General features: G+C 37.5%; 4 protein-coding genes across 4 annotated transcripts; 3 read left to right on the top strand and 1 right to left on the bottom strand.

The window, feature by feature from the left end:
- Nucleotides 1-12,120: 12,120 nt before the first annotated feature.
- Nucleotides 12,121-12,855, bottom strand: LOC139119580 (uncharacterized protein KIAA1958-like). The gene has a single exon (XM_070683424.1). It carries the CDS (start codon nucleotides 12,853-12,855, stop codon nucleotides 12,121-12,123), a length of 735 nt encoding a protein of 244 aa, XP_070539525.1.
- A 6,201-nt stretch (nucleotides 12,856-19,056) lies between these two features.
- LOC139119579 (calcium-activated chloride channel regulator 4-like) lies at nucleotides 19,057-22,798 on the top strand. The gene is made up of 4 exons (XM_070683423.1): nucleotides 19,057-19,298; nucleotides 20,507-20,747; nucleotides 21,109-21,241; nucleotides 22,613-22,798. Exons 1-4 carry the CDS (start codon nucleotides 19,057-19,059, stop codon nucleotides 22,756-22,758), a joined length of 762 nt encoding a protein of 253 aa, XP_070539524.1. The 3' UTR covers nucleotides 22,759-22,798.
- A 267-nt stretch (nucleotides 22,799-23,065) lies between these two features.
- On the top strand, nucleotides 23,066-32,522 carry LOC139119578 (calcium-activated chloride channel regulator 1-like). Its single transcript, XM_070683422.1, has 6 exons — nucleotides 23,066-23,227; nucleotides 23,502-23,669; nucleotides 28,460-28,640; nucleotides 30,446-30,567; nucleotides 31,682-31,844; nucleotides 32,242-32,522. Exons 1-6 carry the CDS (start codon nucleotides 23,117-23,119, stop codon nucleotides 32,520-32,522), a joined length of 1,026 nt encoding a protein of 341 aa, XP_070539523.1. The 5' UTR covers nucleotides 23,066-23,116.
- Nucleotides 32,523-33,180: 658 nt separating this feature from the next.
- LOC139119656 (calcium-activated chloride channel regulator 2-like) lies at nucleotides 33,181-37,924 on the top strand. Its single transcript, XM_070683484.1, has 6 exons — nucleotides 33,181-33,261; nucleotides 34,665-34,837; nucleotides 35,290-35,479; nucleotides 35,880-36,008; nucleotides 36,382-36,546; nucleotides 37,595-37,924. Exons 1-6 carry the CDS (start codon nucleotides 33,186-33,188, stop codon nucleotides 37,825-37,827), a joined length of 966 nt encoding a protein of 321 aa, XP_070539585.1. The 5' UTR covers nucleotides 33,181-33,185; the 3' UTR covers nucleotides 37,828-37,924.
- Nucleotides 37,925-67,131: the final 29,207 nt, after the last annotated feature.

Raw genomic sequence — 67,131 nt, 5'->3', positions numbered from 1 at the left:
TGGTTGACTATTTTATTACATTTGTGGTTGATTTTATTACAATTGTGGTTGATATTACATTTGTGGAGGTTACAGCACTGACACTCAGATTACAGCTGTGTCTAGCCATGGCCAGTCAGTTCTGTACACAAAACAGGGAAACGTAAAATACACTTTCAAATATGCAAAACACATTAAACGCAAACAATTAAGAAATGAATAATGTGTGGAGTTGCTTTCCTTATTACATAGATCAATATTTAAGGGCTAATTCCTCAATTGCAACGACAAAATAGATTTATTACATTTATGGTTGATAAGTATTACATTTATGGGTGTTTTTTATTACATTTATGGTTACCATTTATTACATTTGTGGTTGGTGTTTTTATTACATTTATGGTTGATTTTTGTTACATTTATGGGCGATATTACATTTATGGGTGCATTTTATTACAATTGTGGTTGATATTACATTTGTGGAGATTATTACATTTGTGGAGGTTACACATCATGGCATTTCGACGTGACACGAACATCAAAGACCGGCTGGTGCGTTCCAGTAAGTTACCTAATCGCGATTTCGCTGCTGGAACATCATCGTGTGGCCGTCGAGTGTTTAACACCTGCCCGCATACTTTTACAACCAATTTCATTCAGGGCCCGCGTGGTAGAATCAATGTTTCCGGCGTGTTCACATGCACGTCGGCTAATATCATCTATTGCATCAAATGCAGACGCTGCAGCATGCTATATATTGGTGAAACAAAGCGTTGCCTAGGCGATCGCTATGCTGAACATCTTCAGCCGGATCTTCGCACTGTGACCGACAACAAGCTCGCATACCAGGTGGCCAAGCATTTTTGTACACCACCCCACCGCGGTCGGTCTGACATGGCAGTGTCTTCTATAATTTCCACCACCGACTCTACCCGCCATAAACTCGAACAGGCCACTATTTTTAAACTTGGTACTCTGGCACCAGCCGGTATGAATGCATATTTTAACGCGTTTGATCGTTCCCTTGTTTGATTGGCTGTTTTTCTTTCTTGTGTTTTCACGTTTCTCTAGCGAGTTTTAGTACTGACGAAGGGTTGTACCCGAAACGTCTGCGCATTTTAGTCTCTGCTTTGCAAGTGTTTTATTTCCCGCTGGTCGGTTAGTATTTTACTGTATTTGTTTTAACTTTGATCTTTATTTTAACGAGTACTGTATTTCCCGCTAGTCGGCCAATTATTTACTGTATTCCTTCACACTTGCTGCAGTTTTATCCCTCTTTTGAGGTCATTGTAATATTTATGTAATTGAGATCTTGTTGTTTTAAAGCCCCAATAGCTGCGAATTTTATGCATTATTTTCATTATTTTTTTTTTCAAAGCAAAGTTGGCTCGTGTAGATGTGCTAACTGAAGGATGTGTATAAAAGTATCACTACTTGCTGACTTGGACCATGCCTACACGTTTTAAGAGGGTGAATAATAAATGGGTGCTGCACCCATAAAATGGCCCCCGCAGAAAAGTACAAAAAAAACAGTATTTCCCGTACATTGACATCGTGATCATACCAGAAACAAGCATGATGCCTTTTACTTGAATGTACAACACACGATGGCCTACATTTTGTTGTTGTCATCTTTATACTGTTGTCATCTTTCTCTCTCATATTATTATTTTTGAGAATGGCGAGAAATCTAAAATGATGTTAAAAAGTTTGAATTTACATGCCACTTTCGACATTTATGACAGTGTTATACACTTTTTAGTCATTAATGGGTCTTATTCAAAGAAAACTCTTAGAAGTGAGGATATTTTGAGATCAGTTAATTACACATTAGCAGCTATATTGGGGCTTTAATTGATAATTTTGCTGGTGCCTATGACCATGGTGCATAATCCGAGATAAACTATTTCTGCAACAACAACCGGTCAACCAAGATCATTGTTGATTACATTGATTACATTGGTTACGACGACACAGCCATAGAACTTACATTAGATTGCCAGATGGGAGCTTGATAACGGAAAATAGTACAGCGTATACATTAGACAATGTGTTTAAGATAGTGACGATCCAAATACACGGCCTGGCAGAGGTAAATGCAAAAAATTACTTTGTTTTCGTAAATGGTAGACTACAAAACCTGCGCATCGTACCTTTATGAGCACCGTATTTGTTAATGCTAGTGTTCATGATGAGAAATAACGAGAACAAGTATCAGTGCATCAGATAAGTGTCGCTTGAACAGTCACAAGTGAACGAATTAGCGAAACCGTTAGAACAGAGTCTGCAAAGAGGATGAAGTAGCCTTTCTCGGTCTGATGGCCAACATGGATCTATAATTATGCATGTTTCTTCGTTAATAGTAAAGTTACCTATCCGCTGTTTTGTCTTTATTTTTACCGTCTTCGAGGTCGGTAAATACAAATTGGTCATACACACTCCTAGCTGGTACTCACGCTATGTTACACTTACCTTCCAATCAAGAAATAGTGCGGCGAATGAATATCAAATCATGGCGGTATCAGAATGGAGCGTGCAGAGTACTTCTCCGCCATAGGCCGCTATCCTCAATGTCGCTGTCACTCGAGGTAAACATAGCATAAAAAACAAATGAAATTCATCCAATATTATAGACTTGAATATAAGATAGTATGCGAAAAGGTTTCGTACAAATGTCTACTTTTGGCTGCGTAAGTAGACCGTCAGTCATACTTAGCCCATCAGAATATTTTGTCAAGCAATACCATGTCTGAATGCCTTCGAGTATAGATGCGTGCGACGGACACCAAAAGTCAGAAAATGAGGAAAATCAGATACATATGAGGACCATTTAACGACAAAACGATGCAGTCACTCCGACACAAATTTGATCACAAAGAGAGTGATGACGTACTACAAGTTCTGAAATGTGTGTCATATTTACCATCATGTAGGTTTTACTCCTGTTATCGGCGCTGTGGTTGAAGCAACAATAGAAAGGCCAAATGATGATTATTTGACGTACAAACTTGGCGATAACGGAGCAGGCGCAGATGTAACCAAGGAAGACGGGATTTATTCTATGTACTTCAAGTGGCAGATACAGCGCCAAGGTGGGACATACAGACGAGTCTCTTTAATTGAGGCATTCAACAATACCCGGTTCTTGCACTATTGTTTATTGACAATTATACTTTATTTGATGTTAGCCCTCTTTATCCTTAATAAGCTATGACCAGTTCATCAATTTGTTCAGAGGCAAAGCTGTTAAAATATCCGCTAAATTAAAGTATCAGCAGAAAATGCATGAACTAAAATACACATCGGTAAAGGAAATTGTCTCAAATTAATTTGTCTCAAATTTATTGTCACACTGGCTTCTCATTGGTCAACTGGACCAACTGGACCAACTGCAACCCGAAAACTTTATCAAAATACTTTGGTTGTCTATGCTATTTCAGTGTATCTGTTTGAATTCGTGTACGTGCGTGTGTCTACTCATTCTTTTAACAAAGTGAATGCTTATTTCGTGCACAATGAAGGTCAAAGTAGAAAACGACGGGGAATCGACCGTTGTGAGTCCAAGAAAGATAACTGGGTTCGGACCAGCGATTGACCCAAACGTTGCGGTGACGAAGACCGGTCACCGAAAGATGTCTCAACAGGGTCTTTTCATAGAATACCGACTGGAGGAAGCCTTACTTGTGAAGGACCTGCTTGTACATGTAAAGTTCTCTCTGAAACGTCATTTTTAGCGAGTTGATATTAATGAAAATTATACGTAGAAAGTTAAATGCAAATAAATATTCAAAAGCTTATAGTGCTGGTAATTGTAGCCTACCATGAGACAGGGGATGCGGCCATGCATCAGAATTAAATGTTTGTCAGTGAAAATATGCAATCACAGCATGTACATTGCACGATAGATGATAGTGTCATTAAATCATCAAAAACATCAAAGCGACAGGAAAAGGCATAATTTCCGTGAATTTCTCTTCCAAAAGTGATTGTTATCCCATGAATGGGATAAGTTCATGCACGTTCCGATGATGCTGAAGTTGGGATCGATTTACAAAAATGACTATTTTATGGTATGCAGATTCCGCGTATAGAGACTTCTATTCGCCAGCAAGAATTGGCGATTTGAGTGTTCTCAGGAAGGATTCCGACAAAGGTCAGGTGACGTTTCAGTTCACAGCACCGGGTGATGATCTAGATCAAGGAAATGGTAAGTTAGGCAATCAGGGACGACAATTTGAAAGCACTTGAGTAGATGAACGAATCCCATTTCTGTTCATGTGTCGATCCAAGGGACTATTTTCAACAACATTATTAATATTTTGTTCTATGTATCGAAGAGTTTCTTTAGTACTCCTACAGTATGTGAAAATACGCAGCATTATGTGCAGTTGCTTTCCCATTATTACAAAGCATGTTATCATATCAGATAAGGATGAACCATCACATCTTGGGACAATCTCTCGGAGTTTTGCATATGTCTCCCTCTAAGTTTCCACTTTGCCTTCGGTCGACTTAAATGTCATTTTTTCCAAAAAAAACCCGGGCATGGTTGTAAAGGTTTATCCAGGTTGCTTTTCTCTATTTTTGACCAACCTGTCCGAGGTATAATGGTCGAATACTTCGGTGTGTTATTTTTTGTCGACAATGATTAAGAAGTTCTGTGGGTAGAAATACAAAATACAACTCAGCAAACAACAAAACCGATATACTTAGCATATGCTGTCAGGAGCAAATCGAGAATATTTGGTCGACATTTGGCAAGAGGTAAAATGGAAGAGGTGTATAAAATGCTATTCGACCAAGAGTTATCATTTACCGTTCGATACTATTCTTCTTACTAAGTGAACAGGATCTTTCGGACGAATGTCAATATGAAAACCTTGTCTACTAACCAAACTTAACAAACTCCGAAGTCGTTTAATTGATGAAAAGAATATTATTTTCATTTTTCTTGATCATGGAAGCTACCAGCTACGAATTCAAGGTACATCAGAACTTTACAAAGATTTCGCGCGAGCTTAATAAGACTGACCTAGTGGATCGCGAGATGGTCATCGAAGGTGATCTTTTGGCGCCCAACCGGCCGGTCAGATCGAACAATTTACCATCGTCGAAAGGACCAAAGCAGGTAAGAAGTGCTTTGTTGTGCGATAACGAAGTGAAAATATAATTATAATACTGGAATTGGCTTGCATTATAATTTTTATAGCAACATGACGACCATATGTTGCTTCAATCTCCAAATATGAATATTTTGATGACAGCCTCTCTGGCTACTGAACGACTTTTATCTCGAGGAATTTGTTGAGAACATTTCAAATCATAAGTCTGCCAATCTTTTCGTCGGGTGCGATTGTTCCCCACACTACAGCCTCTGTCCTCACATTTGTTTTATATGAATTGTCTTCTCAGTATCACAGTCTCCATCGATCTGTCTGCCAATTTGTGTGTGTGCGTCTACTGTCTGCGGTCTATCAAACCACAAGTTTCTTCTTGGTTTTAAATAGCACTTTCATATGTTTTAGAGAACCCTACTGGTCTTCTTTCTCCGCAGATTCGTGTGTTTTCTTTGTTTGCCACCGATGACTACGGTAACACTTCACCGCAATCGAACATCGTGACGGTGTCTCTCGATCGTAAAGCTGGTGTACCTGTCGTCACAATCGTAATCATTGTCCTTGTGGTATTTGCCATTATGACAGTGCCTTGTGATAACGTTTACCTGAAATGCAGAAATATCCCAAAAGTAGCAGCCGGAACTGTCGTAGCTTGATGGACTAGTCCACTTTGATATGGGCAATGTGTTTACAATGCTTTTCCATCACTATTAGAAACATCATAATTTCATAATTTACTAAGCTTGAGATGCACTCAGACAACGTTTAAGATGGATGTCCATCCTGTAGACCATGAAATTTTGCTCGACAGTCAATTATAAGACTAAAAATGACGGTCGTTAATTTTATATTATTGTAATTGTAAGGAGAATGACGGTTTGAAGTTCTTTAACATTCTATGAAATACATGCAATTGATGGTTAGTTTGATAATACTGTAACTTTATTTTCCTAGCCATTGTAGATCGAGTTATTTGGCTTCGATATATATATATATATATATATATATATATATATATATATATATATATATATATATATATATATTATATACACTTTTTGGTATACTTATTGTATTACTTGATTGCAAGGTCAGTCTGCAGACCGAATTAGCTCCCCAAGAGTTATCCACCCTATTCAGGAGGTTTCGTAAATCTTGCCAGCCTAATGCCGAGGTTGTGAGAACTCAGCAGTGGGACCTTCTATTGTCTCTGTAGCTAATTTGAATTACATGACTGACGATTAAACAATCTTACGTTGTAAAAATCGCAGTATAGAGTATAATTCCAATATAACAAATGAGTTCTAGAAAAGACTGTTGTGAAAATTTGAAGTGTCATTCCCAAATCCTACATCTACTTACTAGTGATGGATGCAGGATGCAATATGTAAGGTTAACTCCTACTTGGTAACATTTTTCAACACATTTTTAATGCCAACGGTCGATATTTGACGTGGCGACTGCGCGTGAATCGCGAGATATCGATGAAAACATGTCCTCTAAAAAGTAAAAGTTTGAATTCCGGTGGCCCACCTAAATTCAGCTTCCGAACATCGAACGTTCGGCACTGGGGCTATTGTCAACAAAGCTAGGGCGTACGAGTCTATGCTGACGCTGGTGTACGCCATAGTACCACTTGCGTCGGTGATCGGTCATGCCCCGTGGGAGAAAGCCGAGTCTTAGTCACTCGGGAAAAAAAAACGAAAAAGAAAGTTTGCTGATTCCACCACAATTCGCATAGGTGACTAGTATAGCCCCTGGGAACTATTTGGAGCGCCTCGGCATTCAAACCATTTGACAATCGATGCATCGATGGTCTGTGATTCAATTCTGGTCGCACACGGATTACCTTTCTACAGGAAAATTGTCTAAATATTTATAATACATTTAATTTTCAAAAACCAAGATTTCCTCACGGAAACACCCTGGATAATCGCGATCGGCACACCTAAGTATAATACATCTTTGCCTTTCTAAGAGCGCACTGCACGGATAGCCGAATCGAATCGACAATGCAATACAATACAATACAATACAATACAATACAGTGGCAATGGACATTCACAGGATTTCAACATTTTGAAACTATGGCAAAAAATACCTTGACGCGGTGGGAGATGATATCAGCGATATAACTCTTAACTGTACATTTTCTTGCATGTTCAAATTGGATTTTTTTTTTTACGAAACGGAACTTAGTTTCGGCACTGGCAGACGCGACAAAATGTAGTCATCCGAGGCGGCTAATATTTCACACTTAAAAAACTGATATCTATGTGGTATTGGTTAAAAATATAATACAACTGATTGAGAATAATGAAAACGACAAAAACTAAGAAGAAGTTTAAAATAAAAGCTTACCTGAGGTAAAGGCATAATGCTGTATATACAGTCTTCGCAGTGGGAGGTAAATTAATTGCTCGTTCGAACTTATTATGGACTCCCTAGAATATCGTCAATCAGCACTGTGTTAATTTTATCATCCAGCCATATGCTTCAGAGCACAGTTAGAATGGAATACCTTTGAAGCCTATACGCAGCCAGCACAGTTCCTTTCACTGATAAGATTTGTAGTCTTCCTTATTGATGAGGCTTCTGACCAAAATGGGTGTCAGCTGGCATCTGAAGACAGTTACAGAGTTCTCCACGGTTGGGTAAAGCTGTCATTGACAGCAATAATAACTACATATAAATAGAGGTTACAGTTGACGGAGGCCTGAATGTGTTCACTGCGAGAGGACAAGAGAACTGAGCTGCCAATGCGCCGAGTTTGCAAGTAGTACCGTATTGCTGGCATCGGCATTCTAGTAACTTTACACACTTTGGGCAGGTAGGTTACTTTGTTCAAATCGTTAAAAACTGTTAACCTCACCCTATTATTACACGGAGAACTCTTACAGGTCCCCTTGTACGGTACAACGTGCGTGCAACTCCTTCGGAAAAGCCCAGTGTTTAGATGATATAGTGACTTTGTGCTAGAAAATAGAGAAAGAGATTTTTAAGGCAATTCTCCAACATCTCTGGCAGCAGTAATGAGAACAACACACCATGTAGATAAAAAGCCGAATTAGCTGGCACAACAAATTGCTTTGTTCATATATGCTTCTTGTTAAATGAGGTCATGATGAAAGAGACTATTTTTTACTGTACACGTCTTTCGCCAAATTTGTCACTGGAACCCGTACTCGGAATTAACGACTGGCGGTCACAATTTATATATTACTTGAAAAAAGTAGTAATTATCCTTGTTTTCATGGAATCAAAAGTTATCCATCGCAACTAAATATACTCAATCAATCAAGCAGACGACATTTAGGCAAAAATAGACAGGTGAAGAGTGACGCCGTTGTAATCAATAATGTCCAGCTCAACACTTTATCGGATCATTCTTGTGCTAGACGAAACTCACATGACTTGATACTATACTTTCATAAGGTATGGAATGCTACTCACAGTATAGACGATTGTATGACATTTGGGGTAATATAAGGTTAGAACTTGTCGCCATACTAGGTACAAAAGAGAGAACAAGCTTTTGTAGAAAACAAAAACATATGGGGATGATTCCTTCAGAGTGGTATATAGAGGCGACAGAAACAGAAATGGACAGAGTGAGAGATTCAAAGTGAGAGGGGCAGCTTGGAAAGAGACACGGACAGAGGACTGAGACAGGGTGAAGTACGCAGACGTGAGATACAAAGAAAGCGATGTAGGAAGTATCAATTGTTTTACATAGCTAATGGTGGATTTACTTGTCTGTCAAACAAACCAAAACAAAAACAAAAACAAAAAACGAAAAAACAAAACAAAACCAAACGAAACAAAACCCAACACAAACAGATGGCAGTAGTTTGTATTTGATGAACGTTGACCGATACAATCAAATCGAATAGGATTCTGGGTATCGAAGGTACGTCATAGCCACAGCTCATACCACGCCATCTGCATGCAACGTAATGTCCGTACGCCATAAACGGAAGAACAACCATCATGTTAATAAATGAGGTTTTGAAGACTTTTTGCAGAAGGTTTGTGTCAAGCAGTTGCTGCCAAAATTGGTTGAAAACAACGATGGGAATGAACATAAGCTCCTGAGAGTTAAGTCAATCTTAGGATACAGAGGTGTCCGTTTGGAACCTTTAGAGAGCTTTTTACAGTAAAATTTGGCAGGCATCATTATTATAGCTTTTTTATAAGTTTAGGCTTTTCACTCAGAAGATGTATTTTCATCTGTTACGTCGATTAGACATCGTATTTTGTTTACTTTGCGGCAATTTAATGATGTTTAAATACATGAATGAAATTTGTTCACAATATACTAATCCCGCCTGTTTACTCTCAAGAGTAATGTTCATTATCGTTACACACGATTTACATATCGCCAGGACTCTTTTGTACAAGATGTCTTTCTAACGCTGATCAATGTAGGTTTCATTTCGGAGGGTCTAAAATGTGGAATGCCCTACCTACAGATATCATACAAAACACTAGTTTATACACCATCAATGTAACTTGAAAGACTAAATCTGAAGGAATATCCCCTGTACACACACACACACACACACACACACACACAAACACAAACACACACACTCTCTCTCTCTCTCTCTCTCTCTCTCTCTCTTCTTTAACATATTTTGTGATCTTTTAGTTATTCTGATTTTTTTCCTGAAGGAGTCCCGGTGAAAATTACTTTACAGTAACTCGGCCACTCAGAAAATGTGGCTAAATAAGTTGGCGTCAAACGAATATCAACGGCTTTGTTTAAATTTACTAAAAGTAGTTGCTTTTTCGAAAAAGTGTATGGAGTAACACTTTAATGAAAATTGATGTATCATTTTAACATTTAAGACAGCACACAAAAGAAATGGATAAATTTGTAAATTTGTGCGCCACGGAATTAGAATGCACCGTGGCAAGCAATCAATCTACATACGAAGAAACCTGTGTCGGAGTGGCAAAAGTGCCCTTCGTGAAGGGTCGTCTGTTAAGATATCAAAGGTTGACAGTCATCCTTAAGAAACGTATATTCTGTTTAATATATAATATTAATAATAATTTATAGTTGTTCTAAAATATGTTCAGAAAGCTTCATTAGCTGACTGATATTTTGTATTTTTTGTAAACACACCCTATTATCCTGTTTGTTTATGTAGTGTCCGATGTTATTGCCTGAAACGGAAAACTACCCAAAACTAGAAGTTTTAAATTTAGTTTAGTTAAGTAAGTAGTAGTTTGAAGCTAATAAGTATTAAGTAAAAGTCGTAAATGGCAGTCAGAGAAAATGTTGATTAATATGGAATCTTCGCCATCATTAAAGAAAGTGCATAAGAAAGAGCGATCTTTAGGCGCCGCTTTTTTGTAATAAAAGACATCAATTCGGAATCCTTTTGGCATACAATTGTTGATAACACCCGCAATTGATTGCCCGCCAATTATTGGCATCATGTTGGGAGAAAATAGTTCTGCCTTGCTGCTTTTTGTGTATTTTCTTGTAAAGATTCGGACAGCAAATAACCAATTACCCCAAAATTGTCAGCCTTAAATAATCACATAATTATTTTTACTCAGAAAAGTAATACAGGGTATAAGTGAAAATAGGGCGGAAATTAAATCACACGTGAGGCGAATTCATTGCCCCAAATAAGATTTTACTATGATTAACTAGCTGAGAATAATAAGACGGTTTATTTGAAAAGGTGCTGATCTTTGGTATTCGATTTGGCTAGCTCTAACATGTACTGATTGATTTCACAAGTTAGATATATAAATGTTTATGGATATGTCATCAGGATGAATTTATTCATCGATCGGAAATTCAGTCTAACCTTGTCTGATGTTTGGTCGTGTTAATATCTAATATTACTGAACAGTGTGTGAAATTAACAACACTGATAGAGTTTAACTTTTCAAACAAGTTCAAACTTTTTTGACAATGTAAATCAGTGCCATTTTGTGTTTATTATGTCATCCACCCACACATGTTTCATAGTATTGTTCGCATGGAATACCTTCGGTGCCTATCTACGGACCAACAAAAGTTCCTTTTACTGAAAAGATTTGTTGGGATAAAATAAGGTTAGAGCCCGTCACCATGGTTGACACAAAAAGACCAAGCTTTAGTAGAAACCAGAGATAAATTCATTGGTCTGATCTACGGACCTACAATAATTCCTTTCACTGAAAAGATTTCCTAATTGATGAGACTTCTAAACCTAAAGGGGTGTCAGACTGGCTTCTGAAGATAGTTGCAGAGTTTCTCAGTTCTCCATGGTAGGGTGAAGTTGCCATTGGTAACAAGAATGACTAAATATAAATAGAAGTTACAGTTGACTAAGGCCTGACTGTGTTCAGTGCGAGAGGACAAGAGAACTGAGCTGCCAGTGCGCCTAGTTTGCAAGTAGTACCGTATTGCTGGCATCGGCATTCTAGTAACTTTACACACTTTGGGCAGGTAGGTTACTTTGTTCAAATCGTTAAAAACTGTTAACCTCACCCTATTATTACACGGAGAACTCTTGCGTGTCCACTGGTATGGTACAACATGCGTGCAACTCGTTCGGAAAAACACACTGTTAAGATCATTTAGTAACATTGTGCTAGAAAGTAGAGAAAGAGATTTTGTAAGGGAATTCTTCACCATTTCTGTCAGCAGAAATGTAAACAACACACTATGTAAGTAAAAAGCTGAATAACCAGGCACATCAAATTCCTTGGTTTACATATGCTTTTTGAAAAAAAAGACGTCACGATGAAAGAGGCTTTTTTTACCGTTCTCGTCTTTCTCTAAAGTTCTTACTGGAACCCTTAGTCGGAATTAACGACAGACGGTCACAATTTATATACTACTTGAAGAAATGTGTAAGTTATCCTTGCTTTCATTGAATCAAAAGTTATCCATCAATCTAGCAGACGATATTAATGCAAAAATAGACTGACACCGTTGTAATCAATAATTTCCTCCTCAACACTTTATGGGATCATTCTGTGCGAGACGGTACAGCGGCGAAGAGAAAACTGACACTTAGAGGTTATCGCTCAATATCAATTGTGAGTAGAGATGCGTTACTACGAGTGACGTCATGGGCAGCATCACACACGAGCCGTAGGCGAGTGTGTGATGCGGCCCATGACGGCACGATCCTGACGGCACGATCTTGGGGCTGAATTGCCGGATCGCCCCAATCTTTCCGTGCCGTGTTTTAGTTTCGCGTTCGTTAAATTCGAGGTATTCAGATCCATTCGGCGTTGCTTTGAGCGTGATGTCACCCCATACTAGTTGACGATTTTCCTGTCCACCCCGAAAGCCAAGTATTTTTGTGTTGTTTAACCACACCGCGTAAAACAGGGACTCAGGATTGTTTCGTCCAACGATGCCTTTCTCCACAAAGATCGCTTCCTCCTCGCTGGTCAGGGCATCTGCTGCATTAGGTTTGTTTCCCATGCCTAGTTTCTTCAGTTGAGAACGTTTTGCGGCCAGACATTTGCGCGATCTTTTAAACTCGTCATCTCTGATTATAGAGTGTCCGTAATTAACCTCCTGGAGAAACCGGTCTATCCCACGTTGGTAGCCAGTCAGTGTGTCCGGACCATCACTCTGTCTCGTACCCAGGAAATAGCCTGCTAAATACGAATCGAGATCGGTTGGTTGAATTTCAAGGAGTGGTCGATGCTCGTTCGGTTTCATTGCCTTCAGCCACAGTGAGAACTGTTTGACGGCAGTGTTGGTACTTCTGATGGTATTTTTCTTTCTCTGCATGGTGACAAATTCTTCCTCCTCATCAAGTGAGAATTTGGCATAGCGTGGATGTTGTTGTTTTTGTTAAGTTGTTGATGGCATGTCCAGGGTGGTAACTGCTGGAAAATTTCGTCTTCAGATAGAGAATCGGCAAGAGCTACAAATTCGCTGAGGTCACAGTCGAACGACATCTTGGCAAATGACAACAGATCAGGTTGTTTCCCGCACAAAATGACACCAGATCTAGAAGAGGCACATTTCATTTGATCGTGATTATTTTATTTGGGGGATTGGAAAAATAAATGGCAACGACAAAACACTTGTTTATTTTTGAGCTTAACCGTTCGAAAATTACCCACAAAACGTACCGCGCGTTCATTTTGCAAACGGAAATAAGTTGTTTACGATCGAACGGTCACTCAACACCACACTACACTCTACAGTACGCGTTCTTCACCGTTGAGCGGCAAAGCGAGCCGGCTGGCGGGCGGGGGCGGCCGGGAGATCTCGTGATTCCCGTTCTTTGTTTCGAGAAATATATTTTTATTCAGTTTAATATGATAACCTCTAAACAGCCTTTTTCAAAAAATGTTTCCAACGAGGTACATCAAAATTAAGGGGTTTTTTATCGTATCCTACAATTAAAAAAAAATGAATGGATAGAAAATGCGAGTTTGTTTTGATTGAAAGTCGCCATCTTTGAAATAGTTCCGGCGCGCTCAAACTGATGACGTTTACCTTCCCATGTCAGGCCTGACATTTTACGGTAAACATCACAAGTGTAAAAGATATTTTCCATGTCATATGATAAGACTTGATACTGTACTTTCATAGGTACAGAATGCCACGCACGGTCTAGAAGACTTTGTGACGTTTGGTATAATATAAGTTTAGAGCTTATTTCCGTGCAAGGTACAAAAGAGAGACCAAGCTTTTGTAGAAAAGAAAAACAAATTATGGGGATGATTGCTTCAGAGTGGTATATAGAGGCGACAGAAACAGAAATGGACAGAGTGAGTGATTCAAAATGAGAGGGGCAGCTTGGAAAGAGACACGGACAGAAGACTGAGACAATGTGAAGTACGCAGACGTGATCAGACAAAGAAAGAGATGTAGAAAGTATCAGTTTTTTACTTAGCTAATGGCAGATTACTTGTCTGTCTTTATGGTTTACATTGTAAAGCGGAACCAATGAAAAGTGTTTTCACAAGAGATACATCACGGAACCGTGAGTTCCACGTCGACGGTATTACTATATATTTAAAAATAACGTACGACCTGGCAGAGATAGGCATACAGTCGATTGAATCAACATTGTTCAATGCATACCTAAACTTAGCAAACACCGTTTTATAGTTGCATTGCACGTCGTAGAGATAGGGTGCTGAGAAGGTTTGCTTACAATGTGATGGATTTCTATAAGGACCACGTAGCAAACGTATTTCAGGAGTTCGGAGGGTGGAAATCGCACTATATATTTTCTTCCATTTCGTACTCGGCTTTTGTCCACTTTTACGATCATGACAAGCCCCCACCGTGAACATTCCCTTTTTCTGTTAATACCTTATTTAATTCGCCTTCAAAGTGATTGATGATCGTTGCTACTTGGTGTTGTATTGTTTGAAGTTATTGTCGGTTACTGCTACCATGGTAATAGTATAACAAGTCGAGACAAAAAATATCGCTGTTTAGTTTGTCATTATTTCATACTGCTAGAAAGCTAACTTTACCAGTTAATTTACAAGCCCTTGTAAAGGTACTTCATCACACCAATTTTAACACACCTTCATGGGAGCTCCTCTTAATTAAAGTATCGATACGCTTTCACACCAATCAATGATGCATTTATTAAGCCTTTCTATCACTCTGACACAATCTAGTCATTGTGCCTCAAGAACGAAAACACAGCGCACTGAACTTTGGCATCGGCCTACAAATGTTTAACCTGTATCAATGCAAGCTGACGATGTACGCACACTGCACAGATGTTTTATTTGGTGACATTACATGTTCTACCAGATGCACTTGCGTGTGTTGAAAATGTACAGAAAGCATAGAATGTTCATCTTCCACAGAATGTGCACATTTTACCATCATGATGATTTTTTAGTCTTAAACAGTTTCCTGATCCACTCATGTCATATGATGAGCTTTCCCCTTCCGTGCAGCTTTTATCACTTATCTACACAGTTGTCATCCTAAAATTAACGATGCAACTCAGGTTCAAAGGTGAATTTTAGCAATTTTTTTTAATTTCAAATTTCGAACCCCTGGTCTTTCTTTTGGCGAAAAATATTGGGTCACATCGTACCGGGTTATTCCTGAAATATTACTAAAATGGCAAATTGTCAGCTACACCGCGTGCCATTATTTCCCTTTTGTCTTAACGGTCGCGGATTACCGACCACGATATCTTTGATAAACACGCAGAGATTATGTACAGTCTTCGCGGTATAGTGCGCATGCGCTATCTTCAACGCGATGCTTAGCGTTCTCAACTCTGCCGGTATCGCTACGGCGAACACGTCCAATAGACCAAAGCTGGCGCTTTCGGCTTTTGTCCACTTTTACGATCATGACAAGCCCCCACCGTGAACATTCCCTTTTTCTGTTAATACCTTATTTAAGTGATTGATTAAGCCTTTCTATCACACAATCTAGTCATTGTGCCTCAAGAACAAAAACACAGCGCACTGAACTTTGGCATCGGCCTACAAATGTTTAACCTGTATCAATGCAAGCTGACGATGTACGCACACTGCACAGATGTTTTATTTGGTGACATTACATGTTCTACCAGATGCACTTGCGTGTGTTGAAAATGTACAGAAAGCATAGAATGTTCTATCTTCCACAGAATGTGCTCATTTTACCATCATGATGATTTTTTAGTCTTAAACAGTTTCCTTACCCAGTCATGTCATATGATGAGATTTCTCCTTCCGTGCAGCTTTTATCACTTATCTACACAGTTGTCATCCTAAAATTAACGATGCAACTCAGGTTCAAAGATGAATTTTAGCAATTTTTTTTTTAATTTCAAATTTCGAACCCCTGGTCTTACTTTTGGCGGAAAATATTGGGTCATATCGTACCGGGTAATTCCTGACATATTTCTACAGTGGCAACTTCCCTTTGTCTTCACGGTCGCGGATTACCGACCACGATATCTTTGATAAACACGCAGAGATTATGTATAGTTTTCGCGGGATAGTGCGCATGCGCTATCTTCAACGCAATGCTGGCGTTCTCAACTCTGCCGGTATCGCTACGGCAAACACGTCCAATAGACCAAAGCTGGCGCTCGCGCTCAGAACTGTCGAAAAAAGCAAGTGAGGGGCACAAAGCGAACCTGATGACAGTATACACATATTGACTGGCCATGAGGGCAACAGCATACGTCTGTACCCCGAGGGACTGTGAGTCACCCCCAAAAACAGACTGTTTCCCGAGGCCGTAGGCCGAGGGAAACAGTCTGTTTTTGGGGTGACTCACAGGCCCGAGGGGTTAAAGACGTACGCTGTTGCCCTCATGGCCAGTCAATATGTGTTTTGTAACACACCTCATCCGTAGTCATACATAAGAACGTACCATACACAAAAGTTGTCGCATGTAAGCTATATGATGTAATATGTTGGAGTGGTTCAGCAAGAAAAAGTTTTTGCCGACAGGGTCGCAATACTTCTGCAAAACGTTCAATGCACCTTTGATTATCGTCTTCGTTCGTTTCGAGTCCTTGTTTGAAACCAGAGCATTCAGTTCTTCTTCAGAAAGTAGGATAAACCGAGAAATTTCTCGACTATCGTTTTGCTCGTCCGCAGACGGCATCTTTATTTACATTCCAGTTCGCGCATGCGCCAATGTTTTTTGACGTCAGCGGGCATCATTTTTCGGAACTGATGCCTGGCAGGCAACAGTTCCGACAAATGATGCCTGATGACGTCGTTTACGTGGATCAGCACAAAAAGAACGCATCCCACGTGACTGTCAATTGGCGAATTAGAACACAGACTGCGGATGAGGTGTGTTACAATCTGCACTGTTCTACGCTACGGCGTTAGTATTAGTTGGATAAAATCGGTACTCTATATAAGACACACAAGAAGAAGAACACATATAAATGAAGTTAAAAAACAACAACACGAGTCCATCTCTCCCGTCATAACGAAGGTCGACAAGTCTGCGGCGCAGTGCAAAAGCTAAGAAAATAAAATTTTACGCCTGACATTTTTATGTTGTCGAGAGTTACATGTATTCGTCTCATCTTGAGGTAGGAAAACTAGCAACTGACGTCCCGTTCGCACAGATGTCAACGCTAACATGAACTTGACAATCACTTCCCACAAAGAACATGCATAAATTGCCGATCGCTAGACAGGAAGTAGACCACTTGAATCAAGAACAAGTGAAGACCCAACGCAACGAGTGCATTGGTCTCGATCGGGTGGACTATTTTACACAAGTTTCGACATCTTCGTCTTGACCGTGTACTCTGGTAACCAGATTGTAACCGTTGAGACAACAGTATACAGTTAATATGAACACAACTGGAACTAATTTCGGACAATTGGATGGTGAAGCAGTGTTGATTACATTTGCAAATGTAACCTCATCTGCATTTTTTTGTAAGTTAACACTTGTTTTCATGAGAAATTTGTAAAATCGCAACATTTAGCTGTAGGGCACCTAACACTTTTGAGAAATTTGAAAAATATACAGATCCAATTATCCCAAATTAGTTCCAATCGTGTTTATGCTAGTTAAACGTTCAACAAATGGATTAAATCGCGAATTACCCGTTTGTGTTTGTTGTGTAAATACCATCCACTGCTGGCACCGAGCATTTGCAAGTTCGGTGCATGATTTCTTTCTATTTTCACACGATCTGCAATCCCAAACACGTTCTAAATTCACAAAAGTGACGCGAAATATTAAGTACTGGTGTAATACAATTCACAGAAAATGGTGCGCGAAGTCGCACGTCTTGGCTACAATGTGTGACGCATAGGTCGTTTACACAAATCGTCGATTTTCTGAGTTCGGTTTTTGGCAGTGCGTACGTTATTCAAATAAGTATAAGTCGGCAGGGCCTGTAGAGATTAGCCTGATTTATCACATATTTACAGTGAATGAATATATCCGAAAGACCGTGTCTAAGATTTCCGATAAAAGGCCTGGAAGTGAGGATATCCTGACAAACATTAACAAAGGCCGATAATTTATGCAAAAATCATCAAGTTGACACTTTGAAGGCTCATTGTGCGAAAGCAAAAGCGAATTTCAAAATTCCGGGACACTGTTTTTTGCCTAGTATACCTAGCCGTTCATTGCCGTAAACAGATCACCAAGGCCGATTGGAGATTTGTACTTACACTTTGTTGAGTAAAAAACGCAAAAACACTCGTTTTTGAGTAAAACAACCGTATGCGAACTGTTTTTGAAAAACTAACAAATTTTCTGAACTCTTCCGTGACCGAGCTAATAAAAAAGTACCTCATGTCGGGTGTGTGACCACTTCTTCTATGTGAAAATGCGGATCGAAAATGCGTGTCAATGAACCTGAGTCGTATCCTTAAAACAACTCACAAAAATATCAGCGGACAACTTAACCAAAACATTTTGGCGAATTATTTCGATCCAAACGTTCATGGGGTATTGTAAATGTCAGCTTGCTAAAAAAGTCACTTCGCAAAAGTATTTTTCACTGTGAGATAGGGAAAATAAAACCCGAAAATGTCACAAGGACATACGTATCGTCAACATTTGATATGCAAAAAGGCCATGAAGTGTTTGAACAAATAACGATGCGTTTACAAAGACCAACTTTCTTCAAATTTGAAATTAATTTCATGCACGAAATACAAAACGCTGTGTGTAACGCTCAAATCTCAATTTGTATACAAACACAGATAAGATTTGAAGAAATGTGAATTTTTTATAAAAAATCTGGTATGAGCTATTGACACGATTGGAACTAGTTTGGGATGATTGGATTTTCATATTTTTCAAATTTCCCAAAAGTGGTAGGTGCCCTATAGCTGAATGTTGCAATATAACAAATTACTCATCAGTGTGTAATGTAAAAAGAAAACCAGATGAGATTACATTTGTAGATTAAATCGGCATTCTTCGCCATCAAATTATCCCAAATTAGTTCCGATCGTGTTTATTTCTCTTTATATTTTTTCGTCATTTGATGACGCATTGGAAGGATAAAGAGAGATGTGCTCCAAGGTCGACATAGTGTGGTTGATACCTGCGCTAGTTTCTCTGTCATGGATCAACAATGAAGTTGACTGTTGTATGCATTCCAGTGGAATACAACAGCAAATATCCCTCAACAATAACGGGTATACAGGCATTCTCATCGGCATAGACGAAGGTGTGGCTGAAAATCAAGAGCTGGTTGAAAAAATCAAAGAGGTGTTCACGGCTGGGTCGGCCGATCTCTACACGGCAACGAGGTAAAATATTCCTTTTTTAGAATCGTCACCCGCTCCCTCGACTAGTTGAATCAACGATAATTATGATTTAAATTATCCTGACACAAAGCGTAAATAGATGAAACAGTTGCAGATTAAATCGTGTTAATGGTGTCACTTTTTGTGTATTTTCTGTTTGTAAAATATCATTCATTTTTTTACTCTCAAAATCGTATCACAACAAAGTGCCTGGTGTTTAACTTGTGAACGCAGTCTGTATGTGTAGGTAATGACTGATGTTATCGTCGACAGCCGAATTTTTGTCTGGAATTGAAATCGTTTGTGCACAAGAACATTACATAACACACTGATGCATTGTGCTGGCAAGGCTAATTTTTTATTTTTCAATATACTGTAATGAAACGAATAAGCTTAAGGTAATGTAAACAAAAGAATGAAAATAGTTAAATTACACTCTTTATGGTAAGTTTAAAATACAGTACCAATTCTACTTTATTTAGAAATGGAATAGATTGTTGATAGTTATTCACAAATTGTCGTATCACTCAATAACATCAATGCAGGGAAGACAAATGGCATAAATCGCATAATTTAGTCTCTTCTGGTTAAAAAGTTCTGAATCAGATATACACTGTATATTGCGTGTCGTTGCGTGCTTCCCTGCGCGTCTGGGGCCACTGTAAATTAATTATGAGCATGCTGCGAAAAAGTGGAAGGGCATTGTCCTGTGATCTATATTAAGATGTGTGTGTGTGTGTGTGTGTGTGTGTGTGTGTGTGTGTGTGTGTGTGTGTCTGTCTGTCTGTCATGGTTTAAACGACTGCCTTTTTGTTTTATTTTAAGCATCGTTTTAGATCCCTAACTGATCGCCCGTCATCGGTGTCGTTCAATTTAGTGTCGACAACTGCCATATATGTATGCCATCCAAATCACATAATGAAACACTTGAGCATTTTCAGTTCATGTCTGCTTATTGTTTGATACTGCCCTGATTTTACAAATTGTATTTGTAAAAATTCGGCAAAGAGAAAATGTTGGTTGTTCTACTTTAACCATTGTTCCACAACACGACCCGATGTTGCCAACACATATCAGTTTTCATGTAATGATACAGTCAAGAAGTAGCACAACATCTGTTTCTATGTTGAAAAACACAAACCTAATCTTCATAATACAGGAAAATATGATCCGTCAATAAATGACGTACAATTTCACTTTTGCTTTTTTAGAAACCGTTCGTACTTTAAAGAAATCACAATCTCAGTTCCGAAAAATTGGTCTGACTCTCTAACCTACGACCCATTGACCTATGAAAGATACGACAAGAGTAATATCATCATTGCAGAAGGTCAAAGTGGACCCTATGTAGCTGGTGTACCAGAATGTGGGGTCAGTGGTAGATACATGCATCTCACGCCACAGTACATACTGGATCCATTAGAGCAAAGGCGATACGGAACCGCCGGAAAGGTAGGCACATCTTACGGTGTAGAAATGACAATGTAATATGACCTTATCCGGGCAGCCCAAATCTGTTAGAGACAAGCAGCGGAAGAAGAAAACCAAGGCGAATTAATAAGTTTAAAAGAGAAGAGAATTTTTGTATATTTTTCACACGTATTAATATATATATATATATATATATATATATATATATATATATATATATATATATATATATATTTTTTTTTTTTTTTTTTTTTTTTTTTTTTTTTTTTTCACTCACTGCCCGTTTGAAACGTTATTATAGACTGATGATTTTATTATTAAATCGTACTTTGGAAACAATATTAAAATCTACCTAGTCAGTTTTTTTCGCTTTCCGTTTTAGTTGGTCGTTCACGAGTGGGGTCACCTTCGTTACGGTGTTTACGACGAGTATCCAAGAAGATCAAGGGACCCAATATATTATACATCAAGTAGTGGAACCGTCGAGGCAACTCGTTGTTCACTGGGTATCCAAGGTAAGTGGCAATGTTCGATGGAACATGAATCACTTAGCATTTGTCATGAATACATGAATAAAGAACACTTTGCAAATAGACGTGCTTTATTTCCCCTGGTGCAAACTGGAAGTGTTATATACTGAGTAAATTGTCCGAGTAAATGCTGGTCTTTTTAAAGTTAAGAAAGGGACAAATAAACAAATGAAACACAAACAAGCAAACAAAAAGAAATATATAAAAGATCGTGCGCACTTGCTGAACCCAACATTATCCAACAAAACACTCTCTATTGAAACTTAACTAGCCCTTTGCAACAGGACTTCTTTGTAAAAGACTTCTTCTTGAGCAGAACCGGAGTAGCTTTGTTGTTTGACAAGATTTTGAATTTACAATAGACATCAAATTAGGTCCAATAATCGTTATCATTCAAGGTAACTATGAAATTTACCAGGTCCAAGGAACATATTGAAAATGACAAAGGCAATGGGGTCATCTTGAACCACAAAATAGTGGTGGTACCAGGTGTCCGGAATGGGTAAGCGTACCCTGCCAGCTAGCCGCACCCGTCAAGATTGACCCAAAGCGACAAATTCATTGTTATTTGGTGAATTCACCAAATTACTTTTGTGAGTCAAAATTTGGTATGCTGTCACTCATCATTTGAGTAACAGACAGGTCATATTTTGATACAACATCTCCGTATGTACCGTAGAACTTCTTAAATTATTTCACTAATCTACTTTCTGAGAATCCTTGCCTCACTAACTTTTGAGCTTATAGGCTGTGTATAACTCGAAAGTCTTCATATGAATTGCATGCTCTACTGTATCTAAGGAGTTGTGAAATATACACACCATAAGCTGGAGATGATGGTATATTGCTCGACAAAAAGGGAAAGTTTATGATTTCAAAATTGAAATTGTCTCTTTTGTCATACAGCTTAGTATAGAGTGTATTTTGTCTAATTTCAAATAATACGTCTAGGTATGAAGCCGAGTCCACACTTTCAGTTGTTTCCTTTATTTCTAAATCATCTGGGTAGATGTGGTGTAGATAATTGGATATACCAGGATTGTTTAAGCTGATGAGATCATCGATATATCTGTGGGTGTTGTTAAATCGCTTGGCAATCCTTTTACACGCAAATTTCTGAAGTGATTGTATGAACTCTGCTTCATACGAATACAAAAATAAGTCTGCAAGAAGTGGGGCGCAGTTTGTGCCCATGGGAATGCCTTTGGTTTGCCTGAATGTCACTAGATCTCAGTCGCCATTAACAGTGGAACAGCGATATGCATGAGTGGGGTATTTCTTATACTCGCGCGTCTTTCAACACCTAAATTCATTCTCTTCTCTCACATATTTTTATCTTCTTCTTGTGTAACTCAGGAGAATGGTCCCCAGAGTGTCAGGTGCAGAATGGTGAACCGACAACGGGAGAAGATGATGGTTGTCGCTTTCTTGATTCTAGACAAACTGGGGGATACAGCGCTTCCATCATGTACAAACAGTTTCTACCCTACGTGAGTTTCTAAACTTGCAGAAATAACATTTCAGTTTCCCCATCTCCGATAGTCGCTGTACAGTAGCTCAAATATGGACATTAAAATGTAGATAAATCTAAGACTTACATGCTATATCTTGGTCGCAATTACATACTTTCATTTAAAAATATAGAGTGTTATTTGATAGTAGTCTGGTGTTCAGGTCTAAAATGATATCATACGTCAGTCAGGACTCTTTGTAAAGATACTAAGTTGAACTTTGAAAATATTCTTACTAAAAAGAAGAGAGAGAGAGAGAGAGAGAGAGAGAGAGAGAGAGAGAGAGAGAGAGAGAGAGAGAGAGAGAGAGGCGAACGGGGAAGGATGTCTTACAGAGTTTATTCAACAGATGATGGACTTTTGTGACACCGAGGATAATGCTGACTCGTCTGGCATGGTTCACAACTACGAAGCGCCTACCAAACAAAACGTCGGATGTAACTATAAGAGTGTTTGGGAGGTAAGTCTTACATGCATGCTTGCGTTCCAACGTTTTATCAGAAATCACCTGGGAAGAGAGTAATCTATAATATAAAATCTCGTTATCGTTTCGGCGAAGAATCCCTTTAGGCAATTCAATATTAGCTGCATGATATGAATGACCAGACATGTGGAAGTAACACTCTTTTCTGTACGACTTCTTAATGTCATTCATGACACAATGAATTCGTAGTTACTGCAGGTAACTCTACTAATCAAGGATTCATGCTTCATTGAATCGTGCATTACGGCAGGTTCTGAACGACCATGTAGATTTCAGAGATGATACCAATCCACCACGATCAGTAGCATCAACTGTGCCGACTTTCAAGGTTGTCAAACGTCAATGCAAGAGAACTGTTCTTGTCCTTGATATTTCGGGCAGCATGGCAAGTTATGGACGTATCTATAGACTCGAACAGGTGTTATTATTATTATTATTATTATTATTATTATTATTGTACTTGGGCCTCAGCCCAAGTACATTTGTTTTCATTCCGTGGGAAAAAACTCTGTAAGGTATAACCATTTCTGGCTGAGACCAGGGAGGGCAAAATGTCTTGGCTTCATCTTTCTTGGCATAATAAATGGCGTAATGATGCTAACTTAAAAAAGTGCTGCTCTCAGCCAGTCATGAATAAGTGAGATGTGAATATAAATGCTTCTCTATCTGAGTTTTTGCCACAAAATCTTCTGAATATAATCAAAATGTGCATCGAAATGCAACAATTAATGCACCCTCCGTTTCCTAAGCGATGGCACGACCCTTGCTACACCCACTGGACGAGCCAAAGTGGGAGGGGTAATTTCAGTTTGGTCGAACAGGAGGGCTCGAGACCAGAATTTAACATTTAAACTTGAAACATGTTTAATCACTGACAAGATGTGGACTAGTGTTAATCACAGTGAAAGTTTGAAAAGGAAAGGTTTTATATCCCGGACACAATGAAAAACATTACGACTGGAAACTGTACCCCCAGTTGAGAATAGTAATGCCCACAGCGATGGAGAACACTTATCCTTGAGCTGAGAAAACCAGACCATCATTTCAAATAGAGCTGCAGATTCGAGAAGCTCGTTCAAATAGCTAGGTACACCCCATAAAGGGGTGGTTTCGAGTTTTGAGGGCAAATTTCGCCTCCTTCATATAGAAATCGTACGTTTGTTTTTCCAGGAGAACACACCATTTGACACAAAATTTGCATGTAAAGGGGTCGCCAGTAAGTACGTGGTCAAATCTGGCATAAGAAACAATATGAAATGTTGGGTTAAAGCCAGTCCAAAATAAACTGATTTGAACTTTTGTGTTTTGTAATTTATACCACTGCAGTAACATTACCTTTTTTGACAACACCACACAATGTAATACGTTTTGAAACTGAATACTCGACGTATTCTGTGTCTCCTTTGCTAAAATATACGGTATGCCGATTACCATGTAAGGAGATGATGACGTCAAGACAGATTTGTAGTGCGTTTGGTCCTGGATGGTGCACGAAGTTTTGTCGAGGTAGCTTGCGTATTTATTTCCTAAATGGGAGAGATTAGGGTCGATCTAAACGAAGGCCGAAGAATGTTATGATACTCTAAGCGAGCTGAACTCTAACGCGAATGGTTGGATAATTTGGAGGATGTCTAGAACCGGGGTCTAGAATGATCTAGTCTCATTAAGATTATTTGGCGGTCAGTATTGAATTTCAACTGCGTCACAAGTTTGCAAAATGAGTATTCCGTCGAACGGTCAACGAACGATGTTTTAGAAATCTGGAGACATGGCACATCGCATTTTTATTTTAGTATTTTATATTTTACAAAAGATTTAAGAAGCAATGATTTTGTCGAAAATTCTGAAAAAAATATAGGAAGATTTGATCGCGAACACATTTTCACTTGGGGGTCAACTAGCCCTGCGTACGATGCTGTGTGTTCCGCTACAGCTAATCGCCCCGCTCACCACAGCCCTGCAAAGACCCGTACGTAGGGTCGGTGACTTCAAATCCATTTTGGGACTTCACGTAAAAAGCCAAATTACTGCCGAAATTCAGCGTTCTTGGGCCCAAGTCGTATCCCAGCCTACCTCAGCTACTCGATCACTTCCAAAAATGGCAGTCTTTTATTCACTTCTCGTAAATAACCGTCGATGTCGGCAACTCTCTCGCTAGCCCTGCGTACGATGCTGTGTGTTAGCTGTAGCACATAGCATCGTACGCAGGGCTAGGGTCAACCGGATGCGCTATTTTGCGGGTTGCGGGCATGAAAAAATGTGTGTTTTTTGATATCATTTTCGCCCTTCTCACACTTCAGATTAGTTCAACCGCCGATAAAAGCACAATTTTCAAAATCGTTTTCAACGCCGTTTCAAATAATTTATTGTGGTGAACACGATTATAGTCCTAGGAAACTTTTCAAAGTCACGCTGGATCAAATGCTTGAAGGGGGCATACCGGCATGGAGCGACTATCATACTGCAGGTGCAAGTCATACGTTCATGATATTAGGAGATAAATTATTGAGAGCTGCAGAACACAAACTCATCCAAAAATATTCCTATTAGATCGATTCCTGAAAATAAGGCAACGCACCGGCGTGTTTTTCCCACTGAAATTCTCGCGTAAAATGTTAGCAGAATGTCGTTCTCTGAGGTCGCGACCTCGCTTGAACCGAAACGGCAAAGTAAACTAAGTCCTTTGTTGTACGTCTTTTTCTTTTAAAGATTTCATGAAAATACACGGCATTTACAATACACATCACTTCTACGCTTTTTTAAGTCAAATCTTTCCTTATGCATTGCATTTAACTAGGCATTGTTTAATTTTCTGTATGAGTTGCCCTGGAACCGAATTGTGAATGGATGCATTACAAAGAATTTACTTCCTATGGCCTGATACTAGAAATGTAACAATTTTCATTCCGCGATAAGTGGCGACATTTCCGAGGCGCGATTTTTTTTTGTCCGTCTGGTATTACGTATATTTCTCACTCACATCCATGGCAAGAAAGAAAAGTGATTCAGATCCCTAATTATTTGTAATGGCCAGGCAGCTCGGAATAAATAAATTGGTCCTCGGAATCGCCGCTTTTAGTTTAGCAGATTTTGATTTTTATCAGAAACATGACGTATTTTCACCCATTTGGTTTGGTCTGTTATAGCATCTTTAGTCCAAAAAATCAAGTTTACAGCATTGATGTTCTCAACAGCCTTCAAATATACAGTATTACGTTAAAATACACCATATAGTAGTGTTTCATTAATTTAACCATCTTGACCTGATGGTGAAATATGGACTTCGCAGGAAAAGGGATACTGTACGATAGACCTGATCATCATTATTGATAATAGACACATTCTAAAGGTTTATTTCTTATATACTATATGCCATATTACATATATTAGAAATCTAGCCATAATTCTAAAAACCCGCAGCCCGCAACCCGCACTTTAGCAGATACCGGGGTCAACATGGGGTCGCAGCCATGTTGCCTGAAAGCTTATTTCTGTCTGCACTCAAAAATGTCGGATATGAACCTGAAAAATCGATGCAATTTCGTCAAAATTCGGCGAAATTTCAGCCTATAGACAAAATTTCATCTAGGTTGGTAAATTTACTGAAATTTGATCGACAAATAATCCTGAGCTTGAACGTGACAGCTCGCCTTCTCCGGGAAGTCAAGTATCCAGCTGCCCATACACAGTTGCCCATATGGCCAGGTTTATGAGATTGTTTTCAAGCGAGCGAGCCAATAGAGCTAGAGGTCTGATTTTTGGTATATAGGAATAACTTAGCAATACAATTATTTTGACAAAATGTCACGTGACCTCCATGACCTTTGACCTCAAATAGATATATTTGTCCACAACTCAGTAACCACAAGTGCTACACCCTTCATATCTGGTATGATGGGACACCTTATGACACCACATATTGTACCTCATTAATTATGCGCATATCTAATTCTGAGCAAGCCAATAGAGCTGGATGTCCGATTTTTTGTATATAGGGATAACTATAGGGTAGAAATCTAAATATGCCCATCTAAATATTAGACATCTACCATCGAGAACAAAAGAAATTTGCTGTAATTTGAATATTTAAGGAGTTTAAGCAATTTTCACTATAAATAAAGAACCCCTGCCTCAAACTCCACAAAAGTTGCTAGACATATTTTGCCGTTGTCATGCCATTGCTTCGTTTAATTACCAGTTAATCAAATGCCTAATTGACAGGAGGAAATTCAAGACCATATTTGAATAGTAGTATATATTGTCCTCAAAATTACTCTATCACGGCCCAAGTACTCATTGCCTTCAGCAATACTGCCTTGTTATTATTATTATTATTATTATTATTATTATTATTATTATTAGTAGTAGTAGTAGTAGTAGTAGTAGTAGTACTTGTAGTAGTACTTGTAGTAGTAGTAGTTTTTCAAATATCTTTATTTCACACAGGTCCCTACATACTAAAAGACTAGTGTAAAAGGAAATGTTTACATTGCCAGGAACCAAAGGAAATATAAGATACAAATAAAAGAAAATCACTACAAAGTTATGGTCTGCATTGTACAGAAAACGTCATGAATGACAAAAGTAAATGTCAACAAGATCGACATATCTTAAACCTATTGCAAATTAATTTTAAAAGGTGACACAACCTAGCGATGGACGAAAAACAGGGAAGTTTCTTAAATGTGAAAATTGAGTTGACCATCATGAGTGTCACAAAGAATATCATCAAAGGCCCAAATAATATTAAAAGAATGTAAATTTTCATTAAGACGATGATACTCAAATTCAAGTCTCAATGTGGAGAAAATCTTGCTTTTAAATATGCCCTGAAAGATCAACAGGACCCTGGTTCCTAGACACATTTCTTCTTGCTAAATTAATACACAACTTAGCCATTGTAGAAATGTAAACGAACAGAGACATTGCACGTCTATGATAAATACAGAGTTTTTAACAGGAGGATAAATGAAAAGCCATGCAATGTTTGCAGAATTCTTGTAGTAGTAGTGGTAGTAGTAGTTGTAGTAGTAATTGCTTCCGTCGCTGTTTTGCTGCAAATGTTTTTATTATCATTATCGAAATTCACTCACTTAACGCTTATATCTGTTCTGTCGCAAATGTCCTTTTCGACCTGGCTAATAATAGTAATACCTCTTTGTTGTGTTTGAAAGACTGAGCAACTGTGGTTTCAAAAATGTTTTGCAGGCTGTTGTCAACTACATTAACAACGACGTTCAGGACGGTGAATACCTCGGTATGGTAGTTTTCAACAGCACAGCTGCTGTCAAATCCCTATTGGTGGAAATGAACGACGAACAGAGGGAGTCCATGTTGCTACTGGTCCCAGGTCCCGGAGACGTTGACGGGGCGACGAGCATAGGGGCAGGTGAGTGGCGTCTAATTGACATGTGACCAGGATTTCGAATAACTCTACTTTGGTGTGATTTGCCGAAAATATGTATGAATGATCGATAAATTTATGGGAAAGGATTTTCTCCCTAAGGCTATTTAACGTTCACATCTATTATTTGGGTGTTCCGGGCCATTGTCCGATTCGAAAACAGGTTGCAATGATGGGTGTGTTTTCACAAATCATTTAATGTACGCAGATGATATAATGTATTGTTAGTCCTGTTGTCAAGGGAACGCAGAAACTGATAAATACGACCTGTGTTACTATGGTTGGATTCATGACATTGTATTCAACAACAAAAAGACTGTATGTGCACCACGTCTATGCATTGTAAGATTCATAGCATTCCTTTAATGGAGTTAGATTAGCTTAAGTTGCAATGGAAAAAAATCTGGGAATCGTGTTGACCAATCATTTACAAGACGAAGATGACATTAAAAGGTGGTTGGAAAGGCTATTTTTGCACAAATTTTTTTCTCAGAGTTAATGTCAAGTTTCAAGTGTTAGAATCAAGATATTTAGTTCAAATTTCAGGATAAATCTCTTAGTTAATACTTTCTCCAAAGAATATAACAATTGTATATTTGCAGCCATGATTTTGAAATATGACACCAGTAAATATTAAAATTTAATTTTTCATATTTTCTTTACATATTTGAATTTAATAATAATTGGATAGTATTAATATTACCAAATTAGTTATAAATATGTTGACACTATTATTTGTAAGATTTCTACGGCAGGATTTGTAAATGAAATCTGTTTTTATGATTTTACATGGGTTTACATATCCAAAAATTATTAAAAATTCTTTCAAATTTCAAAATATGATTTTTCAAAAAGTACTTCAAATACAGGAAAATTGTGCCGTACATATCTTATCTATAACCTTGTTAATAGGCTGTAAAAATTCCATGTCCATATCTCATTTCAAAGGTTGGATTAAATTGGTATATAATTATGTAGGAAAACTGTTATTCTGTCAAAAATGTTGAAAACAAGCCATATTTGCACCCCTCTTTTGAAGTCACAGAGCAGTCTTTTTGGTAAATCTCACTTTTGACACCTCTTTGACACTCAAAGAATCTAAAAATGCATTTACAATAGCAGTTACTCACTCTGAATGCAAGCACCGCCTTGTCAAACTTTCCTGAAAAACAGCAAATAATGACTTTCCCTTTTTAAACATTTTATTAAAAGCTAGGGGACCTCTACCATAGTTAATACACTAAGGACTCCTCAACTTCTTCTTATTTGGTCAGTTTTTCAGAAGTTTCAACAGGCTGTAACTCTGCAATCCCTTTGTGCCCAAATGTCTAGTTTTTTTTTATTCCACAGAGAATGTTGACTACTTTTATATTTTAATAGTTTTGTTGAAGTTTATAACTGACGCTCTAGCCTTTCCAACCACCTTAAGCGGTAGATTATATTCTTTAATGAGTAAGCTAATATGCTGATGAGAAAGTGTTGTGTTCTAGTTAAAGCTAATTGCTATCAGTTGTGTAGTGCCTACAGGGGTTCATATAAAATAGCTTTATGCTTCATTAAATAATTGTCTTTTTGAACTGTGAAACTTTTGCTTAAAAGAGATGCAAATAAATGAATAAACAAAGAAATTAGACATGAGATCAAGTAGAAAGGATCTATCGTTCTTTCAAAACAAAACAACAAACAAAACTTTCCTCTAAAATGTAATAGACAGAGTCGCATTATAACAAAACGCAAACTGGAATTATTTGTGCAGAAACAAATAATGATATTATGGTTGTTCCAAAAAGGACTTCTCCAAGGTATAGAGGTACTTGAACAAAATGGTCAAAATCCCAACGGCGGAATCTTATTGGTTGTTACTGACGGCGAAGAGAACACATCACCTTTCATTGATGATGTACTTTCCGAGGTATGACACTGAACATACATATTTATAGAACAAGATAGGAACTAATTTGAGATAATTGGATCTTCATTTCAAATTTCTAAAAACTGTTAGGTGCTCAACAGCAGAATGTGGCAATATTACAAATTATTCATAAAAACAAGTGAATGACTTAAAAAGAAAATCAGATGAGCTTACATTTGCATATTAAACAGACATTACTTCACTATTCAATTATCCTACATGTAAATTAGTTCCAATCGTGTTCTAGTGTAGAGAGTAGGTTTATCACTCAGGATTGTTGCTGAACCAGAAAAAATGCTGTGCAGCAATCCGACTTTGTGGTATACAGTGGCCTTTGTAGTCAGCCTAAATGTTTCATGTTTTGGAACTAAAATGCAATCGCCATTACCTGAATTTCACTACTCTATTGCAGCAGATCCTTAAAATTTCAATTAATGTATGTAGCAGTGATCTAAAATCCATCGTTGCGTTTCCAACACAGACTGAAATCCATTATTATTATGGCACTGATTCAGTTGTCATGAAAAAACTGCTGATTTGTCGCCGTTATGCAACCCGTTGGGCACTCCAACTGCCACCATTAATGGTATAGGATACACTCATATACCGTGGTTTACCCTATCGATATTTGACCAAAGAACTTTTAATACATGTTGACGCTTGACGCCTGCGTTTGACTCTATTGCAATATTTTAAACTTTGACCAAGCATTATGAAAAATGTAGAGTTTTGACAGCAGTATTTGGCAGAAATTGTACATTTTTACCGAACACGATTGGAACTAATTCGGGATAATTGGATTTTCATAATTTTCAAAATTTCTCAAAAGTCTTCGGTGCCATATTGCTGAATGTTACAATATCGCAAATTACTCATAAAACAAGGGTGTAATATCACAAGAAAAGCATATGAGATAACTTTCGTAGATCAAATCGACATTACTTCACCTTCCAATTATCCCAAATAAGTTCCAATAGTGTTTGTAGGGGAAGTTTAGAGTTTCGTTTTATACTTTGAAGTACATTTGTACTAAATTTTGAGCAGAGTTCTAGAAATTCTGAAACATTCGTATATTGATTTGTGTTCACACTTCAAATAATCATCTTCCTCTTAGATTCAAGAGAAGTTAATTACCGTTGACACCATAGCTATCGAAAGTGAGGCATCAATTAAGCTGGAAAATCTTTCTTCGACCACTTGCGGAATGTCGTTTTTCTATTCGGAAGGTTCAAACGCCCTTAAGGAAGCATTTTCAACAAGTGCCCAAAGAGACCAAGGTATGTAGTCACCGCATTGTTGTTTATTTCGTTTTTGAGTGGGAAGCTCACTTTGTTGTTTCAGAGAAGTATTGTAAAGTTTGTTTTCCTCAAAGTTCATCACGTTCAAATTAAAATTCGGAGATTTTGAACATTTGCGTTTTCTTACCAATGCAAATAGGTTGACTTATGTCGATGTTAGGCAAGACTGTCTCGTGCGTCCTGAAAACAGTTCATTTTAGGGAACGTTCCTTTGGGAATTCGAAAGCGTATCAACTTCAACAATGTATTGGTTTGAAGTTAGTTTTGCTGTTGGCGTTGATCAAAGACATCATATATAAAAACACCGAGAAGCATCGGGCTCTAAGGAATTTGTAGTATTTTCCGATGTGCTAACTAAAGGCATTTCTCATCGCAGAAATATCCTCGTTACCAATCACTTTGTACAGCAATAGTCTGACAGTATACTCCAGCGACAATTTGGTATTTCACATTGATTCCACTATTGGCGACAAAACCAAGATTGTTGTTGATTACATTGAATACATTGGTTACAACGACACAGCCATAGAACTGACGTTAGAATTGCCAGATGGGAGCTTCATAACGAAAAATAGTCCAGCGTATACACTTGACAGTCTGTTTAAAATAGTGACGATCCAAATACCCGGCCTGGCACAGGTAAAAATAGTAATATAGTACATTTTTCGTAGCTATGCTAAGGCCAAAAATAAAAAAAAGTGTGTTTCTGGTAACCCGACCTATTATATCTAAAAGCCAGACTCTGCAGGATTTGCCTTTTTTTAAAAATCACGCATAATCTTACAATTACAATTACGCATAATCTTACAGTTTTGCTGTTTGATGGGTTGCACACCATTAGAAATAAAGAAGACAAAAGTTCCCGACTGACTAACCCGATTTCCTGAAGACATGTTAATTTTTCTTCATCGACTGCAAGTCGGAAAACTGCGACGTACCGTTTTTTGGGGGTCGCGTGTATAGCGGAGTTCTTAATGATACAGAAATGAGAACAAGTTTTATTTGCATGATGTAAATCTCAGATTAGTGTCGCTTGAACAGTGTGGAGAGAATGAATTAGCGACAGTGCTCGGACAGATTCAAGCCAAAGATGGGAAAGTGGTCCTTCTTGCTCCCGCGATTTACATAAATGTGAACGTTTTTGCAAGATTGTTCATTCAATTTGACAATGAAGTCTCTTATCCAGTGCTCTGTCATTAATTTTGCTATCTTCAAGGTTGGCGAATACAAATTGGTCATAAACAATCCTAGCTCGTACGTACGCGATGTTACGGTTACCGTCCAATCAAGAAGAGTAGAGAGGCGGATCAATATCCAATCATGGCAGTGTCAGAATGGAGTGCGCAGAATGTCTCACCGCCAAAGGCCGCCATCCTGAACGCCGCCGTCACTCGAGGTAAACTCATCTATCATGAATAAAAAGCATACAAAACGAAATGTGAATCTAGAAATATAAAGAAGCACCGTGAACACAATTTTGTGATATCATACTCCATCGTTGCCGAGTAGATCATGGTTTACTTAGACTGGAAAGATCTGTCGCACGAGGCAGGGCTGTACCCTTCAGGTAAAGCCCTACCTTAAGGTGGTTGGAAAGGCTAGAGCGTCAGTTATAAATTTCAACAAAACTATTAAATGTAAAAGTAGTCAACATTCTCTGTGGAATAAAAAAAACTAGACATTTGGGCACAAAGGCATTGCAGAGTTATAGCCTGTTAAAACTTCTGAAAAACTGACCTAATAAGAAGAAGTTGGGGAGTCCTTAGTGTATTAACTATGGTAGAGGTCCCCTAGCTGTTAATAAAATGTTTGAAAAGGGAAAGTCATTTTTTGCTGTTTTTCAGGAAAGTTTGACAAGGTGGTGCTGGCATTCAGAGTGAGTGACTGCTATTGTAAATGCATTTTAGATTCTTTGAGTGTCAAAGAGGTGTCAAAAGTGAGATTAATAAAAAAAAACTGCTCTATGACTTCAAAAGAGGGGTGCAAATATGGCTTGTTTTCAACATTTTTGACAGAATAACAGTTTTCCTACATAATTGTATGAGATATGGCCATGGAATTTTTACAGCCTATTAACAAGGTTACAGATAAAATTTGTACGGCACAATTTTCCTGTATTTGAAGTATTTTTTGAAAAATCACATTTTGAAATTTGAAAGAATTTTTAATAATGTTTTGATATATAAACCCATGTAAAATCATGAAAACAAATTTTATTTACAAATCCTGCCGTACAAATCTTACAATAAATAGTGTCAACATATTTATAACTAATTTGGTAATATTAATACTATCCAATTATTATTAAATTCAAATATGTAAAAAAAATATGAAAAATTAAATTTTAATATTTACTGGTGTCATATTTCAAAATCATGGCTGCAAATATACAATTTTTATAGTCTTTGGAGAAAATATCAACTAAGGGAGTTATCCTGAAAATTTGAACTAAATATCTTGATTCTAACACTTGAAACTTGACATTAACTCTGAGAAAAGAATTGGTGCAAAAATAGCCTTTCCAACCACCTTAACGGAGCGACGGACCTTACAATCTATGGTTTACTCTGATGTGTACTATAGAAGTTCTGCAATCAAAGCAAAGACTGTAGTCGGTTTTGGTAGTGTGAACACATTGTCATTTGAATTGTGAGATATGATAATTTATTAGCTAAACGAATGTCTGAATATTACCATTTCTATAATGAAACGTGTCAGTGGCACCAAAAACGGACACAGTCGGACACCGATGAGCACATGTTTACGACTGAAGAGTGCGTCAAATTTACTATCATTTAGGTTTTACTCCTGTTATCGGCGCCATGGTTGTAGCGACTATAGAAAGACCAGCAGGTGGTCCTTTGACGTATACACTTCGCGATAACGGAGCAGGTGCAGATGTAACCCAGGAAGATGGGATTTATTCCATGTACTTCACGGACTTCAACGGAACTGGAAGATACAGCGCAAAGGTGGGTATGAAATACGATGTTTACCCCAGAGAGCTCGACACAGTAGTCATGAAGGGCTATCGATACCGATACAAGAAGCTTGTCAAGTCGGACGTCAGGCCGGCGCGTACGCGTGCAGATTTTGTCTTGATGCATATAATTCTGCTGTACACCGAAAAGTAGATAGCTTCATCGCTCTCTTATTAAGATATATTCTGTGTCACAGTGGCAGGACCTAGCCATGGCTCCGTATTAAATTAACTCATGCAAGTTGTACATATCGCTCGTCAATATCGGCGTCTCTGTTTACCGTTTGTTGAATTATGACAGTATCTCGGATTATATTTCGTTGTCAGCGCCTTTGTTTGCACGCTAAATACCAACATTAGGATCTGGGACTATAATGTTGTCATGTGTGCGAATGCGGATATGTGCCCAAGCTTTTGTTTGCTTGTGTTTCGTGCATTGTGTAGGTCGAAGTGGAAAACGACGGGGAATCAACCGTGGTGAGTCCAAGCAAGGTAACTGGGTTCGGATCACCGATTGACCCAAACGTTGACAGCGGTGACGAAGACGATACGGCACCGGAAGATGTCTCAACAGGGTCTTTCCAAAGAATAGCGACCGGGGGAAGCCTTACCTGTGATAGCACTGAATGCACATGTAAAACTCTCTTTGACACATTTTAAAGTAGTATATACTTAGTCTATTAGATGAAATGTATCGTAGCAAAGTACATAAAATACGATATCGAAAAGCTTATTGGCTGATAAATGTGCCACATGATGTCATAAGACAGAAGATGTGACCATCAGCAGATATCGAACTTTTTGTGTAAAATAAAAGAAATGTAAATTGCATGGTGAATGGCTCAATGGTGTTCATCGTCGACCTCGCGACGAATCAGAGATAGGTAAAAACATTGCGCCTGGGACGAGAACTTGCTAGGTAGATACCAAAAGAGGTGATTCTTGATGAGGTATATAGCCTACAGTGGTTCGGATTATTCATCGCGATGATGTATTAGATTGGTAGTACAAGTATGACTTTTATGATGTTACAGATGCTGCGTATAGAGACTTCTACCCGCCAGCAAGAATTGACGATTTGAGTGTTCGCAGGAAGAATTCCGACAAAGGTCAGGTGACTTTTCAGTTTACAGCACCAGGTGATGATCTGGATCAAGGAAATGGTAAGTTGAATAGATACACTCTGACGTAGAGACGAGTCCTTACCAATAAGATATGGCAACTTTTCGGCATTTGTGTGGATGAACTAATCGCATTACTGTTCAGGTACCGGCCGCAGTGACGGTGCCGAAAATACCCTTTACACCTTTGTTCTGAGCTTATCGATTGCAATCCCGAGTACTCCTTCAGCAAAGGGAATAGACAGAGAATAGCTCAGGAATGCGGAATTAATTCTTTGTAGTGGGCAATGCCATTTTAACGAAGTCACGATCTCAATATGAACACCTTTATCAACGTATCTACCGATATTACTTCAATGAACACCTATGTCAGTCACTTAATGCAAGATGTTTTTCTCTGCACTATTAATTAAAGCTACCAGTTACGAATTCAGGGTACACCAGGACTTTAAAACGATGCTGCGCGAGTTTAATAAGACCAACCTGGTGGATCGCGAGATGGTCATTGAAGGTGATCTTTTGGCGCCAAAACCGGCTGGTCAGACTGAAGAATTTACCATCGAGATAAAGGCAAACACAGGTGAGAAGTGATCGACTTCATCTGTATGCGGTCAAACTGTAATCTATAGTAAAAATAGGTGGAGGAAAATATTCGCATACATTGTATGAAGTGATAAGCAGAGCTTCAATTCTCCGTACGAGAATATTTTTATAACAGTCAATTTACAGAAATCTAAGGTTATGATATCTCCATGGAAGTATTGAATTTTTTAGCATTTTCATGTTCTTCATTGTTTTTCGCGCAAATGCTATTTTCGTCCTTGCAGTTTGTCCCGATTCCGTGTTGTTTTCACTACTATCACTCTAATAATCGGTATACAGCTGTCTGCCTAGTTGTCTGTATGCCTGAGTGTCTCTCTGACCATTTAAGGCGATACCGAAGGATTCAAAGCGCGCGTTGGTTGCTATCGCTGGCAACGTTCCAAACGCGCACTTTTGCACGTGCAAAATCTTACCTCTCCGTTGTTTTCTATGGATTTTCGACTCCTTGTATTTTGAAAATGCTCAAAAGCTTTCAACTCTCTCAATTGTAAGCCAGTTTAGCTGAGTTTTGGTAGGATTATTGAAGTCATAGTTGAGAATATAGATAAGCATGCGTTTCTAAAAATTCCAGACAGTTTATGAGATATCGCCGTAAAACCCTTCAAATTTCACGAAATGACACAGTAGATATTTTTCTGTTCAAAAATCGTTTTTACCTGAACAGATAACCTAATCCATGCTAGGGGCTCTAAACAGTTATCTCATGTGTTACATTCGGAAATTTTGGAAAAGTTGGTGCAAATTTGTAGGAGCTGAAACGTTTTAAAATAGAGCTGTGAAAATTTGTATATGTGTGACGTCACTGATCATTCGCGCGACAAACCTGCGTCTTTTGGAATAGTATGGTTCTGTAAATATTTATGATGCAAATAAAACCATGAAAACTTTGCATTTTGATTAATTTTGGAAATTACCCTTAGCAACCGTTGCTTAGTAATTTGAATCCTTCGGTATCGCCTCTAAATCCCTTTTGCGCGCCATTGACAGCTGTGTGTGACAAATTCACGTGTCTGCTTTCTCACCAGATTCGACTGTATACGTGTTTTCTTTGGTTGCCAACGACGACTATGGTAACACTTCACCGCAATCGAACATCGTGACGGTGTCTCTCGATCCCAAATCCGGCATACGTATGCCTGTCGTCGCAATTGTGATCATCGTCCTTGTCGCCTTCGTCATAATTGCAGTGTCTGCTCTGATCATTTGTGTTAAATGCAAAACTAAATCAAAGGTAACAGCGGGAAATGTCGTACCCTAATGGGACTGGTCCACTCTGATATAGAACTGTGAATCCTTTCTATGGTTACCATTCTAGACACGTGTGTGCTTGATTGTTTATTTGTCAATACTCAAGGCCCAAGTATATTTTCTGACAATTGTCGGTCGGAGGAATCGACTTCGTACAAATGCATTGGACTGTAAATGTAATTCATCTAATAGTATGTAATGTTTTTGTGACGAACGGACGGTACTCCTTCCGATAATATTCATACCATATCATTTACACTACTAATGTTTACTGGTTACGAATACAATTATTTTTACATTTTAATTTACATTATAAGTATGGAGAATCTATCGTAATATTTAGTTGTATGATTTGGTGTAGTTGTATCTTGAAAGGGGCCTAAACGCTCTTTTTTCGACGCCATTTTGATTGACTGATATTAAAAGTTGTGTTGTTTGACTACTTGAAACATGCTGAAGTAGGCCTACTGGTCTCTCAGTTAAACATTTTGATATCTCTACCGTAAATTCAAGTTCAGTGTACAGGTTTCACCATGCTCGATTGAAGACTGTTATAAATTTGAGTGTAGACATCATGAAAGTTTTTGGTATGAAATCTTATTCGACGGTGCCTTTTCATACAGATGAGAATAACATGTTTCACTTACATTGTGGTAGTGTTTGTCACAAGAATAGCTCATTTTGTCCAGAGGTCACGAACCATTTCGTTGCATTCAGTTAATAGAGTAATTTTTGACATTTTTGAAGTTATGCCTCAACATTTTTACACTGAGTGACAGTCATAAAAGGTAAAAAGAGCGTCACTGCCCCTTTAAGCTTCGCAATTACCTTCAGAGTTACCGCACATCTTTATTTTGCTCTATATTTGATATAAATGACAAAAATGACGATTGGAAGTATAGAAATATTCCATGACACAATAGTCCAATTGATTTATTGTTTTTAATGATACCAGCAATTGTCTGAAGGTATTGGCGCTACACGCAATTTTATTTCGCTTTACTTAAATGCCATTATGTAAAATTGTAAAACTTGTACTATTTTACTTAAAGTTGACTGCTTGATGTTTCAAGTCGACACCGTTTTACTTTACTACAGCAAACTTTAATGTTACATTTTAATGGTATTTTGAAATGAGAAGTAAGTGACATTTGCCCGGTATTAATACTGTGACGGCCGTTGATGACTTCATCGTTTTGGACGTGTCATAAAGTTACCATGTTTTTATATTCCATATTATATTCCATATATATTCCATATTTATATTCCACATTTTTATACCATATATTCTGCCCTATATTTTGACAAAATGACGATTGGATGTATACTTATATTCTATGATATAATAGTGCAATTGATTCATTGTAAGTTTCAATGGTGTTAAGGTATTGGTTGAACACGCAATTTTATTTCACTATGTGCTGTAATTGTATTATGTAAAATTGAAAAAAATTGTACATTACAGAATATGACTTCTTGATTTTTCAAGTCAAGAACACCATGATACTTATTAAAGCAAACGTCGACTTCAATGTTACATTTTAATGGTATTTTGAAATGAGAAGTTAGCTAGGGACCGATATTAGTAATGTGACGGATGTACGTGACGCCACCGTTCCTGACGTGTTATAAACCTAGTTTTTATTATATTTCGGACATACACAGAAAAAGTAAGAAACTTTAAGCGGCCACGTCTATGGTGCAATGGCACCATAAACCTAGCGTATTGGTACTTCATGGCGTATTAGTACTTCATAACTCAGTACTTCTGACGATGTTCATTGTGATGAATTATTTACCAAGAAGCTTACATATACGGACTTTTTACATTTTTACATGCATATCAGTAGGAGATTTCTGCTAACATTCCTGTACTACATGTATTTGTTGATGTACTTTTCCTTTTTACGATTTCTCCAATGTATACCTGGCTTTATTTGATAATAATGTCGATGAGCCATCAAATCATGCTGTCAGTGTCCTATGTCCTTGTCCGCTGAATGTAGATACGTGAGGAAATGAACGTACGCTCATACTGAAAATTAGTCCGTGACACATATGCTTACAACCAATCATAGCCTTTCCCCAAGTCAGTGGGCTTATCAATATGATAGCACCATAAATTGAAGGAGTAGACTTCAACAGACTGACATTACGGTCCTTACGTCTACCAGTGATCTGATTCCACTCGTCTCAGAGTCGAACAGTCAATTCTTATCAAGCAAGGCACAGCTGGCATCAATGTTCATTTCAATGTCATTGATTTATCAGTACCATGATTGGTTGCATCTTTGTTTTTGTTACTATTACGTTTTCATGTCTTCATGTAGTGTTCTTTTCTGTCTCAGTACTGACGAAGGGTTGTAGCCGAACGTGTGTTTTTTTGAATTCCTCCTCGTGACAAGTGTTTAATTCCCTGCTGGTCGGTTTGTGGTTAATTTTATTCTATACTTGCTGCAGTTTATCCCTTCTTGTGAGGTGTTTTATATCGACTTCAAAAGGCTGTCGCGTTGATTGTTAGGTGATCGCGAAGCCCACAGGTAAACCATGGTGTGGCCGAACAAAGTAATAGACAAATGGCAAGCGACTAGTGGACTCTTCTGAATCAGCCCGTATGATGGTCAAGAAACGCTTCGTTGTAAAAACTAGTCTAGTCGGAAGTAGGGTTCCCATGCACCCCATGGATGTATTTTTTTAACCTACATTTTTGTAATCCTTAGGGTCTATATTTAATGAATTTTGATGTTCCCAAAATCAAATCGTGTCCCATGGGGTTCATTTGGCGCCATCTTGCCGCCATCTTGGCCGCCATCTTGGATTTCAACAATGGGTAGGGTCACGTATCTACCGCTCGACGGAAACAGAAACAATAAAATACTATAAACGTTACATTTTTAGAAAGCCAAGATCATGGCCTTTTCATTGATATATAACTTAATAGGGATTAATTAATATTCGAACGTCGATTAGACTTTATATCGGTCATTGGCCGTAAATCGTAAAATTTGCTAAATTTCACACCCAATAATTAAGTTCCCGTTCTTCCAAACAATTTTTCATAAGGTATTTATATATTTTTTGGAAGAACTCAGTGCAATAAACAAGAAAAACAACATTAAAAGTATGTGTCTTGAGATTTAGTGGGTGCATGAGCTTGTTTTCTTATTACGCGGTATGCCATATATCCGTGTGTAACATAAGGGGTAGGGGTAATGTTTCCCTTTCTGTTTCGAATCATGAATGATGAAACCATAAAAATGTTACATTTTTTGAAAGTGCTGCATCAGACCTTTCTAAAAATATATAGATTTATGGGGAAAAATTGCATAATTAAAAGTTACAAAGCTTAAACCTTTCGGTTTGTGTCGATTTCAAGTAATTTTTTAAGAACGAAATTACAACATATGGGGTAGGGGTAATGTTTCCCTTTCTGCCTCGAATCATGAATTACAAAACCATATAAATGTTATACTGTTTGAAAGCTCTGGAATGGGCCTTTCCAAACATGTATAGTTTTATTGGGAAAAGTCCATATTTTAAAGTTACAAAGCTTATGCCTTTCAGCTTGTGTCAATTTTCAGTGATTTTTTAAGAACGAAATTACAACATATGGGGTAGGGGTAATGTTTCCCTTTCTGCCTCGAAACATGAATTAGAAACCATATAAATGTTATACTGTTTGAAAGCTCTGACATTGGCCTTTCCAAACATGTATAGTTTTATTGGGAAAAGTCCATATATTTAAAGTTACAAAGCTTAAACCTTTCGGTTTGTGTCAATTTTAAGTCATTTTTAGAACGAAATTACAACATATGGAGTAGGGGTAATGTTTCCCTTTCTGCCTCGAATTATGAATTATGAAACCATATAAATGTTATACTGTTTGAAAGCTCTGAAATGGGCCCTTCCAAACATTTATAGTCTTATTAGGAAAAGTCCATATTGTAAAGTTACAAAGCTTATGCCTTTCAGTTTGTGTCAATTTTAAGTGATTTTTAAACAAAATTATAATATAAGGGGTAGGGGTAATGTTTCCCGTTCTGCCTTGAACCATGAATTATGAAACCATATAAATATTATACCGTTTGAAAGCTCTGAACTGACTTTTTCAAATATGTATAGTTTCATTGGAGAAAGTTGCATATTTGAAAGTTACAAGCTTAAGCCGTCCAGTTTGTGTCAATTTTAAGTGATTTTTTGAACAATATGCACAAAACAGTTAGTCCGTTGGCCAGGTATCGAAATCATTCCCTCTAAGGCATTTTACCCACTATGATTTTCTGTTAGCTAGTATTCTCAGCTGTCATAATCTGCTTGTTTTCCATTTAACTGATGGTGTGTGATAGTGTTTGTGAAGGGCTGTCACGCCCTCCGTAGTAAAATAGGAATGGGTTAGGGGAAAAACAAAAAAGTACCATAAACAATACATTCTTAGAAAGCCCAGATAATCCCCTTACCATTGGTATACAACTAAATGGGGATAAATCGATATTGAAAAATCGATTAGATTTTATATCGGACATGAAATGTAAATTGTAAAATTTGCTTAATTTCAAACCCAATAATTAAGTTCATGTTCCTCCGAACATCTTTTACAAGGTATTTATATATCATTTGAAAGAACTTAATGCAATAGAGAAGTAAAAAACATTAAAAGAGTGTATCTTCTTGAGACTTATGGGGTGTGTCGATTGTTTACCTAATATATGGTATGCCGTACATCCCTCTATAATATACATTTAAGGGATAGGGGTATGGGTAATGTTTCCTCTCCTACCAAACGCAGCGAATAAGGAAGCCACATAAATATCATATCTCTGAAACACTAACGCAGTTGTTTTTCCAACAAGATATGGCTTGATGGGGTAAACTCAAAAATTATGCAGTGAATATGCCTAAACTCAAAAGTTTCTGTTACTTTACTGACATTTACTTGTTAAAAGGAACATAGAAAAATACTCTATAGGCATTGAATAGCACTAAAAAGCTAAAATGGTGGTTAATAAAAGACGTTTTACTCATTTCAAAACTCAAATTAGGGAAAGAAAGTTAACAGCTATAATATCTAAAAATTATATATTCCAAACCCACAAACACTAAATTGGATGTCATAGTCGTCATGCTAAGTTGATATGCCAGCAGCAACAATCAATCCCTTTTCTTTAATTGTATCACGAGAGATATATAAGCAATAAAGCACCACTTTAAAAGGATACCACACGGTTTTGACCGGTAAACAACATATACGCACGAACTTCAGTCGTGTGTATAAGGAGTGAAATGGTCAAAACCGAGCTCGAGTGGTGTACCCAACTTATAGGGGTTGTTTATCGCTATATTATATCAGTATATTGAAACTTGTGATAAAAATACAAACAATGTGAAAGAAACCCACTTTGGAGACAGAAATGGCCAACTTTACAGTATATCGTAAATACATGCACAGTCACGTGACCGCTGGGCAAATCAGAGCTCACTATTAATAGTGTTACTTTTAATACCACACGGGAACACGAGAGATCTTTTATCGCTGAAAACCAATCACCATTAATCCACAATATAGCTTCTCCATAATAAGATAAGATGGATCGACAACACTTTACCTTCCTTACCAGAAAACAAGAGATCATAACCAATTTTTCGAAATTATTTTACAACGCAGAACACTATATACTCCCAATGAGGATTACATTTTCGACTAGGTACTAAAATTCAATAGCAAAATAATTCTGGAACTAAAACCCGAAAAGCCAAATGTCACAGAACGCATTCAAATTACGCAACTAAATAGTAAACAGAAGGCGAACAAACACTCTCTACACCAAGCAATAAGAAGGCGAGACAAACCTCAGAAAATGACTAAAAAGGCTTATATTCCCATTGACACCTCAATGTTTAAAATGCCTTGTGAGTGAATCTATCATTAGTTTCTTATCATGGATGACATTTAACCAATGTTAGACCCTGACGTCTTTGAAGCAAAGACCCTACAAACGGACGTTTTAGGGTCAATGCTTGAAGATACCATTCCCACCAGCATGATCGAATCAGAGAGACTAGATTGATCTAACTTTCGAGCTAGATCAGCCACCAGCAGCTGAGAAAAAATAAGTCAACATAATCATCAGAGTCAAGCGAGCTAGACAACGGCTTCACACATTATACTCCACAGAGAGGACATTCTTACACAATTCACAAAAAGCGTTCAATAGCTTCGTTAAAGGCATTGTTCGCGATCCCAGGGACGGGCATGGCTGGTTGCGTGGCAAATGCAAAATGTTGGTCATGCTGAATCAAGGTGTAATCAAGTAATAGCTTATTTATAGATTTGGAAAATCCTAATCTGATAGTAATGATGGAATATAAACTTTGTGAAAAGTTGAGAAATTTGCCACTTCTTTGATTTGTATGTTTTACATTCCATGTTGTACTAGCCTGTACTATACATGAACAGTCAATACATCCGGCAAGTATTCTGTGCTGTTCTTTTATAGTTAGGTCCCCGCAATCCGAGATAGGTCTTTCTATAGTGTCAATCATTCTCTTCGATTACTGTAATCTACTCCAATAAATTCCCATTTAACTCATTTGTATGATTACAGGGAAGCCTAAGCCTATCTCTTACAATCTAAGATTTGAGATATTTGACAACAATATATATGCAATTTCATATTTTTCATAGGCCTAAATAACACACAGAAGAAAGTCATACTCAATGTTTTGTCCAATTGAAAGTCAAATTTTCACCGAAACAAGTAGAGGTGGCCATCTGTAAGCCAAACGAGAATTAATATTAGCAAAGATGGATATTAATTAAGCCTTTCCCATTTCCGATCCCAGTTACTCATACAACGGGGTATAAGCGAAAGCCAAGAGTATCGAATGTGTTGAAACCTAAGTGGCCCCTATTCAGTACCACGTAGCCTACAGGTACACCTTAAAGAATACTTACCAGGCCAAAATACCGAGTGTTGAATTCCTTCAAAAGTGGCAACACCTGGAAAGACACTGCGGCAACCAATTTATCACCCTGATCTCTAACTATTTACCTCTACACCCAATAAAGCACCGGGACTCAAGACAGTTGTACATAGCAAACTTAAGAGAGCGATCGAAGACACTCGCTACACAGAACGCAGGATGGAAGGCTGCAAAGACGATTCTTCAAATAGGCAAAAAAGAGGCTAAAAACAACACAAACATTCACAGCAACGACGACAGGTCGGGTTTTCTTCCTATACTACGGTACAAACCAAACCAAAGGGTCTTTCAAAGGCCACTGCACTTCCCTTAAAGCCCGGCTCGAAATGGACTGGGATCATGATTAGTGCCAAGTATGGTTGGGCGTTTTGGGCATGGCTCTGCATAATGAGTCTGTTGGTAACGGTTGCGATCGTTCGCATTATCTGCGGATCTGTTTGCTCTCAGATCACGCTCAGGCTCGGACTAATATAGATACGTACAGCCTTCGTTTCAAGGTTCGTTTCAGTCATGCCATGGCAAATACTCGAAATAAAAAGAAAGGAAAACTATCAACTTAATCAAACAAGAGTTTGCTTGAATGAATTTACCGAAGTTTCAGGCCATATCAACGTTCGTTATGTGAATGATTCAGCTGCTGACCGCCATGTACATACGGAATATTGGCGCCATCTAAAGTCGAATAATTATCAAAAAAGTAAAAAGCTTATATCTGGGCTTTCTAAGAATGTATTGTTTATGGTACTTTTTTGTTTTTGTTTCCGACTAGCGGTAAATATGTTACCCCTAACCCATTCCTATTTTACTACGGAGGGCGTGACAGCCCTTCACAAACAAGTCGTTACACTCTCACACACCATCAGTAAAATGGAAAATAAGCAGATTATGACAGCTGAGAATACTAGCTAACAGAAAATCATAGTGGGTAAAATGCCTTAGAGGGGATGATTTCGATACCTGGCCAACAGACTAACTGTTTTGTGCATATTGTTCAAAAAAATCACTTAAAATTGACACAAACTGGACGGCTTAAGCTTTGTAACTTTCAAATATGCAACTTTCCCCAATAAAACTATACATGTTTGAAAAGGCCAATTTCAGAGCTTTCAAACAGTATAACATTTATATGGTTTCATAATTCATGGTTCAAGGCAGAACGGGAAATATTACCCCTACCCCTTATATTATAATTTTGTTTAAAAAATCACTTAAAATTGACACAAACTGAAAGGCACAAGCTTTGTAACTTTAAAATATGGATTTTTCCCAATAAAACTACACATGTTTGGCAAGGCCAATGTCAGAGCTTTCAAACGGTATAACATTTATATGGTTTCATAATTCATGGTTCAAGGCAGAACGGGAAACATTACCCCTACCCCTTATATTAAAATTTTGTTTAAAAAAATGACTTAAAATTGACACAAACCGAAAGGTTTAAGCTTTGTAAGTTTAAAATATGGACTTTTCCCAATAAAACTATACATGTTTGGAAAGGCCCATTTCAGAGCTTTCAAACAGTATAACATTTATATGGTTTCGTAATTCATGGTTCGAGGCAGAAAGGAAACATTACCCCTACCCCATATGTTGTAATTTCGTCCTTAAAAAATCACTTAAAATTTACACAAACTGAAAGGCATAAGCTTTGTAAGTTTAAAATATGGACTTTTCCCAATAAAACTATACATGTTTGAAAGGCCCATTCCAGAGCTTTCAAACAGTATAACATTTATATTGTTTCGTAATTCATGTTCGAGGCAGAAAGGGAAACATTACCCCTACCCCATATGTTGTAATTTCGTTCTTAAAAAATCACTTAAAATCGACACAAACCGAAAGGTTTAAGCTTTGTAACTTTTAAATATGCAACTTTTCCCCATAAATCTATATATTTTTAGAAAGGTCTGATGCAGCACTTTCAAAAATGTAACATTTTTATGGTTTCATCATTCATGATTCGAAACAGAAAGGGAAACATTACCCCTACCCCTTATGTTACACACGGATATATGGCATACCGCGTAATAAGAAAACAAGCTCATGCACCCACTAAATCTCAAGACACATACTTTTAATGTTGTTTTTCTTGTTTATTGCACTGAGTTCTTCCAAAAAATATATAAATACCTTATGAAAAATTGTTTGGAGGAACGGGAACTTAATTATTGGGTGTGAAATTTCGCAAATTTTACGATTTACGGCCAATGACCGATATAAAGTCTAATCGACGTTCGAATATTAATTAATCCCTATTAAGTTATATATCAATGAAAAGGCCATGATCTTGGCTTTCTAAAATGTAACGTTTATAGTATTTTATTGTTTCTGTTTCCGTCGAGCGGTAGATACGTGACCCCTACCCCATTGTTGAAATCCAAGATGGCGGCCAAGATGGCGGCAAAGATGGCGCCAAATGAACCCCATGGGACACGATTTGATTTTGGGAACATCAAAATTCATTAAATATAGACCCTAAGGATTACAAAATGTAGGTTAAAAAATACATCCATGGGGTGCATGGGAACCCTACCTTCCGACCCGACTAAACTATTGATTGAGCCCTTCCCTGTCTTTCTACCATAAATGCAATACAATACAATACAGTGGCAATGGACATTCACAGGATTTCAACATTTTGAAACTGAATATGGCAAAAACTACCTTGACGCGGTAGGAGATGATATCAGTGATATAACTCTCAACTGTACATTTTCTTGCATATTCAAATTGGAAAAATTTTTTACGAAACGGAACTTAGTTTCGGCCGACAGGCTGTCTCAGCACTGGCAGACGACAAAATGTAGTCATCAGAGGCGGCTAATATTTTCGTAAAAAACTGATATCTATGTGGTATTGGTTAAAAATATAATACAACTGATTGAGAATAAAACGATAAAACTAAAGAGAAGTTTAAAATAAAAACTTACCTGAGGTAAAGGCATAATGCTGTATATAAAGTCTTCGCAGTGCAGTGGGAGGTAAATTAATTGCTCGTTCAAACTTATTATGGACTCCCTAGAATATCGTCAATCAGCACTGTGTTAATTTTATCATCCAGCCATATGTTTCAGAGCACAGTAAGAATGGAATACCTTTGAAGCCTATACGCAGCCAGCACAGTTCCTTTCACTGATAAGATTTGTAGTCTTCCTTATTGATGAGGCTTCTGATCAAAAGGGTGTCAGCTGGCTTCTGAAGACAGTTGCAGAGTTCTCCACGGTTGGGTAAAGTTGTCATTGACAGCAAGAATAACTACATATAAATAGAGGTTACAGTTGACGGAAGCCTGAATGTGTTCAGTTCGAGAGGACAAGAGAACTGAGCTGCCATTGCGCCGAGTTTCCAAGTAGTACCGTATCCCTGGAATCGGCATACTTTTGACCGTAACGTTACACACTTTGGGTAGGTAGGTTACTTTGTTCAAATTGTAAAAAAACTGTTAACCGTACCGTATTCTTACACGGAAAACTGTTACAGGTCCCTGGTATGGTACAACGTGCGTGCAACTCCTTCGGAAAAGCCCAGTGTTTAGATGATATAGTGACTTTGTGCTAGAAAATAGAGAGAGAGATTTTTCAGGCAATTCTCCAACATCTCTGGCAGCAGAAATTAGAACAACACACTAGGTGGATAAAACGCTGAATCAGCTGGCACATCAAATTGCCTGGTTGATATATGCTTCTTGTAAAATGAGGTCACGATGAAAGAGGCTATTTTACTGTGCACTTCTTTTGCCAGATTTGTCACTGGAACCCGTACTCGGAATCAACGACTGGCGGTCACAATTTATATACTACTTGAAGAAAGTAGGAGTTATCCTTGTTTTCATTGAATCAAAAGTTATCCATCGCAACTAAAAATACACTCAAACAATCAAGCAGACGACATTAAGGAAAAAATAAACAGGTGATGAGTGACTAAGGCCAAAGTAATGAAATTCTTTGTTTTGCATCCACTCTAAATGGAAAAAGGTACGTGTCTAAGCAACTGAAAAACACACACAAGAAAATTAACACAATGTAATTTGATTGCAGCAAATAAAAAAAATTGTAACATAGTTCTGAAAAGCTAAGCGGTCATGTCCTAAAATTTCCTATTCAAATACACTGTGAGTGTTTTCATGAAAACCTTAAAAACCTAAGCGGGTGGGGACGCAAAATAAAGAATTTAATTACTTTGGCCTAACCAATAATTTCCAGCTCAACACTTTATCGGATCATTCTGCGCGAGACGAAACTCACATGACTTGATAATGTACTTTAATAGGTATAGACTGCTACTCACAGTCTAGACGATTGTATGACGTTTGGGGTAATAATAGGGTAGAGCTTGTCGCCATACTAGGTACAAAAGAGAGACCAAGCTTTTGTAGAAAACAAAAACAAATTCATGGAGATGATTCTTTCAGAGTGGTATATAGAGGCGACAGAAACAGAAATGGACAGAGTGAGAGACTCAAAGTGAGAGGGGAAGCTTAAAAAGAGACACGGACAGAGGACTTAGACAGAGTGAAGTACGCAGACGTGAGATACAAAGAAAGCGATGTGGGAAGTATCAATTGTTTTACATAGCTAATGGTGGATTTACTTGTCTGTCAAACACCCCCCCAAAAAAACAAACAAACAAAAAACAAAAACAAAACAAAACAAAACGAACAAAAACCCCAACACAAACCGATGACAGTAGTTAGTATTTGATGAACGTTGACCGATACAATCAAATCGAATAGGATTCTGGGTATGGAAGGTATGTCTTAGCGAAGCTCATACCACGCCATTTGCATGCTATGTAATGTCCGTACGCCATAAACGGAAGAACAACCATCATATTGATAAATGGGGTTTTGACGAATTTTGGCAGAAGGTTTGTGTCAATCAGATGCTGCAAAAAATTGGTTGAAAACCACGATGGGAATGAACATAAGTTCCTGAGAGTTTAGTCAATCTTAGGATACAAAGGTGTCTGTTTGGAACCTTTAGAAAGCCTTTTACATTAAAATTTGGCAGGTATCATTATTATAACTTTTTATAAGTTAATGCTTTTCATTCACAAGATGTATTTTCATCTATTACGTCGATTAGACATCGTAATGTGTTTACTTTGTGGCAATTTAATGATGTTTAAATACATGAATGAAATTTGTTCACAATACTGATCCCGCCTGTTCACTCTCAATAGTAGTGTTCATTATCGTTACACACGATCTACGTATCGCCAGGACTCTTTTGTGCAACGCCGATGTCTTTCTAACGCTGATCAACGTAGGTTTTATTCCGAGGGTCTAAAATTTGGAATGCCCTACCTACAGATATCATACAAAACACTAGTTTATACACCATCAATGTAACTTGAAAGACTAAATCTGAAGGAATATCCCCTGTACACACACGCAACAGACCTCTCTCTCTCTCTCTCTCTCTCTCTCTCTCTCTCTCTCTCTCTCTCTCTTCTTTAACATATTTTGTGATCTTTAGTTATTTTGATTTTATTCCTGAAGGAGCCCCGGTGAAAATTACTTTACAGCAACTCGGCCGCTCAGAAAATGTGTCTAAATAAATTGGCGTCAAACGAATAGCAACGGCTCTGTTAAAATTTACTAAAAGTAGTTGCTTTTTCGGAATAGTGTTTGGAGTAACACATTTATAAAATTGTTGTATTATTTTAAAATTTAAGACAGCACACAAAAGAAATCGGATAAATTTGTAAAATTGTGTGCGCCATGGAATTAGAATGCACCGTGGAAAGCAATCAATCTACATACGGAGAAACCTGTGTCGGAGTGGTAAAAGTGTCCTTCGTGAAGGGTCGTCTTTTAAGATCTCAAAGGTGGACAGTCATCCTTAATAGAAACGTATATTCTGTTTAATATATAATATTAACAATAATTTATAGATGTTCTAAAATATGTCCAGAAAGCTTCATTAGCTGACTCTTTCTATACACTGTTTGATATTTTGTATTTTTGTAAACACACCCTATTATCCTGTTTGTTTATGTAGTGTCCGATATTATTACCTGAAACGGAAAACTAGTACCCAAAACTAGAAGTTTTAAATTAGTTTAGTTAAGTAAGTAGTAGTTTGAAGCTAATAAGTATTAAGTAAAAGTCATAAATGGTAGTCAGAGAAAATGTTGATTAATATGGAATCTTCGCCAACATTAAAGAAAGTGCATAAGAAAGAGCGAACTCTATGTGCTGCTTTTTGTAATAAAAGACATCAATTCGGAATCCTTGGGCATACAATCGTTGATAACATCCGTAATTGATTGCCCGACAATTATTGGCATCATGTTGGGAGAAAATAGCTCTGCCTTGCTGCTTTTTGTGTATTTTCTTGTAAAGATTCGGACTGCAAATAACCAGTTACGAAAAAAATTGTCAGCCTTAAATAATTACATAATTACTTTTACTCAGAAAAGTAATACAGGGTATAAGTGAAAATGAGGCGGACATCAAATCACACATGCAGCGAATTCAATGCCCAAGATACGATTTTACTATGGTTAACTGCCTGAGAATAATAATAAGGTTATTGAAAAAAGATGCTGATCTTTGTATTCAATTTGACTAGCTCTAACATGTATTGATTGATTTCACAAGTTAGATATCTATAAATGTTTATGGATATGTCATCAGGATGAATTTATTCGTCAATCTGGAAATTCAGTCTAACCTTGTCTGATGTTTGGTCGTGATCAAAATCTAATATTACTGAACAGTGTGTGAAGTTAACAACACTGATAGAGTTTAACTTTTCAAACAAGTTCAAACTTTTGACAAATAAAGATAAATCGGCGCCATTTTATGTTAATTATGTCATCCACCCACACATGCTTCATAGTATTGTTCGCATGGAATACCTTCGGTGCCTATCTACAGACCTACAATAGTTCCTTTGACTGATAAGATTTGTTTGGAATAATATAAGGTTAGGGCCCGTCGCCATGGTTGGTACAAAAAAGACCAAGCTTTAGTAGAAAAAAAAATAAATTCATTGGGCTGATCTACGGACCTACAATAATTCCTTTCACTGATAAGATTTCCTAATTGATGAGGCTTCTAACCTAAAGGGGTGTCAGACTGGCTTCTGAAGATAGTCGCAGAGTTCTCCAGGGTTGGTAAAGTTGCCATTGGCAACAAGAATAACTAAATATAAATAGAACTTTAAGATGTGTTTAGTATATACAAAGGTACAAGAGAACTGAGCTGCCAGTGCGTCGAGTTTTCAAGTAGTACCGTATTGTTGGCATCGGCATACTTTTGTCCGTAGCGTTACACACTTTGGGAAGGTAGATATTTTTTCACATTGTTAAAAAACTTTAGCCCTACCAAAGTATGAGACGGAGAACTCTTGCGTGCCCACTTGTACTACGTGCGTGCAACTCGTTTGTGACCACGTGAAAATTAAGGTTTTTAGGAAGTACAGTGTTTAAATTATATAGTATTATTGTGCTAGAAAACAGAGTATGAGATTTGTTTAGGCAATTCTCCACCATATGTGCAGCAGAAATGTAAGAGACACGCCATATAGGTAAAAAGGTGAATTACCTGCAACATCAAATTAACCACTTTACTTATGCTTTTTTTGAAAAAAGATGACGTCACGATGAAAGATGCTTTTTTACTGTACTCGTGTTTCGCCAAATTTGTCACTGGAACCGGCATTCGAAATAAGGACATACGGTCACAATTTATATGCTACTTGAAGAAAGTATAAGTTTCCTTGTTTTCATTGAATCAAAAGTTATCCATCGCAACTAAATATACATTCAATCAATCAAGCAGACGACAATAAGGTAAAAATAGACAGGTAATGTGTGACGCCGTTGTAATCAGTAATTTCCAACAACACTTTATCGAATCATTCTGTGCGAGACGGTACAGTGGCGGAGAGAAAACGCACATGACTCGATACTGTACTTTCATAGTGTATAGAATGCTACTCACAGTCTAGACGACTTTGTGACGTTTGGTATATATAAGGTTCGAGAATGTCGCCATACTAGGTTAAACAGAAAGACAAAGCTTTTGTAGAAAACAAAAAATAAATTCATGGGGACGATTGCTTCAGAGTGGTATGTAGAGGCGACAGAAACAGAAATGGACAGATTGAGAGATTCAAAGTGAGAGGCGCAGCTTGGAAAGAGATACGGACAGAGGACTGAGACAGGGTGAAGTCACGCAGACGTGAGAGACAAAGAAAGAGATGTAGGAAGTATCATTTTTTTTACTTAGATACTTGCGGATTTACTTGTCTGTCAAACAAACCAAAGACAAAAACAATAACAAACAAAAAATTAAAAAAACCAAACAAACAAACAAAAAACCACACACAAACCGATGACAGATGTGGTATTTGAATGTTGGCCGATATATTCAAATCGAATACGATTTTGAATATGGAAGCTACGTCAAAGCCAAGCTCATATCACGCATTTGCATGCTATTTAACGTCCGTACGCCATAAACGGAAGAACATACATGATATTGATAAATGATGTTTTTTAAGACTTTTGGTAGAAGGCTTGTGATGGGCATTTGCGGCCAAAAATTGGTTGAAAACAACGATGGGAATGAACATGAGCTCCTGAGAGTTAAGTCAATCTTTGGATAAAGGTGTCCGTTTGGAACCTTTATTATTATTATTATTATTATTATTATTATTATTATTATTATTATTATACTTTATTTAAAGAGGGTAATCTGAGTTACAAATCAAATTGTAATTTACATCAGAGCCCTCTGAGAGCTCGAAAAAAGTACATGCGTATAAATAGCAAATACAATGTACATGTACATACAGCAAGTGTTCAAAATAAGGATGAGTAACATCTTCATTACAACAAAAGAAAATAAATTAATCTAAATCTGAACCCTCATTTGTAAACTTCGTCATAAGATAATCTCGCAACTTTACTTTAAAGTGGGTAAAGTTGAGATATTTCTAATCGCAGGGGGAATTGTATTCCAAGTACTCGCAGCACGGAAAGAGAAAGACTTTTGACCTGTGGCAGTCTTGAATTTTGGAACATACAAATTTCCATGACTGGCATTACGGGTGTTTGATGAAATTCGATGAAAAACGTCAGTCAAATAAGGGGGTGCGAGGCCATTCAATGATTTGAATGTCAATAACGCGGTGAAATAGACAATACAGACAATACAAAATTGTAAATAGACAATACAAAATTGTAAGCCTTAAATAATTATATAATTATTTTTACTCAGAAAAGTAATACAGGGTATAAGACTTGTGAAAATGGGGCGGACATCAAATCACACATGCAGCGAATCCATTGCCCAAGATAAGATTTTACTATGGTTAACTGCCTGAGAATAATAAGAAGGTTTATTGAAAAAAGGTGCTGATCTTTGGTATTCAATTTGGCTAGCTCTAACATGTATTGATTGATTTCACAAGTTAGATATCTATAAATGTTTATGGATATGTCATCAGGATGAATTTATTCGTCGATTGGAAATTCAGTCTAACCACGTCTGATGTTTGGTCGTGTTCAAAATCTAATGTTACTGAACAGTGTGTGAAGTTAACGACACTGATGGAGTTTAATTTTTCAAACAACTTCAAACTTTTGACAAATAAAGATAAATCGGCGCCATTTTGTGTTTTAATATCATCCACCCACACATGTTTCATAGTATTGTTCGCATAGAATACCTTCGGCGCCTATCTACAGACCTACAATAGTTCCTTTGACTGACGAGATTTGTTTGGAGTAATATAAGGTTAGAACCCGTCGCTATAGTAGGTACAAAAAGAGAACAAGCTTTAGTAGACAAAAAATAAATTCATTGGGCTGATCTACGGACCTACAATAATTCCTTTCACTGATAAGATTTCCTAATTGATGAGGCTTCTTACCTAAAGGGGTGTCAGACTGGCTTCTGAAGATAGTCGCAGAGTTCTCCACGGTTGGGTAAAGTTGCCATTGGCAGCAAAGAATGACTATAGAAGTTATAGTCGACGGAGGCCTGATTGTTTTAAGTACAAGGTACAAGAGAACTGAGCTGCCAGTGCGTCGAGTTTTCAAGTAGTACCGTATTGTTGGCATTCTTTTTAAAGTAACTTTACACACTTTTGACAGGTAGGTTACTTTGTTCAAATCGTTAAAAAACTGTCAACTTTTCCTATTATTTCACAGAGAATTTTGTGTGTTCACTGGCATGGTACAAAGTGTGTGCAACTCGTTCGGAAAGGCAGTGTTAAGATCATGTAGTAACATTTTGCTAGAAAATAGAGAAAGATATTTTTCAGACAATTCTCCACCATCTCTGGCAGCAGAAATTTAAGCGACATACCATATATAGCTACAACCATTTTCAGTAATAGATAGCGAAGCCACTGCAGTGAACTGCAATAAAACTGCTCACACTAATTAATTTCAGCTGTAGCCAGCTGGCAAAGTCGACAACATTGTATGTCCCATGCAGACAGTTTGTCTGGGGAAGTTGAAATAAACAAGATTTGTACATGGACCAGTGCATGGTAATGTTACATTGTATCTTAATCTTGAACACAGGGTGCCAATCGTAAACTCTCATTTACAACCCGAGCCTCAGACAGAGCTAGTTTTGCCTTTGTCGAGCAGACTTTTTGTCTGTATCAAGTGTAGCCTTGTTCAACACCAAAGTGGCCATGGCTACAGCTGAAACTAATTAGTGTAAGCAGTTTTATTGCAGTTCACTGCACAGGCGCTTGGCACATTGCTGGGATAATACTCGTATTTAATATGTAGAATGTCTATATACGACTTGATTATTCAATAAAAGAATCACCGTACGTGATATTAGTGTAGGCCTATAGGCCTACATGTTGACTGGCATTGTACCTATGGCTGCCTGGCTCGGGCCCGGCCAACGCACTGCATAATCATCAATGTGTAGAATTATTTATTAAAGAATAACGGTGCGTGATATTACTGTACATGTCAGCTAGCTTAACAGAGGGGCTGTAGAGCTCTGCATGGCTTGGGCCCGGCTTTGGTCCGTTGTCCACTGCTGCACAGACAGGAAGTCAAGGCGTGAAAGTAAATCACAGTCCGATTTCATAAATCAGCGAAATTCACGAACTGTGAGCGTTTCCGGTGATAAAAACTGGTCAACGGTCAGATGGTTGCATAAACAATCGATCGACTGGCTTCTTTTGCCTAAAATCATACCTTACCCTATGCTACTGGCGAGAAATCGTCCTGAAATCGGCTGGGCACACCAACCCAGCGCCGGCCATTTTGAATAAGCTGCATGCAATGTATGCGCCTGTGCATACAACCCTTGGCAGATGACGTCATTGCTCTTCTCTCATTGGACGCGTATATTGAATGCAGCTCATTCAAAATGGCCGGCGCTGGGTTGGTGTGCCCAGCCAATTTCAGGACAATTTCTCGCCAGTAGCATAGGGTAAGGTATGATTTTAGGCAAAAGAGGCCAGTCGATCGATTGTTTATGCAACCATCTGACCGTTGACCAGTTTTTATCACCGGAAACGCTCACAGTTCGTGAATTTCGCTGATTTATGAAATCGGACTGTGATTTACTTTCACGCCTTGACTTCCTGTCTGTGCAGCAGTGGACAACGGACCAAAGCCGGGCCCAAGCCATGCAGAGCTCTACAGCCCCTCTGTTAAGCTAGCTGACATGTACAGTAATATCACGCACCGTTATTCTTTAATAAATAATGAAGTCATGTAGACATTCTACACATTGATGATTATGCAGTGCGTTTGCCGGGCCGGAACCAGGCAGCCATAGGTACAATGCCAGTCAACATGTAGGCCTATAGGCCTGGTACACTAATATCACGTACGGTGATTTTTTTATTGAATAATCAAGTCGTATATAGACATTCTACATATTAAATACGAGTATTATCCCAGCAATGTGCCAAGCGCCTGTGGTTCACTGCGGCAGCTTCGCTATCTAATACTGAAAATGGTAGTAAAACGCTGAATTGCCTGGCACATCAAATTGCTTGTCACTGGAACCCATACTCGGAATTAACGACAGACGATCACAATTTATATACTACTTGAAGAAAGTAGAAATTTCCTTGTTTTCATTGAATCAAAAAATATTCATCGCAACTAAGCATACACTCAATCAATCAAGCAGACGACATTAAGGCAAAAATAGACAGGTATGAGTGATGCCGTAGTAATCAATAATTTCCACCTCAATAATTTATCGGATTGTTCAGTGCGAGACGGTACAGTGGCGGAGAGAAAACTCACATGACTTGATACTGTACTTTCATAGGCATAGAATGCTACTCACAGTCTAGACGACTTTGTGACGTTTGGTATAATATAAGGCACGAGAATGTCACCATACTAGGTACAAAAGAAAGACCAAGCTTTTGTAGAAAACAAAAAACAAATTCATCGGGACGATTGCTTCAGAGTGGTATATAGAGGCGACAGCAACAGAAATAGACAGAGTGAGAGATTCAAAGTGAGAGGCGCAGCTTGGAAAGAGACACGGACAGAGGACTGAGACAGAGTGAAGTACGCAGACGTGAGATACAAAATAAGAGATATGGCAAGTGTCGGTTTTTTGACTTAGCTAATGGCGGATTTACTTGTCTGTCTTAAGGTCTACATTGTAAAGCAGACTCATTCTCGATGAAAAGTGTTTTCACAAGAGATACATCACGGAACCGTGAGTTCCACGTCGACGGTATTACTATATATTTAAAATTATATCATACCAGTATATTGATGGTGCAAATACTGAAATCTGATTGGTCGAGACGCGAAAAGAACTAGATCACTATGCGTGCACTCGCTATCGCTCCTACATATATGTCGTGAACTGGTGAAAATCTCATGATATACCGTCGCTGGGTGTGCTTTATTGTTTAATCAATGCACGTTGACGTTGTACACACACTGTACAGATGTTTTATTTGGCGATTGTTCTCTCGGGATGCACTGCGTGTGTTGAAATTGTACAGACAACACGAATGTTTCATCTTGTACAGAATGTGCACATTTTACCATAATTTCTTAGATAACTTCCCGATTCACTCATGTCATATGATGAAATTTCCCCTTCGGCGCAGCTTTCATCGTCTATCTACACAGTTGTCATCCTTAAATTAAAACAACTAACAAAAATATCAGCGGACAACTTAAACAACACATGAATTTGGGCGAATTACTTCGAGCCAAACGTGTATGCGGATTTTAATACCAGCTTACTAAAAAGGTGTCATTTTGCAAAAGTATTTTCCACTGTGAGATAGGGACACACAAAATCCGAAAATTCACAAGGACATTCGTATCGTCAGAATTTGAAATATGTAAAAAGGCCATGAAGTGATTGAACAATTAACGATGCTTTTAGAAAGACCAACTTTCTTCAAATTTGAATTAATTACATGCAAGAAATACAAAACGTTGTGCGTAACACACAAATCTCAATTTGTATACATACACAGATACGATTTGAAGAAATGTAAATTTGTTATAAAGAATCTGGCATGAGCTATTAACACGATTGGAACTAATTTGGGATGATTGGATTTTCATATTTTTCAAATTTACCAAAAGTGGTAGGTGTAGCTGAATGTTGCAATATAACAAATTACTCATCAAAACAAGTGTGTAATATAAAAAGAAAAGCAGATGAGATTACATTTGTAGATTAAATCGGCATTCTTCGCCATCCAATTATTCCAAATTAGTTCCGATCGTGTTTATTTCTCTTCATATATTTCGTGATTTGATGACGCATTGGAAGGATAAAGAGAGATGCGGTCCAAGGTCAACATCGTCTTGTTGATACCTATGCTAGTCTCTCTGTCATGGATCAACCGTGAAGTTGACTGTTGTATGCATTCCGGTGGAGTACAACAGCAAATATCCTTGAAAATAACGGGTATATAGGAATTCTCATCGGCATAGATGAAGCTGTGGCTGAAAATCAAGAGCTGATTGAAAAAATCAAAGAAGTGTTCACCGCTGGATCGGCCGATCTTTACACGGCAACAAGGTAAAATATTCCCTTCTTTAGAATCATCATCGGCTGCGTCAATGATTAAAATCCATAATAATTATGATATAAATTCTCCTGACACAAAGCGCAAATAGATTAGACAGTTGCAGATTAAATTGTGTTAATATTATCACTTTTTGTGTATTTTCTGTTTGTAAAATATCATTAATTTATTTTACTGTCAAAATCGTATCACGGCGAAGTGCCTGGTTGCTAACTTGTGAACGCAGTCTGTATGTGTAGGTAATGACTGATGTTATCGTTGACAGCCGAATTTTTGTCTGCAATTGAAATCATTTGTGCACAATAACATTACATATTTATTACACACAATGAATTTGCTGGCAAAGCAAATGCATTATTCTTCAATATATCTGTAGGGAAACGAATAAGGTAATTTTATTCTTCCTCTTAAACAAAGAAAAAAAGAATGAAAATAATTGATTTACACTCTTTCCTGAAATGAGTTAATATGATAAGATTTAAATACCAAAGCAACGCTATTTAGAAGTGAAACAGATAGCTGATAGTTATTCACAAATTGCAGAACTTCTCAGCAAGATCAAGCAAGGCAGACAAATGTAACAAATCGCCTAAATGCACCTCATCATCATAGCTGCAACATTTAAATTATACGATGATAGATTATGACATACATGTTTAACTTTCATTAATCACCATCGTACCTTGGATACAGTGTTTACATTGGTCGTATGGGTCCCACACGACCTTTTAGCGCAGTTCCGACGACTGTATCTCTTTGATCATGCGGCTAAAACATGGGAAGACACTGTCTTGTGATCTATATAAAGATTTCTGTCTGTCATGGTTTAAATCGGCTGCCTTTTTGTTTTAATTTTTGGTGCCATAAGGGACTGGACACAAATTACAGGGGGTGGGCCGGAGTTTTTTTGGGGGTTAGTCGCCATTTTTCGCGCAAGCATTTTTTGAAGGGTCATAAAATTTTGTGCAAGCCTATGGGGGAGGGTCACCTTTTTTATGCATCAAAGCTGAAATTGCATGTGCACGTATTAAAGAATATGGAATACTAAAAAAGAAAAAATACCTCCTTGCACTTTCAGTTTCTGTCATTTGATGATCCAAGCAGCCACATTGATTTAAGTTGTCATAATTTCTACTTATCCAACTCCTCTATTGTACATATCAAAACTGTCCCCTATAATGACGCTTTCAATAACAATTTGGAGATCACTTATTTGATATCATTCTCCCGTTGACAATACATTGGGTATAGGTCGGTGTCAAATGTTCATGAAGCTGTATGTACATTTTTCATTTTTGAGGACATTGACAGTATACAAACTATTCAGAATTGTGCAAAATGTCATCAATAACAACTGGAGCTTCAGGTCGAACAACTTTTCAATAACAATTTAGGATCAGATAACCTATGAGTTATTTGTAGTTTCCTCACATCCTACACTGTAAAAATAGCGGACGCTAGACGCGTCTTTACGCGTTCAAAATGTACATGTCGGTGTTCAAATTTGAACGGCTAGTGTTCATATTGTTAACACTAGTGTTCATAATATTAACAATGATGTTCTAAACCTGAACACTATGTGTTAACAACGATCTCCTTCAAGTGTTCACAAACTCAGCATCACAGAAATTTTACAATACTGTGAAACAATTAACAGTCTTTTGTGTTTTTTTCTTTACAATGGCTATATTAAATTTACTATTGCTTCACTGTCCGGCAAAAGTACACGGATTTTGGTGTAACGAATTTCACACTAAGTGAAAAATATTTCCGGCCTACAATTGCTGAAAGCATGTTTTTTCTAAAAAAGGAAGTATACAAAATAATTTTACACGTTTATTACGGGTTGAAAGTTTAAAAATTAGAAAAGAAAATCAGAAAACCACCATGAACGTTTTAATTTTAACATCGGCGTGCAAGGGGCGTTCTACTTCTTAACACTTAGTGTTCAAGTTTGGTGTCTTTTCCTATCCCATGATGCATCAAAACGGAAGTTGCGACATTTTTCTTGTAAGCGCACCCTGAAGTCGTGATCGTGAGGAAGCAAGACCAGAGAGGGTAAGTTTCCTCTCCAAAATAGTAAAAGGTATTCGATTTTTGAAGCATCTATATTATCGTCCTTTGAAATTAATTGTATTGTACCTTAAATAGCTTAACTACGTGAAAAAACTTTTTTCTTTCAGTGGCTGCTATACCAACAACTAGCTGTGACTACGCAGTGGTACTTTTGGCCATGGCGTATCGATCGATCTCACTCGGGTCAAGGGTCATCACAATACAACTGTAGTGATAACCCTTGACCTGAGCGCGATCGATACGCCTTGCATAGTACCGCTGCGTAATCACAGCTAACATATGTCTTTTAGTAAACACAATCGCATGTAAAACATCAGTTAAACATCGTAGAGTATACAATGTATTGTTTCAGCATATGAGAGTTTGGCTTTTTAATTTTAATCAATTGATCACAAGAAGCAGCAAATATTTTGTAACAGTTTTGAAGAGAGGCACTGTATATGAAATTCTCCACTTTTCCTTATAATAATCAGCCCCTTGTCTTTCATTTAAAGTTTCATCTCGCCATATTACCTATTGTTGCATTTTTTCAGGATGTAAAAAGTTGGATTTAACTGAAAATCGAAGAGTTGTTATAGAAGCTGGTGGTACAGATAACGAAGAAGATGAGTGTACAGGTAGCTGTCTGGAAACAAGCTTGAGAAACTCAGCTCATCTCTAATGTAGATTTAAATTTCCAAGGGTCAGTAACTGAATTTTGATAAATTTCTGTATTTTTGTTCTGAATTAATCTAAGCTTTGGTAGCATGCTATGATCAACTAAATGTTGCTGGGGAATAAGCTTTCACAGACGTGTAGTCTCCCTTATTTAAATTAAAGCTGATATTTCTTGTTAGCTCTTTCAAAATGTGTACATGAAAATCCATACATGCATTTATGAAAGTCATCTGTACACTCAGTCTCAACCATTTGAACACCATCTGACATCTTTGTATTTGCAGGCAGCTTTCAAGACAGTATGACAAAATGTTTTTACATAAAAAAATTCAGCCTTGAATGGATGTGAAAGCGACAGACCATTCAGAGTAAAAATGTCCACTCTGAATTACTGATTTTTCTGAAATTTTCACTCTGAATTTTCTGTCACTTTCTGCCTCAATTTTTCATCCCCCTTGCATCTGATGAAGGAGACTTCACGTACTTTGAAAGCTTATGCCCTTGTAACATTTAGTTGATCATAGCCTGCTACCAAACCGTAAATTATTTGTATTGTAGCTCAACACGTCTCTTGTACTTAGCAACTGGTTTTTAGCTTTGCTGTCAGCTAAATAGGTGGATGTGTAGCATTGTCCTCAAATTTGTACTTCCAAAGGTTTTTCTTCAAAACAGCATGTGCGAATCCTTTAATATTTGGATTACAGGTCCCAAGGGATTACCCTAATCAGATATGTTCAAATTATGATGAAATATGCAAATTTATATTTTGAGGCTAATTTTGCTATTTTTTGGCAAAAATCTTCTTCTCTTTTACTGACGTCTTCAATATTTTGTAAACATGTCCCTAAAAATGACCATCGTCAATTTGTGCTAGTTGTGATGAAATATTCAAATTTTTATATTTCATGGCAATTTTTGTCATTTTTGGTCAAACAATCTTTAAAAAATCTTTTTCAAAACTGCTAATCGAACAGCTTTGATATTTAGGACATAGATCTCTCTACTGGTAGTCTTTTTCAGATTGTTAAAATTATGCAGAAATTTGCAACTTTGTGTTTTTTGGCATTAAAGACATTTCAGACATTTTTAAGACATTGGGAATTACCAAAATGTGATATATTCAAGTTATGATGAAATGTTCATTTTTTCATTTTAAGGGTGATTTTTACCATTTTTTAGTAAAACAAAATTGTATAAAAATTAATAGCAGGGTACACCAGAATTTGAAAGGTTTTTACGAATATGTTTTAAATTTCTGAGAGGTATATTTTTGAAATGTCACCCATTTATTTCAGGGTTTATTTAAAGATATTACAAACAAACTAACCTTTTTTTATGAAGGACTTTGTTGGACAAGGAAATAGGTTTTACCCTGCCAAGGACCCACTTCCCCCACTTTCTGCATGTTGTGTCTTACTGTGACACTTTGACAACTTGACATGTTGTGTTTACTTTAGTGTGGACAACTATATGCCATGTGCACCAGAGAAGCCTTGACTAACTTCTTTTTTCTTCAAAATTTACTATTGTCCATATAGGAGGAAATGTCTTTAGAAACCATCTTACAGAAATGGAGTATGCATTTCATACATATACGTCTTTTCAAGACAAGAAGTGTGCCAAATTTTGAGCTTTTTCAGATGATTTTTGTACGTTTTAAACAAGTATGAAAACATAAAACGTAATCCACAATATGGTGATTTTTATTGCTTATGTTTTTGATAGGAAGGTGTTAACACTGTTGGTTTTTCCTCTGACAAACTTTACATACAAAGTTGCAATGTTTATTTACCCATTTTACAGTAAATTATTGTATTTTACTCTAAAAATGTTTCTTGTATTTTTAGAATAAATAATTTTACAGGAAATCAATGGTCTGTAATGTTATTTCAAGGCTTGAACATACCGTGAACGCCCAAAATTAAAGGTGTTCAACAAGCGCGCATCATGTGTTCTAGCCTTTAACACACTTATCGTTGAACGGCGTCCATGCGTTCAAAAAGTGTTACAGCCCTTTGAACGCGTAAAAGCGTTCAATTTTTGAACACATTTCCTGTGCAACGTGTGTTCAGATATGGAACACCATGGTGTTTAATATAATGTCTGATGAACACGTAGCGTTCAAAATCTGCACACGTGTGTTCAAAAATTGAACGTTGGTTGAACACGTAGTGTTAAATTTCTGAACGTCTGGAGGCGTTCAAAAAGTGTTACAAAAAGGCGTTTAATTGGTGTTCTATCCTTGAACACTTAACTTTACAGTGTACAACTGTACAGAGAATCAACATTCGGCGAAATTCCAAAATCAAATTTCTTGCACAACCATGGACTTGAAACCACTCTAGTCTAATCATGAACATTAATACTAATAATAAGGTGTACATAAATGCACAGATTTACCTAGTTTTGTATTGGAAATAAAATATTCATAGTTTCAGCATAGGCTGCCATGCATAGTGAATGGACATTTCAGTGAAATTCCAAAATCAAATTTCTTGCATAACCATGGACTTGAAACCACTGTAGTCTAGTCATGAACATTAATACTAATAATTAGGTGTACATAATTGCACAGATTTACCTAGTTTTGTATTGGAAAAAAATATTCATAGTTTCATCATAGGCTGCCATGCATAGTGAATGGACATTTCAGTGAAATTCCAAAATCAAATTTCTTGCACAACCATTGACTTGAAATCACTCTAGTCTAATCATGAACATTAATACTAATAATTAGGTGTACATAAATGCACAGATTTACCTAGTTTTGTATTGGAAAAAAATATTCATAGTTTCATCATAGGCTGCCATGCATAGTGAATCGACATTATCGATGAAATCTAAAAATTACATTTTTTGTACATGCATGCACTTTTTACCTGCCACTTCAAGCAAAGTACATTAACATGAATTATCACACACATATGATTTGATATTTTTTGAACAAAGCATTATATCTGGCGCATTTTGCCTTCCTTTTGGGAGGGGACTTCAAAAGTATAGCAAGTCAGAAGGAGGTCTTGAACACATTGCGGGTTTGTTTGGGGGTATTGAGTAACAGGGGAGGGTCACTTATTTTCATGCACGGATAAGGGGGAGGGTCACTAATTTTTGTGCATGTACTTTTGAAGGGTCACTATTTTTGATGCAGCGGTGTTTCGAAAAACACTGGCCCATCCCCACCCCCGTGTAATGTATGTCCAGTCCTAACTTACAATGATCGTCACCTGTCGTTCAATTTAGTGTCACAACTATCATAATTATGTACGGCACCTAAACGTATAATAAAAGACGGGAGATTTTCAGTTCATATCTGCTTATTGTTCGATACTGCTTAAGTACGTTTACTTCGATTAACCTGCCTCGATTTTATTTGTAAAAGACCGGCAAAAAGAAAATATTGAATGTTCGACATTTGCATGTCTATCGTTCCATGACACGATCCATTGTTGTCACCAGATACCATTTTTCCTACCATGTTTCAGTCAAAAAGTTGCACATCATATGTGAATTGTTTCTATGTTGAAAAACACAAACCTAATCTTCATAATACAGGAAAATAGGATCCGTCAATAAATGACTTACAATTGCCCGTTTGCTTATTTTAGAAACCGTTCGTACTTTAAAGAAATCACAATCTCAGTTCCGAAAATTGGTCTGACTCACCAAGCTACGATCCATTGACTTCGGAAAGATACGACAAGAGTAACATCATCGTTGCAGAAGGTAACAAAGGCCCCTATGTAGCCGGTATACCGGAATGTGGGCTCAGTGGCAAATTCATGCATCTCACGCCACAGTACATAATGGATCCATCTGTGCAACGTCTATACGGAACCGCGGGAAAGGTAGGTACATCTTACAGTGTAGAAATGACAATATAACATGTCGTTTTTCCTGCAATTGTACCGTTCATACATGCACACCACGAGACAGACTGATTTGTCGTGATCGATGCCGTGCTCCCATGGCATTTTGACAAAAAGTTGACCCGATAAATCCAGATATGGAAACATAGAAGGCATGCCCAACGAAATTTCGAGTCGCTAAAGCTTTAGCTTTTCTCAAGAATCGAATGAATATATCTTCGATTGTCTTAATGGCTAAGTTAACGTCGCGGCTCCAGTCGAGTCGTAAGGCTCAATGTTGACGTCGTACCTGGCGACCGCCAACCGACGTCGTAACGTGAGATCCCAGTTGGCGATAAACTCGAAAGATACACCTCAACGAAAGTTCAACTTAATAAATGAGTACCGTATAATCTTCGGGAAAGCAACATAGAAGGCACAAGCATAAAGTCAGTCGACGAACAACGATAAATATCCTTCATCACACAAAAAAATTCCGCGTTCCGTTATTTCTCGATCGGAATCAAACCTGCAGCGTAGGGCTGTCGAGTGCAGCGCTATGGAATCCGATGTCGTTCGAAATTTGACTCGGACAACACTCACAACAGAACTGAGTTCCCGTCAAGTGACAAAATTAATATGTATCTACAGGTGATATATGTGTCACGGCAAACATCAAAGTCTGTAAGACCAAAACATTGACGACCGAGATGAGAATTGCCTAGTGGACAGCGGCGGAGACCGTTGACGGCAGCGCTGTGCCTACCACAAGCGTACACTCTGTGTGTCATCGAACGGAACCTTTTGGACTCTCCAAGGTAAACTTGTGATATTTTTGAAAGCCACGGCATCTCTAAGGGGTGGACCATATGATATCCTGGGGTTGGGTTGGGGCGGGTCTGGAAGATTTGGGGGGGCATTATTTTTTTTCCCACATGTTCCACTGGATGTTTTTTTTCCCTTGTGAATCCTGGCAATTTTTTTTGCATTCTTCCTTCAAAGAATTTTTTTTAATGCAGCGATGTTGCAAAATCAATCTGTTTATCATACATCAACGGACTTGTACATAAGGGACTGGTGAGTTTCTTTGGCCTGACAGGGCGGTGGATTATTTTTTGCTGACGTCAAAAAGTGGCTGACCCCCCCCCATTCCAACTTTCGAAAACAGGGTGACCTCCCTGCACAGGACAAAGGTAAAACATAAAGTGGAATACAAATAGAATAATTCAGTGTCTATATATATATATATACACTGGGCAAAATGCTTGATATACAACAATATATACACCTATACTGATTCTGTACATGTGTCAAATACATTAAGTATACAGTACGTATGCTAATAAAATGCAAAACTACAGTGTACACTTAGTGTGCAAAGATCTGCATTACGTATACTCATGATCTGCATAGAAATACGCTACGCATATCAACATATTGGAATGTTCCATATACAAAGATATACGTTGCGTATGCAATTAGTATTGTGTTCCATATACGTCAATATACATAAATATGCTAAGCGCATATCAAGCATTTTGTCCAGTGATATATATATATATATATATATATATATATATATATATATATATATATATATATATATATATATATATATATATATATATATATATATATGTATATAAATAAACAGAATACTTCAAGTACAAAGTAATGGAATCAATGACTTAAGTTTCATGCATCTTGCAATCCTCAGATAGAGTGGGAGGA

Source organism: Ptychodera flava, chromosome 20 (assembly GCF_041260155.1).
Source record: "Ptychodera flava strain L36383 chromosome 20, AS_Pfla_20210202, whole genome shotgun sequence".
NCBI classification, from domain to species: Eukaryota; Metazoa; Hemichordata; class Enteropneusta; family Ptychoderidae; genus Ptychodera; species Ptychodera flava.
Note: the sequence above shows the minus strand (reverse complement) of the source record. Positions and strands in the feature narration are given on the sequence as shown.

Excerpts from the sequence above, each read along its gene's own strand:
- LOC139119580 (XM_070683424.1), bottom strand. The coding sequence starts at position 12,855 with ATGCAGAGAAAGAAAAATACCATCAGAAGTACCAACACTGCCGTCAAA.
- LOC139119579 (XM_070683423.1), top strand. The coding sequence starts at position 19,057 with ATGTGCTCCAAGGTCGACATAGTGTGGTTGATACCTGCGCTAGTTTCT. Across the intron at positions 20,748-21,108 it reads GATACGGAACCGCCGGAAAG|TTGGTCGTTCACGAGTGGGG; the intron begins GTAGGCACATCT and ends TTTCCGTTTTAG. Across the intron at positions 21,242-22,612 it reads TTGTTCACTGGGTATCCAAG|GAGAATGGTCCCCAGAGTGT; the intron begins GTAAGTGGCAAT and ends TGTGTAACTCAG.
- LOC139119578 (XM_070683422.1), top strand. The coding sequence starts at position 23,117 with ATGATGGACTTTTGTGACACCGAGGATAATGCTGACTCGTCTGGCATG. Across the intron at positions 23,670-28,459 it reads GTATCTATAGACTCGAACAG|GCTGTTGTCAACTACATTAA; the intron begins GTGTTATTATTA and ends AATGTTTTGCAG. Across the intron at positions 31,845-32,241 it reads AAGTGCCCAAAGAGACCAAG|AAATATCCTCGTTACCAATC; the intron begins GTATGTAGTCAC and ends TTCTCATCGCAG.
- LOC139119656 (XM_070683484.1), top strand. The coding sequence starts at position 33,186 with ATGGCAGTGTCAGAATGGAGTGCGCAGAATGTCTCACCGCCAAAGGCC. Across the intron at positions 33,262-34,664 it reads GAACGCCGCCGTCACTCGAG|GTTTTACTCCTGTTATCGGC; the intron begins GTAAACTCATCT and ends ACTATCATTTAG. Across the intron at positions 34,838-35,289 it reads CTGGAAGATACAGCGCAAAG|GTCGAAGTGGAAAACGACGG; the intron begins GTGGGTATGAAA and ends TGCATTGTGTAG.